Source organism: Cuculus canorus, chromosome 1 (genome assembly GCF_017976375.1).
Source record: "Cuculus canorus isolate bCucCan1 chromosome 1, bCucCan1.pri, whole genome shotgun sequence".
Taxonomy (NCBI): domain Eukaryota; kingdom Metazoa; phylum Chordata; class Aves; order Cuculiformes; family Cuculidae; genus Cuculus; species Cuculus canorus.
In genome coordinates this window covers 158,594,149-158,666,237 of record NC_071401.1, presented here as the reverse complement: position 1 = coordinate 158,666,237, position 72,089 = coordinate 158,594,149, and the positions used below count along the sequence as shown (strand labels likewise).

The 72,089-nt window shown below is 40.4% G+C and overlaps 1 protein-coding gene across 1 annotated transcript; it reads right to left on the bottom strand.

The window, feature by feature from the left end:
* Positions 1-24,335: 24,335 nt before the first annotated feature.
* MYRFL (myelin regulatory factor like) lies at positions 24,336-71,557 on the bottom strand. Its single transcript, XM_054066549.1, is given in 26 exon segments — positions 24,336-24,658; positions 24,752-24,826; positions 26,870-26,978; positions 27,157-27,231; positions 27,435-27,522; positions 30,329-30,403; positions 34,910-35,074; positions 35,191-35,234; positions 35,357-35,428; positions 36,197-36,282; positions 37,388-37,451; positions 38,048-38,211; positions 49,037-49,146; positions 49,613-49,721; positions 50,129-50,329; positions 54,357-54,447; positions 55,021-55,131; positions 56,403-56,479; positions 57,617-57,812; positions 59,669-59,816; positions 61,594-61,685; positions 62,944-63,202; positions 63,291-63,358; positions 66,781-66,905; positions 66,907-67,036; positions 71,484-71,557. Coding segments are annotated over 26 exon segments (2,895 nt in total). The 3' UTR covers positions 24,336-24,571.
* Between the last annotated feature and the right edge of the window lie 532 nt (positions 71,558-72,089).

Sequence of the window (72,089 nt, the reverse complement as noted above, 5' to 3'; positions counted from 1 at the left end):
ACTTTGGATGAAAAAGAAAACCCATACCATTCTCCACACTACCAACTGAATGTGACCCTATTGCCTTTGTGATAAAAACTCAACTTTACTTGAGCTTGAAATATGAAAGAATGAGAGGATGAGAGTTAAATGCTTTGACTGCCAGTGACTTTACTGTGTGTCTGCATATATACATTTTCCTTTTGGGTATAAAGTATGTATAAAGGTACCTAGAGGCAATATTTTAAGTGGACAGTACAAGGCATGCTCTAAAAGCAGACCTAAATATAGGATTCAACTGTATTTTTTAACTTGTTTTATTATCTTGACATCAGAGGCTGAGATTGGGATAGGTTTCAGTGAATTGACCCAAACCTTTTCTTTGGTTCTGTTCTGTATTTTAAGAATGTCTTAAGAAAGAACCATCATTAGATAAGGTTTAAGTAATATATACAATCTAATTCTTTATTGAGTCAAAATATGCCTTAAAATAGCAGTGGTTAAGATGCCCTTTCTGAGTGTTGCTTTCTCTCACCCACAAAATAACTATAAGTAAATACGTGTTTCTCTTGTGGAGAAGATAAACCTTAATATTTCTCACACGACTTTACATTTTGGATGATGTCTAGGTCACTATTTATATCACTATTTCTTATCTGATTTTTCCTTGTGATTTCAGGGTTGTCACACTCTGCCTTGCCACGTGTTTGATAGTCTCCCTTTTCAAGGGTACACAGATGATTACAAGTTTATTTTCACAAAATATATGGAGTAGTTATCTCTGCTAAATACCAAAACAGTATTCAATCAGGAGAATTAAGCTTATGAAAGAGATGTTAAGCCAATGTCAAAGATCTCTTAGGAAGGCAGAACTTCTATGCAATAACAACATGGTTGGATTAACTTTACAACAAAAGGAAATTAGACTGGATTTCTACAGAGTCAGTTTTGTTATTCTAGCTAACAATATGATTAACATTGAATGAATGGTAAAGGCTTCATTCATGCTTCACTTAGCTCAAATTAATGTGACTGATTACCCAGCCTCTCTGTTCTGGCAGGAATTCCTGTAACTCCTAAGCTCATTTGTCCAGAGAGCCTCACTTCTAAGGGGGTTGACCCTAGTCAGAAGGAAACAGTAGCTGAAGCCTTTGAAGCTTCTGCACTTCATTGCCCTTTCCTCTGGACAACCAGCTCCAACTTCATGTTTGAGAGGGATTAAAGTCTATGGACTCAGCTGCTGTAAAAGATCCAGCTGGGTTCCTGCATGGACACACAGATGTTTGACATATGATTACAGTGACTTCAGGAATCATTCTTTTCTCAGAGTGGTTCATTTTTTTCTTAAATTATTACAACACTCCACGTTGCCAACTATCGGACCAGTCTAGATGGAGGTTAGCGCTATACTTGCGATTAGCTACTTGACCTCCTTGAGGAGCATCTCTGACTCCCCAGGGAGCTGTGAATTAAGCTGCTGATGAACAACCCCTTTCTGCCAAGCACCTGAGGAAGCTGGGAAGACCATATGGGCTGTGAAAATGACAATATGCACATCAAGTGCTGTTTGTGTTTGCAGTGAGAAAACAAGTCAGCACAGACTGACATCAATGTCAGCATGATGACGGATGCAGAAAAAAATGTGAGCTGTAGATTTATCCTAAGAGGCAGTAAACCAGCCAGGAGAAGGTAACTCCCACCCCTCACTCTCATTGTGCCCCATCACCTTGTAACACTCACACTCTCTCACTGAAGAAGCCCACTGCCAAAATGTAATTCACATGGAAAGCGTCAACTCTTCTTTCTCCTCATCCTCACCTAGGTGCAATACAGATAAAAACTAAAGACAGTGGAAACAGTCTATGTGCACACTCGGAGGCAGGCAGACAGCTTTCTGTGGTGCTTACACCTGGTGTAGGCCAGTGTCTTTCTGCAGAACTAAAACAAGCATCTTTAGTCTGCTTATGGCAAATGGTTGTGGTCCTACAGAAAGCCAGCCCTTCGCCACTGATCCTTCGTGCCGGGAGCTCACATACTTCTTCTGTTATCCCTCAAAACCCTTTCATGTTCAGCTGGAGGAGCCCAAATTTCTTAAGTGCACTGGAGGCTTCCACAATGCTGAGTGCCTTCTGTGACTTCAAGATCTGGTAATGCTCAAATCCAACTCCCAGCTCCCACAAAAAAAATCTTCAGCTGGACCTCTGGAACCAGACTTACTATTAAACTGAGTCCAGGCTTCATCGTTACACATTCATGGATGACTTGAAGGGAAGACACTAAGGACATATTTACGCTGTGCTGCCAAGGTGCTCGCCAATGAATTGGCACTGACCAGTGGACAACTTATCAACCACCCTTCAACTTCTGTCTGTTCAGCCACTAAAAAAAATGACCATACTGTTTAAATGGCACTGATTCTCCACTGGGCCATGTGGAGATGAGCCCTGGGTGCCACTCCTACAAGCCCTTTGGGTTTGTACGCTTAAATGAGAGCCAGTGCATAAATATGGAGAGTGCTATGTTAGGGGCAAATCGAGGGATGTAGCTAACCCAAGCACAAGCTGGAGGGCATGAAACAGGAGCAAATGTGCTTAGTCACACTAGCTGCCATTTACCTGGTTTCTGCTATTGCCCAGCAAGGTACTGGGAGGGGGTACTGAAGATAGGTCTTGGAAGCTGGAGGAAGCCAGGGAGGCATGGGAGGAGGAACACCAAAGAAAGCTCTGAAGGTCTGTAGATTGGAGAGTCAGAGAACCACTGTCAGGGCCTGCTCCTGACACCTGTAGTATTTGGGCACTCCCTGACCTGCACAGTCAAAGAGGGAGAGTTTTTTGATATCTGTGTGGCAAACAAGAGACTGACAAATCTCCCTGCGTAAATTCAAATGCAGTATTTATTTTGGACACAGCCAAAATAACACACTAGATGCTCATGTGCACTCCGAGCTGCAGCTTCTCAAAGTTGCAAAAACAGATCCCAGTCTGGCCAGATCATAATCTGATACCCTGAACACAGCCAAAATCACTAAACAAACTGCAGTACAACTTGGATTTGATCTGCTACACTATAGTACCATAAAAAAACAGTACAGTAAGATAAGTCAGAAAAAGAAAGAGGAAAAAAAAGTAGCAGAGGGCAAAGAAATAAAAGTCACCGCTCCGGTGGAGCATAACGATTCCTCTATGAAAACGTGGTCCATCCAGCTGCAATTCTTCAGGAGCACATGGTCCAGTTGTTCAGCAGCACTTCTTCAGGCCAGTTTCATGGGGTTGGTGGGCGCACACACTGTGCCTTCTAGGCAGGCTCTTTTTATAGGCATAAGTCCATGTCCTATTAGCATGTGAAGGGTGGTCTTGCTGTGCACATGCAGAAGCCCCTTTGAGAAGGTTCTGGAATTGAGGCTGGGGGCTCTAGGGCAGTCAGATGAAGGGAGCAGCACCTGCTCCTGCACCTCCTTCTCTCCCTCTGCAGCAGCCACAGCCCATCACAGGCAAGGTTGGGGAGGGAGAGCAATGCCTGCTCCTACACCAACCCCTCTTATTGAACCAGGAGCCACTGAAAAGCCCCTCAGGTGCACCACAGCCTTGTACTCAGACCATGTTTAAGATACAGACAATACTAGTATAGAACTCAGTCTTTACAGCAGACCACTCAGCTACCAAGAGTGAACACTGAATACGGTAGGGAAGTCCGAATACTGTCGAGTTACTTCCAGTTTTAAAAGCACACAAAGAAATTGAATGGTCTACGTAGTACAAGAAGGATTATCAGAGCAAGAGAACAGGCTATGAATCCTACTACTGGGACAATGAAGGCAGCATCTCCATTTTCAGTGGACTTCACCAAGAAGAGTGGCTGAAGAAAATAGTAGGGATATTAGTCATTAACAAATTACTTCTGATACAATTCCTTACACTAGAAGCTAAGTAAATCTTAACTGCTATGCTACTTCAGATGGACAAAATCCAAAACCAATCTCATAGTGAAGCTCAACATAAAACCAATTGCCACTGACTGTGAAACACATGGAGGCCTTTGATCTTTCAGGATGAGTGACAGAAACTTCTCCTTGCAACATGTCTCATACTGAAATGATCTGGCTACGGGGTCATGACTCTGAACAGTAGCATGTGGTACAGACAATTTGACTCAGAATAAAAGCTCTATTCCTTCACATTGGTCAGTGGCTTGAGCATTAGAAATCACCATTTTTGTCTGTTTTCACAAACCCATGTCAGAAGCACAAGAACAATTAGTTAATGTCTTCCCTCAGTCACATGCAGTCGTCACCACCAGTAGCTCCTGCACAACAGTGTTTGAGTCTCCCAAACATCTTTCTGGCATCTGCAATGCACATGTCTGTGGCAACCAGGACCAAACCAAATCCCCCTGAGTCCTTTAAGACAAATGAGAGAAGAATGGGAAAGCATCCTAATATTCTTACTGGCAAATTTCTACTGAAGCTTAATTTTATTATCATCATGTAGTTTATGTCTGCTAAAGAAAAACAAAAAAAAAAAAGAAAGGAAAAGTAAAAGATATCTCCAAGAATATACATATAATTTTCACAGCAGAATAAGTCCCTCAGTCATGCAAAGGACAAGGCTGTGATAAGCTAAAGTAGTATCACCACACTTTTCAGACCTAGAAGCTCTAAACATTTCATAACTGGCAATGTTTATGTGCATTTTAAAAGGTAAAAAAAATTAATTCTTAGAGAAATATGCATTCATACATACAGATAATATATGTTTGGCTTTTGGCTGTAAACCAAAGAGGTTTGTACACCAAATTGGAAAGCCCTATAGCACAGAATATGGTCACAGAATGAAAACAAAAAAAGAAAACTCCATTACAATAGACTATATTGTTGTAAATTTTTGTAGTGAAAAACAAATCCATAGTTAAGTCTGAGCAAGAGACAGGAAAGGTGATTGGATTTTGTTACTTTTCTGTTTTTTGTTTTGAACTATAACTGTAATTACTTGCACAAAAGTTTTTGAAAACCTTAATGAACTTATGCTTTTGAAGACTATCCTTTTGTGTTAAGAAAGGCATCCCAAAACTGTCAGTACTGCACATCATTATTTTGATGATGGTGATGGCATTGAAAGCCAGTGAGACATCCATCCACCTTCCTGAAAAAGTACATAGGTTTTATCAGCATTTCTGGAAACAAAATAACAATAGTAGTATGGCACTCCAGCACAAGAAGCATGGCTATAGAAGAACAATGCAGTTTCTTGCAGAATAACACCAGAGGATTTGGGTTTGGGGAGAACAAAGGAGCCAAATCCTCACAAGATAAACATTATATCAGAATCCTGGACAGGATACAAAAGGGATTGACTTCACAACAGGACAAATACCTACAGTCACTGATGTTGGTGAAATATGATATACACAAATATGTATAAAACCTCTGCACACTGCACTATATACTATGTTTTTCTAAATCTAGCAGACTTCCCTGCTCTGTCACACACATGCAGTTTTCCACGCTGGTGAAGACAGAAGACATTTGGTCAAGACGACACTGCCGTCAAACACCTCAGGATGGATGAGAAGGATGAGGAGCTCTCTGAGTGAGGCCTCCTGTGTGGAGCACTTTGTTCTCAGCTGCAAGTCTCCTCTTGGCCATAGGCAGGTATGGCGCAATGGCCCTGCACCAGCCACGCTGTGCACCCATGACTTTTGGCAGGGAAAGTGTGAAATTCCTGGGGAGGAAAACCTCCTCTGGATGCCAGGGGAACAAAACAAAATGACTCCTGGCAGGATATGGAGCAGGGATTTCCGTGCACAGCTGATCTAGATATCAGTTTGCAGAGCCAGGGGTTGAACAGCTGACAAGGCAAGTGGAACCAGGGGGAGGAGGAGAGCCAGATGGAAACTGAGAGATCTCCCCCCTTGGGAGCCAAACACACTGCTTTTGGCAAGAACATGATTAAGATTTAATTACTAGGTAAGGACAATTGTAGAATACCCAAAGGAAAATCTTGTGTTTTTCATAGCAGGAATAAAACACCGAATTAATATTTGTCAGCACATATAAAATTCAGGCTGAGGCAGAACTAATTTTTGACTTAAAATTCCTAGTAGAGCACATCTTTGTCTTATCCTAACAGGGATCAAGATCTGTGAACACGCTCAGTTGTGGTATCACAAACCAATAGGACTTCTGGTATTATAAACATATGGAATAGGTCTTACAGAACTCGTCTCATAAACCAGACCAGGCAGCAAACTTGGAAGGGCTGCCAGTGAACTCAACTTCACAGCTACACTCTGAGCTGGACAGGGGAACATGGTGAATTCCAAGCGGGAACATTTGGGTGCCATGATGAGCCAGTTCTTCTCCCTGCAGCCTCAATTTCTCCTCCAGGAAGACCTAGTGTGCTGGGTTTTCGATGATTTCACAGGGAATAGAACAGAGTAAGGTAAGTTTGCCAGCTGAACATCTACTTGGACAATATTACCCAACAATCGCTGCATGCTCAATAAGACCTGGGGTGCAATCAATGAACTTGGGTCAAGTGCTAGCAAGCTGACTTCAAGCTCAGCACAGTTTGAATCTTTAGTAGCAAGCTAAATGACTTGTCAGACATCTGTTTTAACATCCTTGGTTGATTTCCAAGCATAGCTGAACATATCAAACAAGGCACACCAGGCAGCAGGAAGACAATTTCATCTTCCTTTAAACTCATGGGCTTTTTCTCAACCGCCACTCTTCTACTGCAAACCCAGAAATTATTGCCAGCTTATAGAGAGGTATGGAGAAATATGGCTGTTTTTTTAGTATAGTCATGAACAACAAAAAGACTACTGGAAACTTTCACTGCAATCTAGTTAAGATAATATTATTAATATCAGCCAGTCTGTTGTCAATGCTAGCATACTTTCTCAACATACCAGACAGAGACCTGTTTTTCAATGCCTTTCTTTCCCTTAATGAGAGAAAACTCAGTATATATGCAGTGCATTCATCACTTTGGTGAAAACCAGCATGTAAAGTATCCAGAGAAACTGATACCTGATTATGGGTGGGGAAATCGACTGCAGAAAAATAATATTATTGAGCTAGGGAAGAGGGTGCTTGGAAGCTCTGGAAGGGCCCTTGTGTGTAGGAGATAAGAGCTGGTCAGAGTAACTCCTCTGAAAAATATGTTTTCTTCAGTAATAGCGCAATAAGCTTTAGTGGTCTTCATGTTGGCAGCAACTGTCTCGTGAAGTCTTAAGCCCTTTTTTTTATTATGAGTCACAAGCAATCCTCTAGTCCTTCTCTGCAGGCAAATTTCAAGGGTAATCCAATCAAGGGAAATAAAATGTTCACTGAAAGCGTTTCTTGTTGGTCTCAGGAGACGATCACAGAGAAAGCACTAGGCAGCAGCTTGAGATGTTCAGAGATCTCAGTTCTTCAGGAATGAGAACTCCCAGTAAGGACCCTGCAGCACATCCTTGACAAGATAACAAATAAAATAATAAGTATTAAAAAGAAGGCTATGAAAGGCTTCCTCCACCAAGCCACTGTCCTCAGATGACTGTAAAGGCAACCAGTTCAAACAAAAACCTCCGATGTTCTTAAAAGGCAGACAGACACCCAGTTAATCTGTGTGTGCCTTCTAAACTCAAGCAAATGGGGACAGAATGTCCAGTGGCTTGGAATTTCAGTAGGATCTTTCCATAGCCTTTGTCTATTGCTGGTTGAAAAGAAATTTCCTGGTGAGTCTGTGATAAAATTCATAAAATTATAAAAAAGCCCCAAAAATTGAGTCTTTTCGTTCTCCTAAAACCTTAAAAACACAGTGGAATTAATCAGAGAATCATGTAATAATTTTGATTGGAAGGAGCCCTTAAAAGTCACCTAATCCAACTCCCCTGGAATGATCAGGGACATCTTCAGACAGATCTGGTTGCTCAGAGCCTCATCCAACCCGAACTTGAATGTTTCCAGGGATGAAGCATTTGCCTCCTCTCTGGCCAATATGTTCCATGTTTCACCACCCTCATCATAAGGGATTTCTTCCTTTTATCCAGTCTGAATCCAGTCTCTTTTAATTTAAGTCCATTACACCTTGTCCTATCACAACAGGCCCTAGAAAAAGTTCGACCCCGTAATGCTTATAGGCCCCCTTTAAGTACTGAAATGCCACAATAAGGGTTCCCAGAGCCTTCTCTTCTCCAGGCTGAACAACCTCAATTGTCTCAGCCTTTCCTCACAGGAAAGGTGTTCCATCCTCTCTGATCATTTTTGTGGCCCTCCTCTGGACCCGTTCCAACAGCTCCATGTCTTTCAATGTTCTGAGGGTTCCAGAGCTGAATGCAGTATTCCAGGAGGGTCTCACAAAAGCAGAGTAAAGAGGCAAAAATCACCTCCCTTGACCTGCTGGTCGTGCTTCTTTTCATGCAGCCCAGGATGCTGATGGCTTTCTCGCCTATGAGCACACATTGTCTGCTCATACTCAGCTTTTCATCTACCAGTACCCCCAAGTCCTTCTTGGCAGGGCTACTCTCGATCCTTTCATCCCTCAACCTGTATCAATATGAGAGTGAACATGGTAGTCAAATAAATGCAAGGAGTGAAGAATGAAGAAATTTTACAAAGACACGGCACACAGACAAGAGGGGAACCAGGAAACTGGGGAGATGTCATAGTACAAAACTGTAAATATTCTAGAAGCTGACGGAGGTGAAGCTGCACAATCTTAGGCTGCTTAAAGGGCAAACTGGCTGTACTGACTCAGGCCTGAAATAAAGGCTTGTGGGTCAAAACCATGTCTGTTAGATGAGGCTATACAGCTGGAAATCCCAGATGATAACTGCTCCAGTCTCCAAGCCTCATTTTTCTCGTGTTCATAGTGACAAAGTCCAACGCAGTTCTGAGAATCAGGTACCATACTGGGTGCGAAGGGGACTGGCAGGACTCCTGTGGAAGCCACAGGTCCCAGGCAGCCCAAGCACCCCACAGTCCTGTGCCACAGGTAGCCCACTCCAAAGCCAAAGTAGCCATGCCAGCCTGAGGGCAGCTCTGGACAAAGCACTGTATCTATTTCTGAGGATCAGACTTGAACAGCACGTATTGATGCACTATTCCCCAGGCACATAGTGGGCTGCTCAGCAGCAGCTTGGTTAGCTCAAGCCTGCTGACTGCACCCTGCACACATAAATATGCCCTTTGCAGCTACGCAACCCCTCTGGATGTTTCACTGACCTATATTCCCACGTATGTACCTCACAGAGCAGTACCGATGCTGTGCAAGTGTTGTTTCTTCGGCTCATCACAGCAGTTTACCGCTGTACCCACCGATCACGTTGCATACTGCAAGAAGGACCACTTCCAGCACGTCCTTAATCCTCAGACAATAGCACAGATCTTTGTGTGAGTATTTCAGCATCGCCCTGGCTCTGACACATTCACTAAAGGGGGTGCAGGAGATGGAGCAGCACAGCTGAGATCACCAGATGTACCACTGTGTCTGAACAGCAGCAGGCCAGTATGTCAGACGCGGTAGGAGCTCCTGAAAACAGGCCCATTACGCAGAAATCTGGGGCACTCTGCCAATTAAATTATTAACCTCCAGGCATATTTAAACGCATTGAACATATTTAGCTATTCCAGTTTTACTCCTTTTGCTACAGTCAGTAATATATAAGTGTCATAGCGTTATCTGTTTCTAAAGAGCAAGGTACTTTATGCAGCTAGAAAAACATGGTAGGGGAGGCTCTGCAGTATAAGAAACTCTGAAGTACAGCCCTACTGGTTTTCAGTGGGAATTATGCCCTTTGGTCCCACAAATGCTTTTGAACACTTAGGTCATCAATGTGCGTCTTTCTTTGTAAAACTTTGGTTTGGCACTGCCCTTTGGCACTGGGGAATGTCTGACTGCTCTTCCAATGTAATGCAAACAGAGAAGTGAGGGAGAGATCAAAAAAAATACTTCAAATCATGGAGCATGATTAGTTTATTAAACTGTTCTGCATAAGAATGTCAAAGAGAAGTTTCCATAAGTTAAGGTATTTGACAGGGAATTTTGAGAGGATCAGAGAAGTAGAAACTACACAGTTAGAAAGAAAGTTGTGGGCAAATCAGGTGTTAAAAAACCTCTAACTCTGAAGAGTTTCCCCTATTATGATTTCTTGTGACCATCATATTTTAATTTAATTTCTAAACATCATTTTAACAGTATGCTCTAGCTCCATCTAGCTTGCACCTCAGGTAACTGAGCTCCATTATTTTCTCATCAAGCAAGCAAACTGTGATAAGAATCACCCTGTGGCAGATGTCGGAAGACATCTCCTGAGAAGCCAAGAGGGCTGTTCCTCTTTCCTTGATACTAGACACAATTGCCAAGTGACGTTTTGCAGGCTATGAGGGTTCTCTTAGTCATGCCTCCATAGGGCTTGTCAGCAATACCTGTTGAGATCTTACATTTTGGGATGGGCTTCCAGTTGGCCTGCCCATTTCTTCCTGAAAAGCACTGTGAAAATGAGCCCTCACTCATGGCACTGGCTTACACTGCAGCACGGAGCAGTGGAGGAAGCCAAGTTAATGAGTCAAATTCTCCTTCTCCAGATCAATAATGGATGCTGCCGGATGACAGCACGTTAGTCTTGGGGTGCCCACTGCAGAGCTCCAGGAACTGCATCAGCCACTCACAATGGCTACTGCATATTTCTTGCGCATGGAACAACCCCAGGTTTCTGTTTGAGTGGTTTAATTAGTTCCACTGAAACAATTAAAGAAGAAAGAAAAAGAGAAAGGCCTCCAAGATGAAGCACGGTTCTTGGTTATTTTCCTGTATTTGTTGCCAAAAATATGGGCTTATCTGTGGAAGAGAAAGGATTCATATTTCAGGATATGTTGAAAATCTGACATGGCTACACAGAAGCACTGACCTTATCTTCTGTTAGTGCCGTTAAAGTAAATATAAGACATGTGCTTTTCAGCACAATTTGAAATGTAAAATCTTCCCAGAGGGGAGGCAATAATTGAAGAGAGATCTGTATAGAAGCCTCTAAAGGCATTATCAAAATCCAGCTGGGCATATACTTGGAGAAAAAAATGGACACTAGTCTAAATAAAATCTGCACAAAGAGGAAGCAAAGACAAGACACACAGGTGCTAACTCCACAACCCACAGAAATGCGTAAGTCCAAGATAAATTTTAAGGGAAGCAATTTTGGTTCTCTTTTCCTATCCTGTGCAAAAGCTTGTGCTCTGAGATACATTGTACAATAGTGGCCACTTTTCCTTTCTCCCCGGAAGATGAGCCAACAATTACACTCAACCAAGGTAGAACTTCACGTCTTCTGAGAAACACATTTTTGTACTAGCCTTTCCGGAGAAACATAAATGTAATCCCACAATCAGTGAGATTTCACCCAACATGAAATTGCTACACTGTTAGCATGATACCTGCTGTTTGGAGAAACATTATCAGACTATAAAACTCCTTGGGAACTTACGTGAGCTGACTCTTTGCCACCTACAGCAAGACAGGCATGTAGCAGAACTTACGAAGCAGGGTTAGGAGACATCCATGACATAGCAAAGGCAAGCCATTGGAGGCTGTTTTGCAATTTGGAAGATGCAGTTTCTGCTCCTTGCTCTGGTAGGACCCTCTTGGATAACCCCAGGTATAGTAGTCTCCACTTTGGCTGTTCCCAGCTCAGCACAACAATTTATCACCTTCTCCCAACTTCATGGACATCTGAACTGCCTGCCAGTCAAACTGTTAGTGATGCATTGGTATTTTGAGGTACACCACCAGCAGCACTGCATTTTCCTAGATATTATTCTGTTCAGGGCTGAGCTTCCTTCATATTCTGGGTGTTTACCTCTACAACCACTGTAACGGAAAGCTTCCAATAGCTTCAATTTATTTGTTGGCAAGTATAATGTCTTTCTGTTAAGCAAAGAATATGTTGCTTTCCTCTTTGCTACTATGTATAGGTGAAGGTGCGCAGCTCATATGTTTCAGGTTTGATGCAGTCCAGTTCAGTTGAGGCAAGAGCCCGCATACAAAAATTCAGTTCTTGGTCTAAAACTTAAGTTTTAAAGCTTCATTCTAAGGTTCCATGAACATCATTAGTCTCCACAAGACCAGCAAATGAATTATGGAAACTGCCCATGCTGGGAAAAAGTCCAATCCAGGTTAGACACAGTTGAAATGAGTGGACTCATAAGCAGCATTGACTGAGCAAAGCTCCACTGATTTCTAAGCATTTTGCTAAAACATTAAACATTATACAATTTTTCAGTGGCAACAGTGCATCTCACTGCCTCTCAAATTGTCTGAACTACATTTGTAACCCAAGTCATCACCAAAATGCATCAGGTCAATGCCGGCAATGACGCCAGCACTTCACCAGAACTTTAAGACCCCAGAGATGGGGCATCTAATCTTTAGATTTTCTTTGCCTCCTCTGCTAGTTGTGGTGGGTTGACCATGGCTGGATGCCAGGTGTCCACCAGAGCCACTCTGTCACTCCCCATCCTCATCTGGACAGGGGAGAGAAAATATAATAAAAGGATCATGGATTGAGTTAAGGACAGGGAGAGATCACTCATCAGTTACTGTCACAGGCAAAACAGGAACAGACTGGTCCAGCGTGGGCCCCCACTGGCTCACAAGTCCTGCTAGCAAATCTGAGCTGGGAAGAAGAGAAGCATGGGTTTCTCTCTCCACAGGTCCTTTCAGGAGCCTGCTACAACATGGGCTTCCCAATTGTTGCAGCTTCCTTCAGGAATCTACCTGCTCCAGCACTAGGTCCTCCATGGGCTGCAGGTGGAAATCTGCTCCATTATGGACCTCCATGGGCTGCAGGGGGACTGCCTACCTCACTATGGTCTTCTCCACAGGCTGCATGGGAATCTCTGCTCTGGCAGCTGGAGCACCTCCTCTTCCTCCTTCTTCGCTGACCTTGGTGTCTGCAGACATTGTTTCTCTCACACATTCTCACTCTTCTTCTCTGGTTGCTGTTACATGGAGGTTTTCCCCCTTCTTTACTGTTATCCCAGAGGTGCTACCACTAGCACTGATGGGTTTGGCCTCAGCCAGCAGCAGGTCCATCATGGAGTCAGCTGGCTTTGGCTCTCTTGGACACAGTGGAAGCTTCTAGCACTTTTTGATAGAAACCAACCCTGTAGCCTCCACCCTCAGCTCCTTGCCATGCAAACCCGATACACTAATGACTGGCTGGGAGCTGCTCTTTTCTGTACACAAGGCAGAGGATGAGTCTTGCGGATCAGCTGTGTGCAGTGTCACTGGGGCAGGTCACATTAAACTAGTGCTCATGTTATCTCCCTCCTGAGCAACAGCAGACAGGCCCTCTGGCCACAGTGTCTGCAATGCTGGCTCTGGCAGCCCTGGGGAATAGTCTCAGCTCCTTCACCACAAAGAACTTTGGCGAAAAAGAGCTGGGGCAGGCATTGATTCAAGGATCATTCCTGTTTTTACTGTGCTGAAGCTTTAGGGAGGAACATGACAGGTTTGGTTTTAATGCCGTAGCTTCATCACTAAATTAACCAGCAAGTACAAAGTGGTGTTGTCAAATGCACAGCAATGTACAAAGGCTGTGGTCACAAGCGAGACACCATCCTTCTGTCTCAGCTGCAATATAGCTTTACTTGTTTATGGGAAGAAATACCAAGGCTGTCAGTCAGGAGTTTTCAACTTAACTTTGCTAACACGTTAAGTCTCCAAGACTTGAGTATTTTTCATACAAGGTCATGAAAAACACGGGCACCAGACTGAGCAGGGACAATGCCCTTCAGAGTGATTTAGAGATCCCCGGCTCAATGCTACACTAGGACGTTTTATAAAACTGTATTTTCCTGCCTGCATGTTACAATAACACTCAGAGAGACAGAAAGCTCATTACTGGCCCTAATCTGAAGCCCATTCTTCCTGACTCGGCAACCACACAACATGCCCACACTGCTGTTTTCTTGCATGGAGGGTTGAGTCCCTTGGATTGCTCCCACCCTTGAGCAGGGAGCTCACGGGGTGTGCAGCTGGAGCACATGCGTGATGACAGACAGTTCGTCGACCGACAGCGTTTGGCAGTGCAAAATGATTTCACAGAGAACGCTCCATCTGTCACTATGTTCTGCAGCAGAGCCTGACCTCGCTAGCACTATGAAAGCCCAGCAGATTAACATTTAATGATGCTTTCAGTTTCGGCCTTGTAATTTTTCATCTTTTGGAGAGGAGACATGAAGAGGAAGAAAGTCATATATTATGTACAGCATACGGGTCATCTTCTTGCAACCATTGCCTTTAATGTGCTTGACTTTGACAGGCTTTTTTTCTTCTTTCTGCATTGAAAAAAAATTCTCTATGTATACTTTACTCCAGAAACAGAACATTAGCTTCTTGTATACACAGACCACTTTTGGTTTTATTTGTGTAACTGTGATACTTAATTCAGTATAAATAAGTAAACATGGGGGTATGATTCTTGGTAGCTGTTTGAACAGACGCAAGGAAACTAAACTTTGCCAAGACAGATGGAGGGAGTAAGATCCTTCAGGTCACTTCTTGTTGTCTTGAAAAATACATCCAACCACATAACTCAATGCAAAAAAGAAGTCCTTAAGGCACAGTAAAGTGAACCAGAAATGCAGAGTTTGCATTCTTTTTTGTTAAGCAGTTCTGTACATTTTTGTATTGTTTTCTGCATGAGCAGCATTCTTTTTGTGCCTCGTGCCAAGGAGCATGTATGGATGAAGCACCCCAAGGCCTGCTACGTGTACGCAGAGGAGCACCAGTGCAACGCAGAGCACCATCTGAAGTCAGTACAACTATCCACAAGCACAGAAGCCCAGTGGAAAAACAACGCTACAGTACAAAAGATCATGAAATATGTATTTGGTAGCGTGGTTGAGCCTCTGGTAATTTAAGTTGGTATTTGTAGGAAATAGTGAACTGGAAGAGAGCTTTACAGGAGCAGGGACAAAAATGTTGGCCCAAAAGGAGGGATAAATACAAAAGCCAGAAGAGAGGTTCCAAGCTGCTGAGTGCTTCTGGAAGTTGAGGGCAAGAACTTTTAATTTGGGATGACAATTACAAAAATCCCCAAGGCAATGCACAGATCCTTTAAGCGAGTAGATCACAAAATAAAGTGATAAGACTACTGCCAAGAGGATAAGTTGAGCTGCTTTGGTCATGATGCTGCAGCGGGAAGATAGATGTAAATACAGGAGGCTACAGGGGAAGAGCATCAACTGGATGCTGCCACCAGTCAGTTCTGCAGCCAAAGCCCACCCGCTATGTGCACAATGGCAAAGAAAATGCCTAAGTGACAAGAACTCAGAGAAAATAAGAACTGTGCTGTCATGAGGATAAAAACAACCTGATTAACCCCCAACCTCTAAGTAGCCTTTTGCAGTTTGTTTTTTGAGTGGTGCTCATGAACCTCAGCAGCCAGCCAAGCAATGCTGACCAGCACCCAGTCAGTAATAAAGTTACCACAGCAAGCTGCTAGTGCAAGTTTCTGTGTCTGAAGATGTCAGAGCTTCAAAAACTACTATAATTGCCTGGAAAACTGACAAATTAAATTGCAAAGGGTGAAGGTCAGAACTGACTTTTTTGCAACTAAGACCCTCCAAAGCAAGAAAAAAAAGAATTGATTTTTTGAAGATTAAAAATGCAAAATCATAAGGTTGCAGCAGAATTCAAATCAGCCTAGAAACTGAGACATGTGACTTTGAGGACAGAGCACCCTAAAAAGGCTTTGAGACACCCACTAGAAAATGGAGAAATAAAAGCTGAATTCACAAAAGATCAATTCCCACATAGTCAGAGCTTGTGTTCAACACTGCAATTTATAGCAGAGATAGCTCATGGCAAACTTCCTTCTTGGTGTCAAGAGGAGCTGTGGTTTTAACCCTGCAGGTACTTCACATCTGCATGTCCTATCTCTGTCCTACTCTGCTCTAGGCTGGATACACCTGCAATGGTGAGAGACATGCTGAGGTAAGGTATATCATTCTTCAGCATGAGAGAAAACGTTCTAAAAAACTTTGGGGTTCTGACTCTTGCATATCTTGCAGCTCCTTGCTGAAGTTCAAAGCAGATAGCAAAGGTGTAGCATTTGAACAGCAATTTGTTTTGAATAGTAAAAATGGCTTAGTTCAGTGCAAGTATAGAAAAAAAAAAGAGTAAAGCCTAAGACTAAACTTCATTCCCCGTAGCAAAATTCTGCAGCACTAGCATGCATGATTTATAAACATCCATCATCATTTCGTGTTCTCTCTACCCTAAATGTATGCACTGACACGGTCCCCAACAGCAACATACAGTATGGAAGGGGAGAGTGTAGCAATGACCTGTAGGCAGGTCTCTCTACCTACGTAACAGTTTCACTGAGTAATGTCCTCAAGACTAGGATCTTGGTCAAAGTATAGGTTGCATAACTGCAGGATATAACCACGTTAGCCATCCCTAGATCCAAAGATATCCAAACTCCACAGCAGGAATATCTGCAGTCTTAATTAACCTTGTGAGAAATCACGAAAAGATAGATTATGCTTAGTTACTGCCTCATTTTGTTAACGAGAGATAATTGAAAAAAAACAGGCTAAAGTGATTGCCTAATCATCACATCAAATTAGTTCAAAAAAAATTCAATTCCTTGTGATCAAACAGTTATTTACAAAAAAAAAAAACAAGCAACAAGACAGAGAGCACATTACTTGTTTGGGGTAAATCTCATTCACTCTCTGCAAACAGCCCTTATGCAAGGAGCTTTGCAGAGCACAGAGGCTCTCTCACAGAGCTACTCTCTCACTTTCCATTTGAGAATGTTTTTCCATCATTTTTTTGTGCATCCTGAAGAACCACTGATGCTTCGATCAGTGCTCACCCTTGCAGAAATACCCTGACCCTGTCCATTCCCCCTCTGCCATCAAGGTAAAGGCGATTGAGGGTTCAGATGAAAAACTCGCATGACTCTGCCTCTGAAAGACAGGATTAGGCCTATGGACGACAAAAGTCCACTGTCACCCTTATCCCCTAATGACATTCTCTTAATCTGGGTTTTTGGTGAGGAAATGTGTCAGCCAAATGCTTAATGAATTATTTGTAAGTAATTTAATCTAAGGAGCTTTGTTCCAAACTCATGTAAGGCTCTGTGGATATAACACGGCATTCAGGACACAACTTATTTTAGGAATCAGCAATAAGCTTTAGGCAGAAATCTCAATTTGTAAATACTGCATTCTGCCCCAGCAGATTTCCTTCCTCATAGACCATGACCACTTCATAATTCTAGGGCAGAACCATGAAGATTAATAAAAAGCAGAAAGAGGATTTTAATCAACACAGCCAGCTGGTCTGTGGTTTAGATTATGTTGTGGAAGGGAAAGTTTAACATTAAGATTGAATGAAAAATGCAAAGCACTGATTACCCTGCAGAGTAACTCCACCAACTAAATTAACATTAAACTCAAATTTGCAAATCCTGTGCTTTATTACTGTGCATAGACAATTGTAATATATTTAACTGGAAATTAAAAGATCCACCTTTAAAATAATGAGTTTTGTTTTAAAACCTGTTCATAAAAGTCACTTTCCTTTCTACTCATTACTAAGAAGATGACCTATTTTAAATCTCATAAATTTAAAAGTATTGTGATGAGTTCCTTTTTTTTTGGAAGGAGGGAAAGCAGAGGACAGGATGAAACTAGTGAGGGAAGAAGAGAATGAGCCTGCTCGAAGTCCAGGAAGATGAAGGCTTTTCCAATACAGGGGCATTCATAGAGAAGCGGCATGTTTGTGTCTGTCCTGTCTGTCCTGGATGATCTTTGGGGTTCCTTCCAACCCAAACTATTGTATGATTTTATCATTTTAGGGGCATTCAGCCAAAATATGGATGCTGCAGTCCATGAGTGAACAGCTCTGGATGTCTGGAAGAAGATGCTTCCTTTGGGAGACTGACCTAGAGAGTCGGCAGAGGCCACAGCCAGGCTGGTCCTGGCTGGCACATGTAGGTTGCTGCCAGCTGCTGCAGGGTGCAGGGAGAAGGGGGGAAACAAGCTGACTGGCCCCAGGCCAAAGAGCAACAAAAGGCTTGTGTGCCATGGCCACATCTCCCTACCCCACCGACCACACAGCCTGCAGAGCACTATAGCAACCAGGGTTAAAACTGGGTCAGGATTGCCACTGTGGAATATGTTATTTTGAATATAGGGCTTGGGCTTGGGCTTGCTCTGAAAATGTTCATTCACGTACTCCTTCAGCAGAAGACATACTATTTGTGGAAGCTAGAGGGGGCAGAAGAGACTATGTAGAGGATGTCAAGCTGCCCAAAGTGCTGTGAGCGCATGAATTTTTCTTTTTTTAACCTACACTGGACCTGGACAAGACACTAGGACCAACTGAAGTGCCTTAATACATTTCAAACCTCACTGCTGCTCTGGTTGTGCTCAGTAAGTCCCAGGACCTGAGTCTTGCTGAGGACCGCTGGGGACCACTGAGGACCACTGGGAGGCTACCGCCGCTCAGCAATCCCCAAAGTTCAGAGAGTGGCAGGAGGGGCAGCAAGCCAGTGGACAAAATATATGTAATCTAGGATGAGGACATGTTTCTGCCTTAGCTTTTCTTGAAAAGCATCGTTCTTTCAGCCAAATGATTTTGAAAGTATGGGACACAACCAGCAGCTGCCAGTCCAGGTATCATTTGGTGGTTTGCAGCTGTTAATTATAATTACTCATTCCACAGTGAGCAAACACAGCTACATCAGATTAGAAAAAATTAACAAATACTATCCATGCATAACAGTAAGGGAGGGTGTGTGGAAATGTAGCAGTGAAAAATGTTCCTTCCAACTACTTGATCAACATTGTCCAGAAAACAAAATATGCAGACTTTTTTCTGGAGAAACACTTTTATTCCCTAGTGAGGTTTTTGAATTAACATACCAAGATCAAAGGACTCAAACTGCAAAGCTAATGTTAGATCTATACACTCCTCACTGGGCCTGATTTTTTAAAAGAGCCAAGTGCATTGTTCTAGTAAAACAGTGTCCATTTGATTAGTCCCAAACACATATAATCCTGACACAAATGAGCATCTCAGGGTGTTTAATACAATTGCCCTCACAACACTGCCTCACTTCTAGTTCCTCTTCCCCTTCAAGACAGGAAAATACTGTTAGCAAAGTCATTAATGAGCAACTGAGGCGTGAAGGCTTTATAATTGGCCCCGAGTCCACAGAGGAGCAAGACTGAATCCCAGTTTTCTTAGTGTCAAAGATGTTACCCGAAGCTCTGGATCTACAAACTAGAACTTCCCAAACACCCCATTTCATAAAGCACCACCTCCCCTAAGATCCCGGAGAGCCAGCGCTAGAGGTATTTTTGCCTGGAATGAACTAAATTCTGGCTTTAAACAGAACATCAGTTTCCAAGGTGATATATCAATCTCCCTGTTATGCTTATTAATAAATTTTTAATGCATTAACAATTACAATCAAATTCAACAGAAGGTCAGCCACATTATATTTGCTACAAGATTCAAGAAAATCTGAAGCGAAGAAGGAAAAAGACCCAAACTTGCATCCTGGTGTAGAAACAGACACACATAATATAATATTTCCAAAGGCAGGTAGGATTTCCCTGTGTGAGGAAGCAGGCAGCTTTCCCTGTCAGTAAAAGAACAGCTCAAATCAGAGCTGGTCCTGACTTCTGCCTGTAAAACAGGCAGGGAATGTGGGAGGAAGCAAACATCATGTGGCAGAGCAATCCACAGAAGCCAACAGAGCAGCTGGGATTTTTGCAGTGGCAGACTGCCAGCAATGCAGGACACAAATCTGCAGGAAATTGTTTCTTTCTAGCACAGTTTAGCTGGGACAGTAAGTAGAATTATTCCAAGATGAAAGTAACGATTCCTATAATGAGTTTCCATCAATTGTATTCAACGCTTTGGAGTGTACTATAACGTCATATACAAAAGCCATGTTTTCACATAAAGCAAAGTACTATGTAAAAGTCTTAAAGCAATGCAACTAGTTTATGATTAGTTTTCTGTGTATCTTGAAACCCGTATTTATACCTGCAAGGAACTGATTTATTTAAAACATACTCTAGCACTCAGATCGACAGAGACAGAAAGAGTAAACCAAGTTTTCATTTTTCAGTTGGATTGTGTCAGGTTCTATGCAAAGGATTTGTAATTTGAGAAGTGAACGACTCCTGAGTGAGCAAGTTCTTACACTGTGGGCAGAACGTAACTTGCTAACAACTCTTAATGCAAATATTTCTCTGTTTGTAGAAAACAAGCTAGCTCTGATCTTAGAAAAATGTAAATAAGCAGGACTTGATCAAAAGCTGACCTCCAGGTCTCCCTTCAGACCTGTGCTGCATAGGACTCCAAACTCACCTTTGGGATTGCTATTCATAGCTTTTCATGGTGGGCTCATGTCATTCTTACATGAATAGTTCTTCAGAAGTGAGGAGATATCTGAACTGAGCTGCATCCAGAAAGCAAAATGCCCCTTTGCCCAGAGCTGTCTACAGCTTCAGTGGGGGCTGTGCATGAAGGCTGTGGGCTATTCCAGCTGTGGACTCACATCCTAGAATGACTCACTCTGCTGTTCTGCCTTGTACCTGGTTTCCACGGGGTGACCACGCATGATTTTTCCCTCTATAGCCTCTCTGCTTATTCCACCGGGTTTCCAAATGATCTCAGGTCCACATTTGAAATGCCACGGCCACTATGTCAAACTCACCAAGAGCAAGGCTGGATAAGTTATGGTCAAGTAAAAATGGGAATTGCTGTATCATGTTCTTGGTCTGATCAGCATGGTTGGAAACCCAGATCAGATGGTACCAGATTGCCCTGTTACAGAACTGCCTCCTGCAGTTTATGGTTGTGTCTATCACCCAGACTGGAAGTTTGCTTAGCCTCAGCTCCCTCTAAATTAGGGGGAAACATTCTACTAATGTCTGAAGGTCTCTACAATTCATCCACATCATGCTAGAATGAGGTAAGGCAAGAGGATCTCCTGTTCAGGTAGAATTTAGGGAAAATAGTAATAATTTGTTATTCAGTTTCAAATTACATTGTAATGATCACTATTAAAAATGGTTGCAACTTTATCACTGAGCATGGAGAAATAGCAAAAAAAACCCCAGCTGAGACACTTGAACTTCGTAGAACCATGTTTTTCATTTGCAAAAACTAATCCATACTTCCTTTAGTGGTTTAGGAAGGGAAAAGCTGCCAGCCATGTTTTCCCTGTGATATTCTTCTATGGTAGTCCTAGTTCAACATTTTACAAGGGAAAAGGACTGCAAAGGTAGAAAATGTCAGCAGTACAGTGGTGTTAAGATGAGTTCCAACTCCCCTCACACAGGGAAGTGAAGGCTGAGCAGATATGAAAGTGAGAATTATCCCTAGACCTGCTATATTTTCACACCAAAACAGACTGAAACCCAGGCACAGACATCACCCACTGTCTGTCTGGTGGGTTGTGACACAGTTTAACCCCACTAGGCAGCTAAACACCACACAGCCACTCACTGACCTTCTGCCAGTGGAGCAGGGGGAGAGAATCGAAAGTGAGGAAACTCATGGGTTGAGATAAGGAGAGTTTAATAGGTAACGCAAAAGCTGCCTGTGCCAGGAAAGGAAAACAAGGAATTAATTCATTACTTCTCAATGGCAGGCAGATGTTCAGCCATCTCAGAGCTCCAACACGTGCAATCGTTACTTGGGAAGATGAACACTATGACTCTAGATGTCTCCCTCCTTCCTCATTTTTCCCTCAGCTTTTATTGCTGAGCACATTTTATGGGACATTCCTTTGGTCAGTTGGCATCTGTTGTCCCGCTGTGTCCTCTCCCAAGTTCTCATGCACCCCCAGCCTACTCACTGGCAGGGTAGTCTGAGAAGCAGAAAAGGCCTTGATACTGTGTAAGCACACTTCAGCAGTAACCAAAACATCCTGGTGTTATCACCACTGTTTCCAGCACAAATCCAAAATGCAGCCCGATACAAGCTAAGATGAAGAAAATTAACCCTGTCCCATCCAAAACCAGTACAGGCTGACACTCCTTGGGCTTGCTGAACCTGCAGTACATGCACTGTACATTCAGCCACCATGTACCTGGGCAATTCAATGTATTCTGAAAATATTAACAGTGGGAAGGAAAATTAGAACATTGTCTGGGATTTCCAGGTGACCAAACATCTGCCTGACTCTCAGACAAAAGAACCATAACGCAAGTATATGCTGAATCTTTGTATCAAATAAGTTCTCTTGCACTTTCAGACCTGGTCTATGTTAAATCCCAGGCAAACAGCAAAGTTTTGCTTTTTTAACTAGACTAAACTTCTAGATAGAGAAATGGGGCATGCTCAGTGATGCTCAGGGTTCTCTTACACTTCTAGTATTTTCTCCTGGCCCTCTAATCAACTAACTCGTTCAGTGGTAACCCTAATATCATTAGTGTCACCAAGGCACAGGCATCATCTGATGTCCACTTAAAATGTTCAAAACCTTACTGTTAATACATCACTCTATTAAGCTCCCTGTCATTCACAGATTTTCTCAGGAGCCTGAAGACCATTTATCACATTTTTTTCAATGCGAAGTGTTTAATTTCTGACAGGTCCTCCCTAACTTTTGCCAAGGTGGATTTTTGTTTCCCCAGACATTAAAATACAGCCTTCGTACAGCAACTTATCATCTTAAATCTGAATGAAATCTTCAAGGGTACCTTACTAAAAATGTATGATAGGAGTAAAGCACTAGTTGAAAACTCTTGAACGGGTGAAGTAATTTGTAATAAAACCACCATAAGCTTTTTCATAAAGAACATAACTGCTTTTCCACATGCATGTCACCCCAGACCCTTGATGACAAGAAACACTGGGAGATTATGTTCTCCTACTGCAGTGCTCTGTGCCTCTGAGAAGAATATTTCAACCCAAAACAGCATGATGAAAAACAGGTGGGTCTAGAAATCTACATTTTTTTTGCATTATCATCTGTGACCATATGGCACCTCTTAGGAATCACCTTCAAGCACATACCATAAAAAAAAAACAAAGACACAAACTTTTGATGCTTTTGGATCCTGAGTTCCAGGTCCAGTTATTCTCTGGAATATTACAGAAAATGTGATCTACATCATAAATACTTCCAAGGAAAAACCAAACCAAACCAAATCAAAGCAAAACAACCCCCATGTGCATTTAAGGACAAAGTGGTGAGACATTTAAGGCAAAAAAACGCCACGGACATTGCAGTTAACCCCAACTAAAGCACATATATCTAAAAAAATCAGTGAGAAAGTCATTCTTAAAGGAAATTCCAAAACAGTGACAAAAGAAACTCCAAATGAAAGCACAGAAACAAATCAAACCCTGCCATCACATCATGAGGCATTAAATATAAAATTAAGACACATTGGTGTCTACAAAGGCTGTAGTCAGTGCTTTTTCAGAGGTTAATTTTTCTTCCTAATGTTTCCCTTTCACTACTAAATAATTTCATTTGGAGTAAGGTTGTTCAAATGTAACTTTTACATTATAAATCTTTAAAAGCCTAGTCTCTCCATTACATTTACTTTCCCTTCTCTCCACAAAATGAATTATTGTTCTAACCAGATCCCACAACACTATTTATACTGTACTTGGTTATTACATCTGTTTTCCTTCTGTCTGAGAAACTAATGTGGAATTTCATTCAAATAGCTTCGCCTTAAAAATTTATTTCCTAAATATAAACAGAAAGATTTCTTCCATGCAAGTGTGTACCCTGTGCATCTTAGGAAGACATGCAGACCAAACATTGTACTTCACAAATATTTCTGTTCTTTCATCACACTAGCACAGATCACAAACACCATGAAAAAAAAATAACCTGAATTTAGGAGTGAATACTTCATTCCTCTGAATACTTTAGAAAAATGGTAGCTGAAACATATCTCGATCAAACAGCATCAGCATCATTAAACCACGCAATTGTAACAGTAATGATGGTTCTATTTTCTGAAATGGAGGTATTTACACAGATCACGGAGTTGACCTGTTGTTCCCTAACTTACAGCACTTATTTCAGAGAGCATTTGCACAGTGCTACATTTCTCTCTCAAAGTTTCATTTGATTTTGGGTTTGTTAGTGTTAAAAAAAAAAAGATTAATTTATATAAAGGACAGTAGATACTAAAAGAGAGTATATGCCTGTGGGGTGGAAGCAAGCCTCCTGACTGCATATAACATTTTATTATCTTACCGTGTTCTGAGGACTGGTGTGTACCCCAGCTTAGCAGAGCTCCTACCTATTTGTTCATGTCTGATATATGTACAATATCATTTAACTTCACTATGATCAATGGGGTTGTTTTATTTACACATCATACACTCACATCTTTTCAGAAACAGTTCTTGGAAATGCAGAGTTGTGGTTGTTGTCAAACACTTTATTTTTCTCCTTTTATTTTAATTTAAGAGTGAAAAAAACAAGAAAGTGCCATACAACTCAACATGAGGTTTACAAAATTTCCAGGGCCTTTCATAGGTCTCTTTTTCATATAAAGAGCTTCATTACCTTTTACCCTAAGAACAAAATGATCAGCAACATTTCAGTTACACTGACGATAAAAGTAGAAGTAGTAATCAGTAAAAAACATTCCAGCAAAATAAGGATTTGTCGAGCAGCCTTCAACACCCTGCAGAAGGAAAACAAAAGAGATTCGTATAGGATCTTCTCTCAGTTCTAATTCTATTTATCTTTTGCTGTGTTGCCATTTGAAAAGGCTTACCGGTACAGCTACACGGAAATAGTACGCGCTGTCATAAAATGCAGCTACAGGAAGAGCCCAAATATGCTGACGTCCCTAGATGATAAACGAGAGAGAGAGATTAGATAACCTTATTTCACATTAAATTGGAGAGAAGGATAGGCTCTGGAAACAGTTCGCTGATAAAGGCAGTGCAAAGTAATTATGATAACGAGATTTGATAGCTACAGTCACAGCATCTAAAGACAAAGTGCTGACTTTAAACCCTGCAAATGTGGGTTTGGTCTGATCAGCTCTGTACAGGAACTGACAGACATCTGGCTTCCAGCGACAGACAGCTGGCTCTGAGTAACAGAATTCCCTCTCTAGTGTTCCAAGAAAATCCCACAATAAATAGGGATTGTTCCTGATGTATCAGGTGGCTTGAGAGCTTTAAGATGTAATAGCAGCAAACAGCAATTTTTCTGATTTGGAAACAGTAACTTTAGAATCCTCAGCAGGAGAAGTTCCCCTATACATTCTAAAAATGTGAGCAGAAACTTCACTCAGTATTTCAAAAAGAGACGCAAGCAACATTTCACACTATTTTTGATTGCAGTGTCCTGCCGGGTACAAAGGAAATAATATAGTTTGTATCTGAATTGCTTATGCTACATTGAATAAAACAAGATTCAGTCTTCACCTCTTTTTGACCTAATGACCCATGGTAACTTTTATTTCATCAGTTTCTTGTGTCTCAACTCCTTTCTTTATCTTTCCCTCCTCCCTTCACTTTCTGACACATTTTTTCTGTTAGAGATTGTACGCTCACACAATACAACTTATGTGAGACTGCTGAGTCCAAATGATTGTTTTCCTGCCCTTTGGTAGGGAATAAGCCTTACATCCCTAGAAAATCCTCTTGAAAAAAAACTCTCCTACCAGGCAGTATTTTTTTTCTCCATCACATGAAACCTGAATGCTCACTTCTGCTGAAGGCTAGTTAGCTTTAGTCTTTTGATGTGGGTTTCAGGTTGACACAGGAAATCTCTTTGAGCAGTTTTGACTGTAACCTTCAAGGAAATTTCTGCACTGTGAAACTCTCTGAGTGTTACTAAATTTCAATTCTGTTGGCATTATGGCAGACAGGTCAAAATTTGGACAATTTTGGCTTTCTGATGGCTTTGCAGCAGTTGCGGAGAAACCTGTAAGTTTTTGCAAAGACATTTGAAAAGATGGTCAGGAGGTCAGCTTAATAAAGGGGGTATCCCAACTGCTCTAATATGACAAAGCACCAAGAAAGTAGTTTAAAATCAGTTATGAACATACCATGTGTGGCACCATAGATCAGAAATCTAAAGACAACTGTGAAATGACTTCCAGCTTCACGGAGGTTTCTCCTACCATGTGTACCGAAATGCTAGTATTCTTGCTTCTGCGTTTCCTACTTTTTTAGCCAGAATAAACATTTCAAAGCAATGTGGATGAATTGAGGCCTTAAAAGAGTCTTATATTTCCAGAGAATTTGAAGGGAGCTTAAGGCCTTCATCAGTGTACTGGAGATGATCAAAAATTTGCAAGATTTGGTCCCAAAATATTTTTTACTGGGAAGAGCTAACATGTTTTACAGCTTTTATTCCCATTGAGGCAATCTGAGAGCAACATGTAAACAACTCTTGCTTTTAGAATGAAGAATTTTCCCTAGAGAGGTTTATTGTTAAACTCAGGATCACACAGAAATAAAGGGGAATACTAGCACTATTTCCAGTAAATTCAAGATTTAAAAACTGGAATTAATTACCCATAAGATAATATTAGAAACAGTAGAGTAGATGATAGTTTGACAAACTCTTTCTCCTAAGCCTCACTCCCATTTCTTAAGTATCTCTGGAGATATAATGAGTTATAGTGGTGAATTAGGCTGAAGTAGACTCAAAACTGTCCTTGTAGAGAATCACTAGACAGTTTTTAGGAATTCAGCAGAAAACTGACTCCTACAAAAAGGTGGTATCTCAGTATGGTGATATCAAAGCCATCTATGAATGCCAGACTCAAAGCATCATTTAGATTTCCGCTACCTTAATCAAGATCAGAATTTTGGAGCCATTAATTTTACACCAATGATCCCCAAAAGCCATAGTATTGCTGCAAAAATCTTACCTGTGTGGTATCTGTGAATATCTTCCTAATGTTTTGTCTTGAAGAATACTGGGAACAATAATTTCCAAATGTGATTTTGCAGAGAAATATAATTAATGGTTCTGTGGTGCTTCAAGAAACAGAGAAAAATAAGGATCTACCCCACTGCTCTTAAACAAAAGAAACATATATACAAATTCAATATCCATTCAGGGGGCCAGCTTAGTGTGACAATAGAAACCAAGAATTACTATCAAATAATTGAACCACTATTTTGTTATGTATGTGTTATCTTTAATTGTACTTACTTTATTTCCAATGAGATTTTTATATCCCTGGGTGTGTATTTGTTAACAGGAATAACATAGCTGTAATTTCCAGACCTGAAAAAGGTGGCATTAATGCATACAGGATTTTGAGATAGATAATATCTTTGCAAAAAACATGGAAATTGCATTTAAATTTAAAAGAAAAAATTCTTGCACACCAGAGGACACAGCAGTGAGAAGGAGCCAGTCAAGCAGCCATGCCACATTAATGGTATTCTATTCCACCATAATAAACCATAATAAAATAATTTACCTACCCACACTGTAAATTTTTACTACAATAGCGGTTGTCAATGCTCTGCTGGGTTTCCAAAATCTGTATAGAACTGATTGTTGTATCAATCCCTAAAAATATTAAGAATAATTTCTTCATGATTATTTCAGAAAATTTAGATAGGAGCATAATAAAATTACAGTTAATACAGTGGCATCTACTCCCTTACTTGCCACTATAGGAGTTGCTACATGTCAAATTAGCACTTAGTAAAAAGCCTCTTGTAGATTTCTTCATTCTGCTATTACAGGGAAGATAAGATCCTTATTCGATTTACAAGAATGAGTATCATGGGCATCTAATAGTGTAACATCTCTTGAACAGTCATCGAAGGCTATTTTATTGTTAGCCCAAGTAGAATACAAATGTGCCAATGTTAATTTTAATGTACTAGAAGCCATGCTCATGCAAGTAACCGTTAATTTTGTTAAAAAATAATAATTTCTTTTCTGAGATAAATAATTTGGAATGCAACAAAACTTGTTTCTAATCCACTGTGCAAAATAACTATTTAAGTCTAAAGAATAATATATTTTTTTATAAAATGCTGCCTTGAACTTACAAGAGCATAGAGTTTTGTGATGTTTTATGTATATGAACACTATGAAATATGAACCATAATAACTCAGCTAACCAAAAATATATACGCACTTTGATCCTATGTAAACTGTGGTAGTAGGAACAACTTAAAACAGCATTAGCAGAATAACGTATTGGTTTCTTTTGAACAGTTATATCCTGAACCTGGAGGAAGTTTACAGCCTGAGGAAGGACAATATTGAATAAAAACTCTTCAAACAAATCATATTTTAGAATTACCTTAATATCTTCTGTACAAACTGATGTGTGTACACTGTATTTATACATATGCACATATAAAATATGTTTCAGGGAAGGGCATAATGCAGTTAGATATCTAGACACCAGAAACTGAAAAACTATTTTCTGGGGGAAAACAAAAACCTGGAACCATAGCTGGAGTACTGATTATCAAGAAAGAGGAGGAAAATAACTGGTTACTAGAGTGGTTATGTCCCTAACCAGGCTGGTTTGAGTTCATCCATTTGCCACAGGCTTCCTGTAACACCTTGAGCCAGCATCTCTGTGCCATCCAGGTGTTCCCTAGGATGGCCAGTTATGGTGAGATGAAGAGCAGAGCCAGGATGGCATGGCTTTTTTCTGAGGCAGGTCGACCCCATGGAGAGTTTGGCAGCAAGAATCAGGGTGCTAACACAGCAGTACAGCTTCTGCTTTCACAGCTGGCCTGGGAATCACTGCACTGAGCTGCGTCTGGAAAAGCTTACTCCTTCTGAATACATTTGCAGCACTGGAATAGTGCAGATCCAGAGTTAGGACCTGCAACATCTCAGACCTCTAAACCAGCCCACTTTGGTTTGAATTGTGGAGCGTACTCAAAGAGAAGGGGGAAAAGCAGGTTTAATCCCCTGAGTGAATCCAGGCTCATGCTGCCAATGGTTTGGGGAAGGCCCTGGTGTGGGTTCAGTGTGTGAGCCATCAGCAGATAGAATCCCGAATCCTACAGCAGCAGCCTTCAGCTGCTGATATTTTAAGTCTTGTAATGTGTGCAGAAAGTGTAAGGAAGACTTGGTTCAGCAGGGCCAATCCTACTCTTCACAACACGTTGTGAACACTGGTTTTGTCTTTCTGTTCTGTTCTACAGCAAGAGCTCCCTACTTTGCAAAGAAACTGGATGACTATAGGCTGACTTGTGCTCTGATTATAAAATACCTGTGTGGTAGTATGTACTTAACTTTCAGCATGCCAACATTCACACATATGCTTAAGTGACAGAGGGAAATTGAGCATGTTTGTCACAAAGGACTAGCAAGGAAGAACATTTCCCTATGACACAGCATCTCATTACAAAATGTATCATAGTAATTCCTCAAAGGCTTTTTTCTGAGGTGTTTAGCTATTTAAAAAATCAGAAGGAAAATTATTTTTTACCAGATCATCCCTCTGGGGCACATCCAGGCAACAAGCTGACCCAGCATTCTATTACCCACGTGGCCCCAGGTACCACCATGCTTTAAATGCATGCCAGTGTATAGATGGTTCACCATCCAAATATTGCCTCATCTTTAGGTGAACATTTATAAAAACCCTAGTCTTTAAAACATACCATCCACATAAGCAAAAAAGACAAGGCACAATACTGCTAATACTGAGTGAATGTCAGAGCATCCCATTGTATCATACGTAATCAGGAGATACTCATCTTCATGGAAAAGCATGAGTATTTTTTCAGCCCAGACTGACTCTGATAGCAGTGCACAGTCACTAAAAGGGGAACCTAAAGTCGAGCCAAATGTGCCATGTCGAAGAACTTCATTTCACCTCTACTGATTCAGGCAGTGTCAGGATCCTAAGGTAGAGATGGTCCCATTCAGCAGCTGACATTTTTAATCCTTTAGGTCAACTGGACCAAACCTCAAACTCTTCCTTTATGCTGCATAATGCATTTCCTGCACACAAACACCACACTCATGTGCTTAAGCATTTTGCTGTGTAGGGGTTAATAGTATTGAGCGTCTTACAAGATTTTAGCCCCTACCAAGGGAAAAGTCACTTGTCAGTTTATTGCGTCTGAAGTCAAGTCTAAGAACACTCTCAAGAGGGCAGCTAGAATGTCTACAAAAAGTCTAATGACGATGTAAGAATAAATTGCAATGACAAGAAAATTACAGTGAATCACAGGTATTTAATAGATTCCTAAGTGCTAATTCTCTATAATGACCAGTTATAAATGAAACTTCTCTAAATTTCTGCAGCAGAATTCAAAGCCTAAATGTAGCTTTTCAAAGTCACACAATTGTACATTTCAACATTTTTTTTAAAAAAAAATATGGGACTTACAGTCATTTCCAAGATCAGGCTTTCCATTCATTTTTTTGACTGTATCCTGTTCAGATAACATGTTATTTTTGTTTTCTGTGAAAAGACATATGTACAGATGTCCCCACATCAGTCTTGCACAGTTGTAACAGCAAAATATGAATACAACAATAGCAGATGTTTTGTTAATTACTGCTTGGATAAAGGCAGGCATAACCAACAAGAGAAACCTTTAAAATGCAAAGCACCTCTACTCAGAAGAAAATATTAAAGTTAAAAGAACATTGTGAATAACAAAACCCAAGCTTTTTAAATCCTACAGGATATCTAAAACATTTCAAAAAATAGCCTGATAGAAAAGATTTTGTGTCCTCCACACAGAACATCACCAGTTGTTGCAGTGGAAATCCAAAGTGAAAGGCAACACTCAGTAAGGCACATCAGCACAGATCTGATCATAAGGTTACATCTTTCTTATTAGTGAGAAAATGAATAGGCATCTGCCATGCAAACACAGGTCAGGGGAATTATTAATCTTTTTGAATGTGCGATGTAAGACTTCGAATACTGACCTAAGTCAAATGCAGTACATGAGAGAAGGATGAGTCATATTAAAGAAACTAACGCTCAGCTCTGACATCACCGTGTTCACTGATGTCACCTCTGTAATTTCAAACATTGAACTAGGCTGGGAAATACAAGATGATGATTTTTTTATTTTAAACCCTCTTTATTTTCTCAGCATTTCTCTCAAAAATGAACTTTAAAAGATCTTTTGAATAAACATCGCATTGTACAACCTAGGGAAGGCAAAAGGCCCTTCAAGCCCAGGGGAAATGCTTTAAAGCTATTCCTGTGCTCTTGAACTAATTGCCAGCCAAGAATCTGTCCAGAGACTTGTTACCAATAAACTGCCTCTGACAAATGTTGATCTTGCCTAAACTAACACGCTTCATCAAATACCACTGAATCTGGGAAAAAGCAGAATCACGTATTTCTAGAATACCAAAACGCACTATTCCCATGTTATCCAAAGAAACACACTGATTTCAAAATGCCTGTTTAGAAGATGGACCACTGCTTCATTGCATAAAACTTTATGTTTCAAAAGGAAGGATTAAAATGCATTGCGTCACTGAGATTGAAACAAGACTGTCAGAATGACCTTCCTCTTTTATTATTCGTTCAAATTTTTTATTTTCATTTCAGTATTGGAAAATATGAAAATTCAGACTTTCCTTATACTAGCAGGTGATTGAGAGCATGGAACCACAATAGCTACTGGGATATAAGGACCCAGAAGAATAGCAATACAAACTCATCTCTGGAATTTCCATCATTTTTGTGTTTTGTTATGAATATATGATACTGCTATCGTTATTCCTTGAATTCACTTCCTGTTTTCTTGCTTATCATACAGATTTGCCAGTTCTGCCAATTTAGGTGGTAACCATTGCATTTGGTAGTCACCTGCTGTCCCATTTCTTTACACTGTGATCTGCTGCCACATACCTAGACAAATGCCTACTGAAAATATGCAATCGGCAGTGTATGTACCAAAGTTCTTGAGGTAGATTTTTAAAAGACCTATTCATTCTCTCTTCCTTTTCATTTACAAACTAATTGTTACATCTTCCTTTCACTTTCTGTTGTTTTCTTTTAATAGTCTAGGTACATTAGCAATGCAAAAAGGCAGGGAATATTTAACGCATTTTCATTAACAGAATTCTATAGGAAAACCTGTACATCCTGGTAAAGGTAAAAGATTGCTAACTGAAAGAAAGATGTTCTTGCTGTAGATAGAATACTTCAGCTGTGCAAGTGTTGGCAGGAATATTTGTGATATACATTAAATCACTAAACATTTAATACAGTGGTTCTTTGATAGATGACAAAAGAAAGCATTAACGTACCAGAAATTTGTATAAAAACTATGATGATGACAGGCTTACCTCACTAAGATTTCAACTGTTTAAACTGAGTCAGTATCCAGTATAGAAAATTATTTTTAAATGGTTTTTCACTCTTCATAAAGCTACTATTTCATTGTCCTTACTGCTGATGAAATCCAAATGAAATGTAGAAAACAGGACCCTGAAGTTATTTTTATTTGAAGGTCATGTAGCCAATGGGAACACCAGGAACAACTAAAACCCGCTGTAGCAGTCTTCAATAAATTGTGGTAAACTTCCACTCTGTCACATATAGTAACTCTGAAGGCTTTCTCAAAGGCCAATGTGAGATGTGAAGATACAATTCAACAGAAAATATAAAAGTACAAGCATAACAAGACCGTAATGAGGACAACCATTATCTTCAGCTAAGATTCAGATAAACTCATCCAATACATTTGATATCCTTTTTTTTTTTTTTTCTCCTCAAGCACTTTCCAGTTTTAATTCACATGAATCATAATATTCTATAAGCTGTACGGAAAAAAGCCTGCCGATGATTTCTTGTGGCAGTGCCTTGTTATGAATCTGTTAACTGCCATCTGAAGACAATAAATGAAAATGCATGAAGTTCACCAAAATCCAGCAGGAGACCTCAACAAATTTTTGTTGTGAAAGACCAGGGAGGAAAAAGTAGAGCTATCCCCTCGTTACCAGTGACACTTAACACAAAGGGGCGAGTACTAAGGGCATGGAAACAGAGAGTAGAAAAGGCCTGGGTGCTGAAGGGTATTCACACTCCTCATTTCCACTGAAACCAGTGTGAGTTCAAGAGTCTAAATCCTTCAGAGAAACCAGCTCTTGAAACAAATCAAGTATGAGGAAAAAGGACATATTCAGCTAAACCACATAAAGATGTGCTCAGTTTTTGTTTAATAAGCTTTCTCTTACTTATGAATGCTTTTGTTCCTACTCCAGCACTCCTAAAAGCCTTCCTCTCAACAAATCTGAGACGCAGGGGATTAGGATCTACACTGGATGCACTTAATAGCAGCCTGCACCCACAGAATTCAGGTATTGCATAGTGGAACAGTAAAGAGTCCTAAACTGGCATTTAATTCAACTGTACTGCCAAACAGATTTATCTTTCCATGAATCAGACTAATTAGCTGATTCTAAAATATCCACTAGTCATTTGATTATTTCCTATATTTAACTCTTAGCTTTTTGTTCTTTAAACATTTTCATTTCCGTTTATTTTGGCCCCATCTACGTTAAGCAGCTTGTTGGTTTTCCTTCCGTTTGGATTTCACATTGACACTGTTACCTTCCATCTGGGCATACGTTTAGCTTCATTACTCTTGTGCCGATCTGAAAACAATCAGTAGCTTGTGTGTACCGTGTTGATTTTTCACTCTTGGATCCACACTTAATGCTATTTGGAGCATAAGACCTTGAGAAGGTAATGCTTTGTGTTTATTCTTATCTTCTCTTTCCACCTAATATCAAAAGCAGCCAGCTGGGGATAAAAGGTTTTCATATTTCATTTTCATCTGTCTGCAGTTCTCTCATTTGTAAATTAGATTAATGTCACTTTAATTAACCAACACTCTTTCAGGCTTCAGAGCAACACAAATCACTTAGGTATGACCTCTCGAAAGCACTGTATTGAGCTATGCCTGCCACAGGGCTTACTACAGCACTAATCACAAGAATCACAAGGACCACTTACACACAGCTTGTCTGCAGACAAGAGCACATTGCAGCATAAAAGAATGACCAGCCCACTGAATGAACCCCACTGAAACAGTTCGTGCAGTGAGAATGTCACGGCAGCTGGCAAAACCTGCCCTGGTAGGTATTTGTACTTCAAAGGCTGAACTGCATTTGTACCCAGTTTCACCTCAGCTTGTCAGCTGTGTTTGGTGCAAGAGTTGTTCCCAAGGCCAGGAAAGGAAGAGTATTAATGCTGAGTTTAGTAATACAACACTTGTTTCTAGACATTGACAATGGTAAGTTCTGGAAAATAGGAATAGATTCGAAAAACTTTTGCGTATCTTTATGTATAAACTCTTGTAAATATTACAGAAGTTGTAAACAGTACACCTACTCATATACTACACGTATAACATCTGGCAGACAACACCTGAAAGATAATACATTCCCATAAAACTAATGTATATCTTAGACCTCTGCCTTCAAATAACATTTCTCTACTCAAAAATCCTGCCTGAATGAGCAGAGTTTTCATTCCAAGTTTTATATTTTCTAGCAGCTTTCTGTCTCTGCCCATAGAAAAGTTGTATTGTCACCACACTGTGACTCCATTGAGTACTTTCAGTTTTTTCACATCTGTTAATTTACCCTCCACTATCCCCAGTCAACTCTTGGCCAACTGTAGCCAAAGGTTAATTAAAGGGATTAGTGACATTATGGTTCACTTGAAATCATGTACCATGAATGGCCACGAAGAACAATGACACCTGACAAAGCATCTTAGGACCCAGAACCCTTAAAGGTAACCAGGCCACATTTTTCACAAACATATTGACTGCAGTAATGATTACTTATATCAGGATTTTTTAAATCCTCTGGACTAAACTCTTATTTTGGAAGCTAACTACCCTTAAATATTCTTGCCCCTTCCCCTACACTCTTCATATAGTCTTCACTCGAACAGTAACCAAGAGAAATTAACATTTCAACTTACGTTTTTCCTTTGCGCTGGTTTTCTCATAACTCAGAGATAGTACTTTTCGTTGATGAATTGGACAACAATAGACCTTGTCACAAGGCAAAATGTCACAGAAATTCACTTCAGGGATCCTGCTGATGGGTTGCGTGTTCTGAGAAATCGTACTTTCCCCCTGCAATGCTAAAGGAAAATAAAAAGACGTAATAGTTGCTATTGCCGTGTGTGTGTTGGCATTTTATAATAGCACAGAAATTAAAAGTGTGTTATATGTATGCAGACCAGCAGACAGACAGTACCTGCTGTAGTGGTAGATGGAGACAGTACAACAGAACTTGAGGAACTATTGATGAAGAAAAAGAAAAAAAATTTACTAAGAAAGAGACATCAGAATTGTGGACCAACCTAGACTGGTCCACACTCTATTACTAATTCGAATTTGCTAAGGCCTATTTAACTACTTGCCTGTAAACCGGTTGTTTTTCAAAACGACTGTCATGCATACTAAGTAAATATATGGTCGATATTGTCAAAGCACTGTGGAAAGAGAGGTTTACATCCAATTAGTATGTAACTTAGTAGGAATAATACTTTGACAGCACCTTGTCCGAATGTAGTATTGTAAGAGTTTAACTATTTGATTACTTCTCCTTCAGTGGGAAAAATTTTAACTTAATTTAATGGAGTTTAGATCACATACTTGCACACATCTAAATGTAACACAAAATATAGTCGGTTTTCCATTTGAAATAGAATCACACCACCAATTCAAAGTAATGAGTTCACAGCAAGTTTGCAAGCCACAGGTTTTCGGACTGGAAACAGAAAACAGCAATCTCAAAAATCCAGAGCATAGGTTCCTTTCCACAAATCCAATGCTCTAAGTTAAACTTTCAGAGTGACAGGACTGCCCACCACTTTGGGAACAAATCTGGCTCCATTTCATACAACAGAATCACTCTATAGATCAGAAATTGTATTTAGGCACAGAATGAATGTATAAAATATGCAGTCTCACAAGCCCAGCTTTGGATCTGTAGCATGTTACTGAGATATATTCGAGGTGCACCACACTTTATGATGTGGACAGACATTACTTGTGTGTGCACCGCATGAGTATCTCACTTTTCCAAAACGATGTCAGCTTTACAATATTACCAGACACATTCACTGTAATTTGAATACATTGTGTTCTTTCAGTAGGAAAGGAGAGAACAACCAAAAAAAATTGCAGTTCTCTTTATGATGAGGTAAGTAGAAACGGAGAGGGAGAAACAAGTCAACTTGTTGATAAATAATTGTTACCATAGTGCCATAACAGCAACCAAAGCTATTATAGTCACCCAGAAAATCTTCATGGAGCAAGACTCTTTCCTCTTTGACAAACAAACCTAGGAAAAAAATAGTTTGGTTCATTTAAGTGGCACATAACTAAGCTACTACTAGTAGATTAAGAAATATTACACTAGTCTGACTTTAAGCTAACCTTGTTTCTTTCAGAGGAACCACACAAGTCATATAGGGGTCAATGTCTAAAGAGAAAAATTTAAGTAAGGAAAGGCTCCCTAAGACTGTGGGTGCACTGCCCAGTGTTGCTAGTCTGAAGACATAAACAATACAAAGGAAGAAAGTATGGTTAAAAATAACTGCTCCTTCTCTTTTCCTCCTGCCATTTTTCATGTTTTTGAAGTACTTCAAAATCAAATTACAAACTCAGGAAACAGTAGCCAGAAATAAAAGATGAGCAGTTTTAAGTAAATGGTCAGACTGGGGCTGATGTAAATACAGAAGAAAGACACCTTTCAAACAAGTAGGATGATCTTAGGTGATAGAGCATTTGATTGTCATTATGGAATAAAGAACATTTCACCTATTAGTTTCTCTTGCTCTTTGGCACTGGTAAAAGCGAGGTAGGCAAATGAGTGTTGGTTCATCTTAAAGAACCAGACTCAGCAGCCTAGGTACACTGTCTTAAAATAGGCAACATATATTCCCTGTGAAAAGGCATCTCCTTTTTCTATACCAAGATACGGGCAAGCAGAAGTCATTCAGCAATAGCATCAACATCCTATCCACGTCTTAACCACCTGAAAAACAGTATTATCCAGTACAAAACAGGAGATTCTAACTGCAAACCATTGAGAAAGACTCATCCAAAGAAGAAAGCTGAAGAAGAATCACTCCAAACCAAAATGAGCCCTTCTATGTAAGGCTGCACTGCACCACGTGAGCACACCTATAGGCTCAATAATTCCTTCCTGTAGAGGTGTCCTCCTTCACACAGCATGGATCTACACTCACACAATGTATAGGCAAGAAGTGGAAGTGTCTCATATGTATTTTCTATCTCAGTACAGCTGGTTTTTAAGATTGTAGTGTGACAAATAATTCTAAGGAATTTGATTCCGTATTTAGAAACATAAAAGCTTTCACCAGTATTTCAGTGCTTACAAAGACTCTCTCATATGCATTTTTTATATATTTTATTTTACTCACCTTGCTGGATTTTAGCGGTACTGATTTTTTCCATGGCAAAAGACTAGCAGCTCGACTATACCTACTGTAAGAGACAAGATCTCTTTAACATTCAAATGCTTCAGCAACTAATAAATGAAAAAAAGACATTTTTCGATAGCGTCTTAATGTCACTTGCTTATACAATTTTAACATTTAAAAAGAGAAAGGCAGAAGTGTCATCAGATTCATTTTCAAGAACAAAGGCCTCCAGTTAACTCATTCAGGTGAATGCCGTTAAATGCTACATTAGATTTCAATGAAAACTCAAGGAAATGGTTTAGAAATTGGAAATGTTCATCACTTCCACTGAAGGACTAATGAATATTCTTTCTTGCAGAAGCAGCTCTGTAGATTTCTTTTTGCAGCAATTTCCAGGCTCCAGGGCTGTAACTGGACATAATCTACCCTTGCTTTATGCAACGGAAGCAATTTCAAAAATTACTGCAATTTAACACCCATTTTAAATATTAATTCCATCAGTGAGTTAAAAAATATGAGGAATTTGCAATTTTTGCACAATTTAAATGCTGGAAATGAGCTGAACTCTGCTGTGAACCAAACTTGGTTTTCACTTCTATCACAGAGAGCACTATACCGATTTTTGTGACAACTATCAGAGAACATTCAAGACGGAGGTACCTGACTTTGCTCTCTTCACTGACTGTTGATTTTAAACTGCTCATCCTTTTCAGCCTGGCCAGTTTCCTATTCCACTGTTCCAATTCTTCTATTCTGACTTCAAGATTATTAGTTAGTTTACAAAGCTGCTTTACCGCGCCAACGTTTTCCATAAAGATCTGATCCTGAGAAGGAAAATGGTGACAAAAATAGGTACAATATATTCATCAATCAGATGTTACAAGCACTAATAAGTACAGAATTCACCTATGTAAGGATACACTGAATACCTGAAATGCAAACACGAGTAATCTCACTGTAAATGGGATGCACTTGTGACTATAAAACCCTTTGGCTAGATTGTAAAAATTGCTCATGTTCAATATTGCAGTAAATTTAAATATGAGGACGTGCAGAAAAATTTGAAGAGCTTTTTAAGGCAAGGATTTAAACTGTATTTTACCTTCATATTGTGTTGAATTTTAAAGCTTAACATTGTCACAACAATCATCTACTATTTGATTTACAGTGCAGCAGCTGAACATAGACTTCAGAATCCCTTAGCAAAATGTACTTCCAACCACCTACCTACAGGATTGACTATCCTGGCTCAGACAAGTCAGACTTGCTATCCATGTTGTACTCACGTACACAAGAATCAGTGAAATGGAAAGATCCAAATCAGAGGTTAATGTGTGAAGGTGTGATATTTTGTTCCCTTCAACCTCTCCAGCCTCTTACAGGAGTCTATAAATTCTGATGTCGTGATCAGCTCTGCAACTAACACAGTACAGACACACTCCATTTACTTCTTCTGAATATTTTACCCCGGAAAAGCCTTCTACCTCTTGCTGATTATCTACGTATCAATCTGCTGCTGCAGGAGCCCTCAGTACAACCATCCAGATAATAAGTTATTCAATTCAGAGCCAAAAATGGTTACTGATCCACTGCAGAATCATGGTAACAGCATACTTTCTTTGCTGTGTCTGAAAGAACGACTCTCTCATATTAATATACAACCAGACTGATGCCATTAAGTCTCAGATGAAGCTATTACTGCAGTTAATGTTGCTAAGTGTTCCAGCCTAGGCAAGTCATGCAGAAGGAAGGCAAAAACAGAGTTTTGCCTTTGGGAATTTGCAGATGTGGTTGCCAAGCCACTCTCCATGATATTTGAAAAGTCACGGCAATCAGGAGAAATCCCTGGTGACTGGAAGAAGGGTAACGTTGTGCTCATTTTTAAAAAGGGTAGAAAAGACCCTGAGAACTACCGACCTGTCAGCCTCACCTCTGTGCCTGGGAAGATCGTGGAACAGATCCTCCTAGAAACTATGCTAAAGCACATGGAGAACAGGGAGGTGATTAATGGCAGCCAGCATGGCTTCACCAGGGGCAAATCCTGTCTGACCAACTTGGTGGCATTCTATGATGGGGTAACCGCAGCAGTGGACAAGGGTAAACCGACAGATGTGATCTATCTAGACTTTGTTAAAGTGTTTGACATAGTCCCCCACAACATCCTCTCTCTAAATTGGAGAGATATGGATTTGATGGTTGGACAGCAAGGTGGATAAGAAACTGGCTGGATGATCATATTCAAAGAGTAGTGGTCAATGGCTCAAAGTCCAGATGGAGATCCGTGACAAGTGGTGTCCCTCAGCGGTCTGTACTGGGACAGGTGTTGTTTAATATCTTTATCAATGATATTGATAGCGAGACTGAGTGCACCCTCAGCAAGTTTGCAGATGACACCAAGCTGAGTGGTGTAGTTGCCACATCGGAAGCATGGGATGTCATCCAGAGGGACCTGGACAGGCTGGAGAAGTGGGCCTCTGAGAACCTCATGAAGTTCAACAAGGCCAAGTGTAAGGTCCTGCACCTGGGTTGGGGCAATCCCCACTCTCAGTGCAGGATGGGGGATGATGTGATTGAGAGCAGCCCTGCAGAGAAGGACTTGGGGGTGCTGATCGAAAAGAAGCTAAACGTGAGCAGGCAGTGTGCGCTCACAACCCAGAAGGCCAACCATATCCTGGGCTGCATCAAAAGCGTGGCCAGCAGGGTGAGGGAAGTGATTCTGCCCCTCTATTCCTCTCTCATGAGACCTCATGTGGAATACTGTGTCCAGTTCTGGAATCCTCAATGTAAGAAGGATATGGAGCTGCTGGAACAGGTCTGGAGGGCTAAAAAGATGGTGGGAGGGCTGGGCACCTTTCCTACGAGGACAGGCTGAGAGGGTTGAGCCTGTTCAGCCTGGAGAAGAGAAGGCTCAGAGGAGATCTTATAGGAACCTTCCAGTACCTGAAGGGGCTACAGGAAAGCTGGAGAGGGGCTATTCATAAAGGCTTGTGGGGATAGGATGAGGGGGAATGGGTATAAACTGGAGAGAAGCAGATTTAGACTGGACATTAAGAAGAATTTCTTCACCATGAGAGTGGTGAGACACTGGAACAGGTAGCCCAGGGAAGCTGTGGATGCCCCATCCCTGAAGGCATTCAAGGCTAGGTTGGATGGGCGTTGGGCAGCGTGATTTAGTGGGATGTCCCTTACCATGGCAGGGGGGTTGGAACTAGATGATCTTTAAGGTCTCTTCCAACCCTAACTATACTATGATACTATGATATTGCAAATACCGTGCACACCTTTGTTTTAAAGGTGACTGTATTCCACAAAATCAGACAGTACTTTGTATAAACAGGGCCAGGGCACAGGTATCAGTGCTAAGTTGAAAACTTCTCTACTGACAGAAGACCAACAGCCTGTTTAATTAAAAAGTGACTTCAAAATAACCTCCTGTGCCTAGAACTGTGAAATCATTTATACGGTGACTTGTCCTCATGTCAATGATATGTAGCAGCTGCCCTTTCCATTCTCTTCAAATCATGCATGAATCTCTTCTAGGTGACTTCAACTTGCTGACAAAATGGTTCATCAGGCAAAGCGAAGGAATACTTTCTCTAGGAAAAAAAGGACTGATGAGTGTTTTACTGCCTCACTGATGACATAGTACTGAGCACAGTGAGACTGAGAAGAAAGATCCCTGTCCCAAAATAGCAAATTTCCGCACAGTTGAGGCATTTCTCTAGCATGTAGCAGAGCCTGGTTCAAATACACAATGCAATCAATTTATTTTACAGAGTGCAACAATGCCAAAGAGGAGAAAGGAAATATGATGGGTTCAAACAGCACGTTTCCATTAGATATGTTTTTGTAGCATTTTGTCCACTAAATCAAAAACCCTATTGTCCAAAAACCAAACCCGCTTTTGTGGGGGCTCAAAAATGCAAACTGTGGGGTCCACAGCGGGCTGAGGACCCCTGATTAATGCACCCAGAAGGAGATCATGGGACGAGAAGTGGGCAGACAATATAGGACCATGCATGAAAGTAGCACTATCCATTCACAGATTGGTTATGTATAAGCTAATCCAATCATGCGGAGACGCGTGTGTTAATCAAGGGTATAAGAGGCGCGCGTAAGATCAAGCACCGGCCGGCCAGCCCTGTAACTTCAATAAAGAAACTTGCTTCCACATCACCGTGTCGTGTCTCAACAGCGATATCTGGTGACCGCGACGTGATATAGCGAGCGATTTTCTGAGAGTTTTAATTTAGGGGTTCCCCGAGGTGGCACAGCCACTATAAAAGAGTTTTCGGCAAGAGTAGCCAAGAGGAGCGGCGAGAGAAGCTGCTTAATTCCAGATCCGGGACTTTTAAGAAGCCACCGAGTGCAGGTGAGCTGCTGGGGAAAAAGATGGGAGCCTCACTAACAAAAGAGGAGGAAATGATTATAAGCATGTGGAAGCAAATACTAGAAAAGAAGGGGGTAAAGCTAGAGGAATTAATGTTGCAAAAGATGCTTTTATGGAGTAAGAGACAGGGTTATACGCCAGATATAATAACATCATTTACTGTTTCGAATTGGAAAGAAATAGGGGACAGGCTGTTTGATAGTGCTTCACGTGGAGACAAAGAGTCAGTATCTTTGTTAACCACATGGTGCCTTTTGTTTGATACTTTGAAAGACTTTAAAAAACAGAGGGATCAGGCAGAGCAAGATCTTTCACCCCTTGCCTCCCGAGACGAGCCTCCATCTGCTGAGGATCTGTTAACGGAGCAAGAGGACTTTTCTATATTAACTGCCGACCCAGACTCTGCATCTCTATCTGAGTTTCAACATCTAAATTCAAGAAATACGGTAACGCACCCAGAGAATAAACCATCTCGGTTAGCGCGAAAACGTTTTCTTGTTGATGAGTCAGACGATGAAACAGACTTGGATTGTCCGATATATAAATAAAGCCGACAGCAGGTTAACCCCATAATGCCGTCCGCCCCTCCACTGCCCCCTGAAGAGCGAGGGACACCCGAAGTGTACAATCCACTGGTACTCCCGCCTTTGCCAGATGAGCCGGATGATTGGGACAATCCCGTGGTGGTCGGGGGGAGCACTGAGGCGGCTGCTTCAGAAACCAGAAAGATCGAGGCTAACGCTGAGCCAACCTCTGGGGGTTCCTCCGGTAAACCTAAAACCCCTCAGGCGTGGGATCCACCCTCGGCACAGGTTACTGTGAGACCGTATGATCCATGTGTATTTTGGCAAAAGGTAAAAAAACAGGCTATGCTAGAAGGACAGTGGACGTTATCTGAGGCAATAACTACACTCTTAAAGGAACGTGACCCGAGTCCTATGACAGCTATGGCATTCCCGGTGGTCCGGGGGGATCCAGGACAGGGAGTTATGGATGAGCACAGACCATACACCTGGAAACCAGTACAGGAACTTCAAAAAACTATTACACAGTATGGTCCCAGCTCCCCTGCAACAATGCAATTGCTTCGATTATTAACTATGGAAGAAATGACACCATATGACTTTGCCCAAATTGCACAAATTATGTTTCAGCCTGTTCAGTGCACAGTTTTTCGAAATATTTGGACTCAAAGGGCAGAAGCACAGGCAATACGGAACCTGCAGCTCCCCCAGTCAGACCCCCGATGTGGGAACGGTGCAGATGTTTTAACAGGAACTGGGCAGTTTAGTAATCCGAAGCATCAAGCTCAGTGGCACCCTTCAGTGCTTGGACAGGTAAAAACAGTAGGGCTTGAAGCACTGATGAGAACAGCTGAGATCGCTGAACCGAAGGATAAATATTCAACAATTACACAGGGAGTTCGAGAGCCATATTTACAATTTGTAGAAAGGCTATGGGCTGCTGTAGAACGCCAAGTTTTTGATGACTATGTCAAAACACTGTTGATTACACAGCTGGCGCGAGATAATGCTAACGCAGATTGTCAAAAAATAATACGTGCCTTGCCAGGTGAGCCGACTCTTGAAACTATGATCATGGCTTGTGCCCAGATGGGATTGGCTGACCAAAAAATGGCTGCTGTCGCTGCCGCTATGGCAGCCACGGGAACACCTGACAAAGGATGCTGTAAATGTAGCCAGACTGGACATGTCAGAACTGCCTGTTCAAATAGACAAAAAAGGAATAATGGCACTGCTAGATCAGCGATCACATTGGCTGTTAGCAGATGTCTCAGGTGTGGGGAAACTGGACACTTTGCTAAGCAATGCCAGTCCAAATATCACTTAAATGGAGAATTGCTACAGCTGGGAAACGGGAGACAGAGTGCGGGGGGGCGCGCCCAGACACAAACACCCGTGCCCATGAAGAACGCTTGGTCTCCTGCAATGCGGCCCCAGGCCTTTGCGACCTCTTATCAGGAAAACCCAGCGGAGCAGCAAGGATGGATGTATCCACCGCCCACACAGTAACTATTAATACACACGGAGTACACAGGTCCCTCTGAAAGCGTGGGGGCCCATCGGTTATGGACTCAGTGCCTTACTTATCGGACGTTCCAGTGCTATCTTACCAAACATTCTAGTTCATGTGGGAGTAATTGATGAGGATTTTACAGGACAGATTTTTGCAATGGTTTGTACTATCACCCCCCCCCGTTACAATACAAGAAGGAACTCGCATTGCGCAATTGGTGCCTTTTAACAGCAGTGTTCTTAAAACAGAACAAGTCATCCGTGGAGATGGGGGATTTGGACCCACTGCACCACCTCAGATTTGTTGGTCACAACCAATCTCAGACACAAGGCCACAAATGAAATGTATCCTTGTTATGAACACTGCTTTTCCACATTCCATTCAAATATCTGGACTGCTTGACACAGGGGCTGACGTTACTATCATTGCTCAAAGGGACTGGCCTGATTCCTGGCCCGTGGTACCTGCAACTTCAGGAGTAATTGGACTAGGAGGTATGGCTACTAGTCTCATAGCAGCAAAACCTGTAATTATCACGAATCCTGAAGGGCAAAATGCCACTGTACGACCTTATATTACTCCAGCCCCCTTAAACCTCTGGGGAAGAGACTGTTTGGGACAATGGGGAGTCCGTATCACAACGGATTTTCCATAGGGGTCACTATCCTGCAGGGCACTAAAAAACCCACTTTAAGGTTGCGATGGCTTACAGATAAGCCAGTGTGGGTGGATCAGTGGCTCCTTAACAAAGAGAAACTCACAGCCCTGCACACATTAGTGGTAGAACAGTTAGCTGCAGGCCATATTGAAGAGTCACACAGTCCTTGGAACACACCGGTTTTTGTAATCAAAAAGAAATCAGGAAAATGGCGATTATTACATGACCTGCGAAAGATCAATGAAGTGCTTGCAACCATGGGGGCACTACAGCCGGGACTACCCTCCCCAACAATGATTCCAATGCAATGGGACATACTGGTCATGGACTTAAAAGATTGTTTCTTTACAATTCCTTTAGATGAAAATGATGTCGAAAAATTTGCTTTTACAGTTCCTTCAACTAATCATGCAGAACCTACAAAAAGATATCATTGGAAGGTTTTACCCCAGGGGATGAAAAACTCACCTACCATCTGTCAATGGTTTGTAGCCCAGGCACTGAGTGTTGTACGGCAGAAATATCCTGAATGCTATTGCTATCATTATATGGATGACATCTTATTGGCTGCTGCAATGTCAGAACAATTGGGAGAATTGGAAAGGGACACTAGACAAATGTTGGAATGTTATGGCCTGGTCATTGTGCCTGAAAAGGTACAACGTGTTAAACCGTGGTTGTATTTGGGCATGAAAGTACTGGCCAAAACAGTCCAACCTCAGGCAATTAAAATAGTAACTGAAATCAGGACTTTAAATGATGTTCAGAAAATAGTTGGAATTATAAATTGGCTGAGACCCTATTTGGGCCTTACATCATCACAAATACAACCCCTAGTTGATCTGTTAAAAGGGGACACAGATATTGCAGCACCCAGGGTTCTAAATAAGGAAGCCAGAAATGTTCTGACACTTGTAGAGCAAGCCATTCAGGAAAAGCATGTCTGGCGATTGACCTGACTGTAATCGTGCAGGCATTGGTCTTTGTGGAAGACTCGATGCCCTATGCTGCGCTCGTGCAGTGGGATCAGGGGTGGGAAGACACCCTCCATATATTGGAGTGGATCTTCTTACCATTTCGAACAAAAAAGGCTGCTCCAGGATTATATGAGCTGTTCGCTCAACTCATTATAAAAATTCGAACACGATGTGTGGAACTATTGGCACGAGATCCGGAATGTATTGTTATTCCTTTACAAGTTCAATATTTTGAATGGTGCCTTGCCAATAGTTCTGCACTTCAAGCAGCGCTACTTAATTTTACAGGCCAGATATCGTATCATTTTCCTTCCCATCCACTTTGTAAACTGGGAACTCAAATCTCTATCGCACAGAAATTGTTAAGCCAAACAGCACCTGTTGATGGACCCACAGTTTTCACAGATGGGTCTGAGAAAACAGGGAAAGCTGCTGTTACATGGTTTGATGGACAAAATTGGCAACATTTAATTGAGCATCAACAAGGCTCCCCACAAGTGGTGGAATTACGAGCAGTCACATTGGCATTTCAACAGTTCCCACAAGCCATAAATGTGGTAACCAACTCTGCTTATGTTGCAGGCCTAGTGCAGAGATTGGATAAAACAGTTCTTGGACAAGTGACAAACCACCTGTTGTTTGGAGTTATGAAGCTCCTGTGGGAAACTGTACAAAAACGCAGCCTACCCTATTATATTCTACACATAAAAAGCCATACTGGTTTACCTGGTTTTATAGCAGAAAGAAATGCCCGGGCTGACCAATTAGTATCTGCAGTAGCATTAGGACCGGTACCAAACATTATGCAACAAGCAATTGCTTCTCATCAGTTTTTTCACCAGGGTCAACAGAGCACTCAAGAGACAGTTTCAGCTTTCTACTACTGAAGCTCGATCTATCGTTGCTTCATGTCCCAATTGTCAAGGCCAACATTTTCCAACAGTTTATGGAGTAAATCCTAGAGGCTTACAGGCCCTACAAATTTGGCAAACTGATATAACTCATATTACAGAATTTGGCCGACAAAAGTACATACATGTATCAATTGATACTTTTTCTTCTGTCGTTATTGCTACTGCACATACTGGAGAAACAGCAGAAGATGCTATTAGGCATTGGCAAAAAGCCTTTGCCACCTGTGGTGTTCCTTGACAAATTAAAACTGACAATGGTCCTGCTTATGTTTCTGGGCGAGTGAAATCATTTTTACAGTCTTGGGGTGTCAGCCATGCTACAGGTATTCCTCATTCCCCCACTAGTCAGGCACTTGTAGAACGTGCCCATGGTACACTTAAGTGCCTTTTACAAAAACAAAAGGCGGGAATGTCTGGGGAATCACCTGAAGCAAGGCTGAACAAGGTGATGTATGTATTAAATTTCTTAACTATCAATGAGGAACATCAGAATCCCCCAATGATTCGACATTTTGAATCCTTGAAGTCTACCACAGCTATCTCTGATGGAGTGAAGGTTCAAGTGAAGGACCTTCAAAGTGGTCAGTGGTCAGGCCCATGCAAGCTATTAACTTGGGGTAGAGGATATGCTTGTGTTTCCACAGATGAAGGACCTCGGTGGTACCCTGCTCGTTGTGTTCGCCCTGCTGTGGATAAGCCACGGAGGCCATGTGTGGAGAATCAAACAGCTGGAGATGAGTGTGATGGATAGCCCTTGCTAACATCAAAGAACTGCCATAACAACTGGAGTATAAATCGTATATCGGAACCACAGATTAGAGCTGTTAGGATCAGTAGAAGTGGAGCATAAGTCATGTACTGGAATCACAGATTACAGTTTTTAGGATTAGTAGAAACAGAGTATAAGTCATGTACTGGAATCACAGATTAGAGCTGTTGGGATCAGTAGAAACGGAGTATAAGTCACTGTTTGTATACTTTTCAGATGCACCTACAATATCACTCAGCGTGGTCAAGTATTGATGCTGCTTTGCTTCCCTGTTTCAAGAATGGGTATGTTTGTAGTTGTGCTGTCGATGTTGCCCTGCATTGTGTGTCTGCTGCGAAGGGCCCCACAGCAGCCGACACAGGCAATCTTTAACGGGCAATTTTCTTTAGCACAAATAAAAAAAGGGGGAAATGTGGGGTCCACAGCAGGCTGAGGACCCCTGATTAATGCACCCGGAAGGAGATCATGGGACGAGAAGTGGGCAGACAATATAGGACCATGCATGAAAGTAGCACTATCCATTCACAGATTGTTTATGTATAAGCTAATCCAATCATGCGGAGGCGCGTGTGTTAATCAAGGGTATAAGAGGCGCGCGTAAGATCAAGCACCGGCCGGCCAGCCCTGTAACTTCAATAAAGAAACTTGCTTCCACATCACCGTGTCGTGTCTCAACAGCGACAGCAAACGATGCTGCGGCTGCCACACAATGTAACAGAAAGGGCTAAAGGGCAAAATAAACTGTTGTCACTGTCTAACACTACTGCTAACTGCTAAGTGTCTAACACACTTCCAGCTACAGGCTGGAACCCTGACCAAATACAGAAATTTTTCTTAAAGTCTCCTTTTTAACAGTATCTCTAGGAAGCGCTCTTCCTACAGCTTGTTTCAAGGTACCCACTTTGTGATCCCTCTATATAGAAAACAGCCTAGCAGTTTTAACCTATGAAATCAACTTATTTGTAGCCTATCAAAAGATGACAAGCGACATGTAATATTTCTAATAGAAATTTTCTCCAAGTTTGGTGGTGTAAACTTGTGTTTTCAATAGAATAATGGAAGAATTTAGGGTCATGTTCAAGACATCATCCAAGGTTACCAATCTATAAAACCTCCCTCTTCCCACTATCAGCTGTAAGGGGGTAAAAAGCTGCGAAGCTGTCCTTGACTGACAGTGAACCAACACACAACAGAGGGGCTGCTCTGAGCTATGTTCTGGACAAACGCTGTCTGCAGCTGTGTGTGACTGGTCACTGTGACTGACAGCCCCTTGCAGATCTATTTCCAAAGGAAAAGCAGAGTAAGAGAGCACGGGACAAAAGACTGAGACATTGATTCCAACCTATGAGCACAGTTATCACTTTGTGTGCCAGAAACGTTTTATACTATATGATTTTGAAGCTATAATAAGGATTTCAGCTGGCCAAAAAAAGCCTTCCCATGAAGCTAGCACTTGTATTTGATATGGTTATTACACCAGGATTAAAGTAAGGAAGTCTTTATTTAATAAATAAAATTACTTAAATGCTTAATTAATTTCTGGAACAGTTAGTTAACTTAACACTTAAACACAAAAGCATATTTTGGAGCCCCACTTGTTGGACCAATGCTATGAAATTATTATCCGCGTTTATTCAGCAAAACAAGTTTTTTCCCTTTTCTCTTTTATTGGATGTTTATTTATTATTATAATGCAATGTTGATATAAACACTTTTCATAGTTAAAAGATTCTGCCAGTTACTAACATTTGGTGGTTCAGTGTTTCTCAATAATTTGCCAAACACACAATTTTGGTAAACACATGTACAAGCCTACAGTTTTGTATAAAACAGAGTGTGTTCATAGCTCCATACACCGAAGGAACAGCCTAAGTACACACCTCCTCTTTCTCTCAAGATCATACCTTGTCAACCATGAGGAAATTTTCTATTTTCTCTCCATCATTACAAGCAACATCTCCAACATCTCTAACAGCTTGAGGTAAAAGCTCCTTCACTTCCTGGGCTATTATTCCTGTTTAAGAGAAACTAAAGTCAGGAAACACGAAGGCATACCACTGACCATGGTTGTGTTATGAGTTGTCCATCCTAAAAACTCCAGGTAGAGCCAAACATGATCTAGAATCTCTCTGTGGTAGGAAAATCCAAGACTGAACATTTTTTTTCCATTCCACAGAAAACAAACAGAAATCTTTAGAAATGATGTTTCTATGCAATGAGGACAATACTGTTTGTGATCACGTACTTCATTCTCATTAAACCTCCTGTCTGCAAAAACTGAAACTGAAGTTGGAAAGCTACCAGAAATACTTAATTTTGGCATTTTTATATTACAAGAAAAACACAGCAAAGTGGGCAATTGCTGTATTCTAAGAAATGAGGATGAAAGAGCAGGGTGTTAAAAGGCACTACGGCACAATGAACAACAGTGGATGAAAAAAAACAGTTAATGAAAATGGGGGACACAGCTGAATGAATACCTGTTTCACGGGTATTTTTTATTCCCATAACAGATGCAAATTCAGGCTTGTAGTCATACTCCACCAGCCTCATTTGCTTTATTCTTCTCAACTGCTCGTTCGTATCGACCTAGTTGGACAAATACCAAATTCATATGGTGAAACATTAAGAATGGTCATGGCATCTAGGACGTCACTGATACAACAACAAGCTTGACATAGCCACTTGACCAGTCTTCACATCAACAAATATGGACAGCATCCCTGTTCCCCATTAGCAGAGCACTATTTGTGTTGGTATTGCCAGCTACCCTTCGGCCTGACAACTCCCATTTACAGGAATATGCCCAGCTTCTATGGTCAGTGTCTTTCAAATTCTATAGGCGCTGGCTCCATGCAGCACAGTGGAACACCCGATTTCTTTAGGCCAGCATTTCAGCACACCCAGGATAAAGAACCTGCTTAACATGTCAGAACAACGATCCACACATTTGCTCTGGTGCAACATAAATGCCCTAAATACTCCACAGACCTCACCTCCCAGATATTCTGTTTTGCTCGGCTGTCAGAGGGGTGCATGACTCTGCCCATAACTTTCGCATTTCCACAGACAACCAGTGCCTCGTCTGGTGCATCTGTGTTAATTCCTACTCGACCATGATAGACTGTCGTCTCTGGAATGTGTCCTCGCTGCCACAGTACATCACTGTCATTCTCAAACTGCCCTGGGTTAGATGCCTGGAAGAAAAAATTATGTTTAAAGACAGAGCATAGCACAGATTTACTATTGCTTATTCCACTAGGAATTCGGGGAAAATCAAATGCCAGATCTTTAATATTTAAATTGCATTCAAGAACCTTTCTAACACACTAACAAAAAAAAAAGCCCAGAGTGGAGTCACTTCTAAGTAAGTGTTTCTGCTCATACAGCATGGGCTTCATTGCTTTTTCCCCTAAAATTCTATTTTATTATCACCTTTGGCTAAATTACTGATGTCCATAGCTTTCCAAATTCTACATTTGACATTACACCACATAACCATTTATTTACCAGCACAGAAAAGAAGAAACAAAGAAGAAACAAACCCAAGATTAAATATATGCAAAAAAAGGTAGGTTTTGAACTGCATGCTTGGGCTATACCAGGGTTTTTTTCTCCATTACATGCTGTTTCATAAACTTTTCCAGCATGTATTGAAAGCTTGTGCTGAACAGATCAGGGGTGATCTTGGCTTGCATTCACAGGTCCTGTTCTCCTAAAGCAGATGCTCCAAACAATAAATAGTAGGTATTGCATGTTTCTAGAAATAACTATTTTTTTTTAAAGCAAGCTTAAAAAAGGGGCGCAACTGCACTACCTAAATGGTAAATCACAAATTTAATTGTAAAGCATTTGTGTAAAAGACTCATTGTATTCTCCGTTTACATAGTACTTAGTACAGTGGAGCCTTGCTCCACAACAAAAATATTAAGCAAGGAGAAGGAGGTGAGGCAAGAAGGGGTAGTGAGACTGCCTCCCTCCATTTTTCACAGTGATCAAAACATCTGATGGGGAACCATAACTCTGGAAGAGGTTAGGTTTACTTTTCTGGCCCATTCTATTTCCTGCAATCATTTTGCAGCAAGGTCAGACAGACAACCACTTCAGCACAACTGAAGGAATAGAGAACTGTGACACAGGGCAAGGAAAGGTATCCAAATTATGCCCCAGGGCCGTAGCTTGATCTACACTTCTTCTGGCAGCAGAACCAGTGTAGGCAGCCCCCACCACCCCATCGCCCATCTCCGCCTGCCGGCCCTCAGTTCTTGCTGATGCACTGACACAGAAGAGGAGGAATCAGCCTGGCTTAAAACTAACCCAGCACAAAAATTAGACTTCTTTTTAACACAGATCTGTCCCCATTCCTGTTCATTGCAGAGCAAAACCAGTTGCACCAGCATGGCTGAGGAAGGGTGTGTGAATAAGAGCCATAAGCCTGATAGGAGCAGAAATGAGTCAAGAATTGTTCATTCAGTGCTGAACCAAAATGAAATGTCCAACAAGTCATGGCCCGGGAAATATTTGTCTCTTCGTGGGTACTTCCACTGCAAAACACACGCACAAAAGTTAAGTCACTACATCGAAAGTCTTTTGACATTCTGTGAAGCTGAAGCCTTACTAATATGCCTCAAAAATAAAATGGGACAATGAGATTTTTTTTCATTTATTTGTGGTTTTGGACTGGTTGAAAACACTGCTCAAAGAAACAGGCAGGAACAAATTCTCTTTCTAATAGTAATTTCTGCAAGTCACATCTACTGAAATAATTTTGTGTTTACTCAACAATTGATATACTGAAGTATAAATTACATTCAAAAACTGCTTGCTAGCTTCCAGAGACCTAAGAAGTCTATAAATAGCAGTTCCCAAAGAGGTGACCATCTGGAAAAACAAATATTTATTACTATCTGGTTAACCAAATGTTATTTTCACTGACAAATCACAAAATAAATGTATTCATAAATGCTCTAAAATCCTCTGTAATGTTTAAAATTATCTCATATTAGAAATTTCATGTCAAGGAAACAGGGTCTTTCAAAGAACACTAAAAAAAGCAAAGGAGTGTGTATAAATAGAAAAGGCGTTTGGTTTCCATAACTAATTTTGTTTGGGTTTATTTAAACATTGAATTCAGTCTTTAAAATTTGAGTGTCAGCATGAGTTTTATGATGATAAAAAGTGTGCAGAGTCATTGCAAGAAGCCGGGTTCTTACAAGGCTTTGCCATCTACAATGCATGCTGAGCACTCATCACTGTTTGTCACAATTAGAGCATGATCTGATGTGCCTGATAACCACTCCTCAGCTGGTAGTTCTGTTGTGTTAGGATTGGGTGTATAAAAGGCCAGAACATGCGTTGCTTTCTCCCACAGTGCGTTTGCACAGCTGTATCACTTTAAGGTAACTAGTGGCTGGCTCACTGCATCCTGCTACTCAAGCCCTGTCAGACATTTTTTTCATTCCGGTTTTCCTGTTGACATTTTAGCCACTTCAAATCACAGCCTCTTGATCCTTCTGCTTTTCTGCCTTCTTTTTTCTTTGTCTGGAATAGTAGCCAGGTTTTCGAAATTTCATTCCCTGGATTCCTATTAAAAAACTGTCTCACACACATCAAAGGATCTCTCTTCATTGAAATTTCAAAATAATCTAACATTTTAAATGGTAGAAAAAAGTAAGTTTCTAAATCTTACATAAAAATATATACCTTATAAGGTAACAATAATCCCAAGGAAAAGTCAAACGTGAAAATTCAATGGCTTTCCAAAATTAGTAAAGAAATTATATGCATAACACCGCTAGAAACTGTTATGAATAGAAAAACTCAGACGAAAGCTGTAGCATGAAAATTAATGGGAAAAAAAAGGCAAAGAACTAAATATGCAGGAATTATATAAACACAATTCTTCAGTATCCCGAAATAAAAGAACCCACAGCAACAGCCAGGATGATAAAACTTCTCAGCAGAATAGAAGACTACTGAACTCCAAACATTGTTTTCAAAGCCCTTTTGCAGCTCCAGCCAGAAAGGAGTTCTTGGTCATACTGCGCTTCAAAAACGTATCAGTAACTGCAGGAAGAGGTTTTTGGCACAAGACTTATGGCCCAGACGAAAAAGGAGCCAGAACTGAAACCATCTGAAAGCCTTCATATCTGCTTTTGACAGCCCCTGTACAACACTGCACATACTGAGGATTTGCACTTTTGCTCTCTCCAAACAGTAATGCTAAATCAGGCTATAATCATAGGTCCAGGTAGACATTGTGCCACCAAAAAGGACACAAGCAATGTCCTACAAAAAATGATACCAGGACTAAAAGCTTTTGACTTTCCTCACTTTTCTTTAGAAGACCCTTCCCAGCCACACATTAAATTCGAGCTCTTGAAGGTCTTATTTATCTCTGAAACAAAATGCTGAGCCTGTTCCTCACCATAAGCTAAGGACCAGAAAGACTCCATGCAAACAAGAAGCAGCTCCTTGATTCACCCAAACTAACAGTTCACCAGATTGCAATCCTTCATAGGCCCTCACCATCCTTTGCAGCCCACTTATGTGGCACCTACGCATTTCTCGTCTTCCTAAACACTAAACATAATGTTTACCCTAGAAATAACTGTAACTCTAGACTATGCCCAGCTCAAACATTAACCACCAGCTACTGGTCACATGAAAAAGAGGCCAGGACTGAAAGCTTTTGGCAGTCCTCTTAAAACTCCACTCTTGCTGGGGCTCTGTGCTTTGTCTCGCTCCTAACACTAACTCTCAAATTAAGAATTGGAACACTCTAGAAACACACAAGAAAAGATCAGTTATAGGTCTTAATCTTTCTAGAGCTGCTTGACTTCCTTTCCTCGCATTTTTTTAAATTCTCATCCTCCTTAGAAAACAAAGCATCTAGACAAGCAAAGAATTTACCAGATTCCTGGCAAGTGCAGGAAATTGCTTCACCTCAAAGAAAAAAAAAGGCTAAAAAGATCAAGATATTTTGTACTGGAATTCACAATGAGCTTTCTGTTTAAAGTCTTCTATAGCTCTACTTTTAAAAATTTAAAGTCACGATAATTGAAAGATAAAAACATATTCATAAAATATACAACTGTATTTTTTTACCTCAAGTTTTTAACTCAATGGCGATTTTTATGCTCAAGTATCACTCCCCTAAAGCATCCTGTGAATATCAAAACAGTAAACATATTTCACATGAAAGTAATACAAATTTCTACCTACCCTCACAATGATCTTTTCAGACACACTTGCAGACAGGAGGTAGAATTGGTCCTGAGAGACAGCATACAGTCCAACTACCAGCATGAAGTATCTAATATGAAATTGATTTAATCAAGACAGTAATTGAAATAACATCTTCTCATAGAGAAAAAAATGTTTTAAATACAACTGTTATCACTGATCCATAAAAAGACAGGCAGCACATTTTCAAAATGTATTTATGTTACAATCTAAGACAAAATACTTCCTTCCCTTTCAAATAATATGCCTTTCAGTCCCCACAGTCACTGAGAATGAACACAGATTACAGTAATTTTGACAAATTTAAGTAATGAAGAGTCAGAGATGAAGACCCTTCCTTCCCCGGCAGAAAATTATCGTTTGTTTTTTTTTATCTTCCTGTTTTCATCAGCCAACGTTCTGGCTATATATTCCTGAAACAATCTCTAACCATGAGGATGAGACATTTTCTTTTACCCTCATATCATTTTGTGACTCTAGAAGAAAGGCATTTAAGCAGATATCAAGTTATCACAGAATCTGAAGATAAAAGAAAAACAGAGTATTTGGCAGCACTGAGATTTTTCACAAACATCAGCTCCACTCTAACATAGGCCTCCTCTTTTCCTCTTCACACACACAGGCCAAGCAGCTATAGCAATACCTCTGGTCAGGATTAGGTTTTCCCTTTTTTCTCATATTATTTGCTGTTGTTTCACTGAAATGCAACCTCCCCAGCGTTACTTTGGTTATCTGGTCCCCTGGCAGATCAACTCTAAAAGAGAAAAGGAAAACAGATCGGAGAAATAAGCATTTGGAGATCTACCCGGCTCAAGCCAGATTTCCTCAAACTCATTAAAGCAGTTTGGAGAAAAAAATTGCAAATGGAAAACCAGAGGAACCCCAATAAAAATTTCGTGACCCTGGTTTATAAAAATGTATTAAAAACAGTGATTATTTCAAGGAGATAAACAAACCAACAGAACTGTTCTTAGTAATAAAAGTCTTGTGTTTCTTGTTCTGTTTTTACACAGTCTTGAACATGGTAAAACTGGAATTATTCCACGTGATGGGTATTCGTTGCTTGCCAAGGGTAACAGTGCTTATTATTGGATCTAATTTCCACATAAAATAAATACACTTCACTGCTTGTCCTTTTTTTCACCTACGTCTAATTTCTATGTGTGGAAGTATAAAATATACACCTATGTCTCAAATACATAGTGGCACTGCTCCTGTAAGTGATAGTTAATATGAATAAAGACTTTGCTGGGGGAAAACAACAGTTCAGCTACTGCATTCTCATCCAGTATAGATGAAAATTACACTATCTTAACCCTTGAAACAATTTATGCCCAGAATCTGTTCTCCAGAATGCAAGAGGGAGAAAATGCCATGATAGAGATAATTAAGTGAAAGCTGAGCTCTTTTCCCATGCTCAAAGTTAATTTTTGCAGATTATACATTGCAGCCTTTATCCCAGCACTGTCCTGTCAAACTTGACATAATCTTATCTTTTTCTTTTAAGTCTTATTCAATTATTTATGGAGAACAGATGAGCTCCAACAGTAGACATGCCAGAAGAACAAACAGTGATTCTGCCAGTGAGTTAAAATGCAGAAGAACAACAGAGAGTTCCGAGAAGAAGCCACACGTTTCTAGCAGGTGCACCTCCCCCTTAAAACCACAGATACATCTCATGCTCATGCAGAACAGCAACATTACTGACATTTCTAAAGAAGGGAAATGCATCTGCCATACAGCTCTAAACAGCATACAACGGTGTTGCTAGCTGAATATAAATATTTTGGATAGGCGTACTTGACACTTCTACGAGGCTGCTGGAATTTTCCTTAATGAAGGGAAACCAAATTCTGATTCTGGTCTGATACTACTCTGATTCTATGTGCTCATCTAGAATGGAATTTGGATAAAGATCAGAAGACTGGCTTAGAACTACTACAACTTTCCAAAAAACAAACTACTTCACGTTTCAGCCCAATTAAGTGTTGAAATAAAAAGGCATACATTTCTTAAAATTCTTACCGAACAGGATGGAAAGTTCTTTTGCTTCGATCTGACTGAGACTGTTCAATAGCAACTATTTGATTTGGACTTTCCACCTATAAAGAAAAAAAGAATTTTTGAAAATTACAAGAATATTAAATTGTCAAAGACATTGAATTTGCAGTAGAAATTAATAGGCAAATTGGTCTGAAATGGTGAGAGCTCTCTTATTTCTCATGGAACTGCATATAAAATAACACAGGAATTGAACCCTGATCAACTGACACCTGACAGTGCTGAGTTCCAGCTAATCTCAAGCCCCAAATTGTTCAGTGCATCTAATGTGAAAGGAAGGGGGAGAGGAGAGAAAGAAAAAGTCATTAGTTAATTTGCAAAAGAAAAATTGCTTTCCGAATCTAGACTTGAATCTAGGCTGTTATTAATTCATTCTATCCTGAAGCACAAATACAGATATTTAACACGAGAACTGAACCTACACAAGGTAGTTCCGTAAGTTATTTCTGTCCCTTTCTGGAATGGTACCAAGCAGCACTTTGCTTCAGATGAGAACAGATGACAGTAATATTCACTAATTTCTTCTGCATTACTGTTTTAGAATGCATTAAGCAAAACTGGCAGTAACAGCTACATGAATTTTTTAAATCACCGAGTTTTGGTAGCAAGCAAAAAAACTGTTAAAATCTTTCAGAAAGATGAACATTTTTTTACTACTTCTCTATATGTAAGCTTGTAGATCCATAATAGCTGGGAAGAATTTGATTCTTAAAATTAAAATGGAAAGCCTGGCAAGAAGAAATAGGGAAATTTTGTGAACTGTTCAGGAAAACCAAATGTTATTCTTTTTCTTTGCTTTGTGATTAGTTTTTTTCAACACATCTTTTTGACCTATGGGTAGACTGTCCACCTACACACTGTCTGACACCCCTGCACTGCCCACAGAGGGAACAAAATTTCAGCCAAAGAGAGGGAAGTCAGTGAAACCATGGTAAACAGGCAAATATGATGCCTTTTTGGCATATAACAGTACGAGCATCCATGAAACATTGCTTTTTTGCAAGAATCCCACACAGAAGCCACTAGTAACTTAAGAGCTGCCTTTTGTCAGTTCTTGGTCTAAAATGACTAAGAAAAGAATTCGTCATTTACCTTATTATATGGATAATAACATACTAACTTATTAAAAGTACATACTAACTTATTAGAAGTAATAAGCACAGAGGAGAAATACTTGCCTTTATGCCAAAAGCTTTCAAGTAAAACTTTTCTATTGGTTTCCCCCCTAGCTGAGTTTTGACATATTTCGGATGTCCAGTGATTCTAATATGGACTGTGATTTGGAAATGATTCTTCTTCTGGCACACAAAGGCATCATCTGTTGTTGAAAAATTAAACCCTTTATCTGTGACAATATGATATCCAATAGCAGGTCTACAAAAACAAGAGGAAAGAATAAAAATTTTGAGTACAAGCATATTTGAGTGGCAGCTTGAGTTCCTGTTTTTTCATATGGCCTGAAAATCCACCTGATTTTTACTGACAAAATGGGAGCTGAGACACATCTTAATAATCGCCGGTTCTACAAGTAGTTTCTTCTTCTCCCCCTAGAGGTGTAAAAATGAAAATGCACATAAAATGTACTCTACTTCCAGTCTGACTAATGAAAGGTTTGGAAACCAGACATGGAGAAGCTTACATAATTCTCACTTACAAATTTGGCATAAAGGAACTCTGCACCTAAAAGCACAATCGAACCTTTTAGTGTATTCAAACATTCCTTGCTATGAACAACAGAGCTGAAGGAGTGCTGCAAACAGAAACGTGCTAATGAGCCAGCAAGACTCTATTAATATTGTTCCTGAATTCTCACACATGGTGCTTCTGCAGAAGCTGCTGGAATTTGAACAGGGCTTTACACATGCTAAAAGAAAAGCTATCGATACTGACCCTCTGGCCAGATGACTATAAAACTCTCCTTTACAATGCTGTCCATCCTACCCCAACAAAGGAAACCCTAATTCTACTTATTCGAAGGGCTATTCTGCCACCCAAAGATAAAGAGTATTCTGTCTTTAGGATTCACAGCACACAAAGAAAGGTATCAAAAGACCCTTTCACAGTAATGATAGCAGTACATGTATTTGGATGCTTTAATACTCAGCATTGTCTTTGTTGACATAAGCCACCAAGAAATGTGAGTCTGGAACTGAAATTCTAAGTGTATTGGAACCAACAAGTAATCAGGTAGCAGCAGGAGATTGATCTCCCACCATCAGCTCACAGCTCTCTTGTAGTCATTTGACTGAAAGTGTAACAGGAGTTGGAAGCCACTTCCGTTTAGAGTGACAATTCACATCACAAACACAGCCAGAGGTTTCTTGGCCCATCTAACTTCCAAGGAGTAGAATGGTGTGGACAGTGAGCTGCTTGCTCTCTTGTCATGTTGGTACCTTAGGAGAAGGATTGTGCAGGACACAATAAAATGACCACTGCCTCTATCATGCCATGAACAAACAGCAGACATCAGCAATGACACTGACACTCTCCAAACTCCTATGATTCCTTTTAGCAGGTTGAGCTAGAGGAACACTAACCTTTACTGTGCTAAGTCATGTGGAGACAGTGACAAACTGTTTGCACCAGCCCTGGTGAAATGACCAAACACTCTTGAAAGTTTTTTTGTTAAAAGGGATCATTCATTATATACTAGAACGGAGAAAACTAGGGATGTAAAGTGAATTTGGATCACCTTCCCCAGATTAAGTGACCAAAAATTAAGATTTACAATTCTGATTTGTACAGGAAAACTCTAAATCTTTGACTAACAGTTGCACATCGTACATTTATGTCTACAGTTACTAATACTTAGGTTGTATGAGCCCAGAAGTCGTATAAGTATCTTCTAGTTCCATTTTTCTTTATTGTTTTAGGCCCTAAAAGGGAAAGGTGTCATATGCTCCATAATCACTTGCCCCAATGTGCTTGACAAAATAAACAAAACCTAACATGTACTTTAAGATAAAGCCATTTCTCTTTTGCCCCTAAATCCCTGAAGGGAATCCAGAAAACCCAGCATGAATTTCAACTAGTGTTTAAAGATCTGCTTATCCGATATATCTGCAAATTCATATTTCATTATGCTTGCTATACCTCCTTCTCCAGTCTTATTTTCAGCAAGAACAGGAGATGCCAAACCTATAATTTATTCCTACAAAAGAATATTAACAGAAAAAGAACCTAAATAAACCGCAAAACCTCTGTTTCCAAGTGAAAATATTAGTGCTTACAGTTTTGCATAACTAGAGTTAAATAAGCTGTTCCACTGAGAAGATTGGTAAGGTTGCCATGTGAGAGCTTGACAGCATTTTTCTGAAGTTGCATTCTGTCCATCACTGTCATATTCTTGCACTTCAGCAGCACAGTCCGTAACTGTTGCTGTAGAGAAATAGTGACAATTCAGTTATTACTTCTGCGACTAGCCCAAAACTCTGCATAAACATTTTCATAAATACACACATATACATACACATAAAGACAAATATATTACATATACATTTAAATCTGTCTTTTGCAGTTATTCGAAGATATTATATTATATTCCCTTGCCCTAGAAAATAATTTTTTTCAGCTTTCCTGATCTGCAAAATATGACACAAGTAGCAATTCATTTTTTTCTTGTCTCCAAAAGGATGGATGATTTTGGGGGGGGGGGGCAGTGGTAGAGAGAAAGATAATAATTTTGCTATAAAGCTTCAACACTGCAAGAAGCAATTAATCAAAAAAATTATATATGCTTTGTATCCTCTCTACTACATGTTTCAACTGAATATACTCAAGCTCACTTGCAACAGATACTTCACCCCAGAGCAGGAGGCACAGTTTTCCATGGACATTCACCATTACATCTGGCTGACTGGTTAATGTTTTCTGACTACATTTTACAGCATTCAAAGATAGATAGGATCAGCCATAATTCTCTGAGATACTACACATTTTGTGAAGACCAAGCAGAATATGGTAAGAGAGACAGATAAATGGAGTGCAGAAAGGACAGTAGAAAATATGTCATTAAGCATATAAGCTAAGATCCATTCACAGCCAGTGGCAGCACAGTAAGACAGAGCCTATGGAACCATTTCACACTCAAGCTTCATTTGCAATTCCCTCCTTCTGACAGCAGAGTGAAAATACTTTTAAAAACCCACAGTAAAGAAATTCACACCTCATTTCTAAAAGATCCCCATGACATTTTTCCCAATGGCTCTGTTCTTTTCCAATAGCATCTGTGTCAGTGACATTTTATTAACAGTGACTCCCAAGGAAAGCATATTCAAAGCTGTGTCTTTAAGTATTAAAAACAGGAATAGCAATTTTAGATACAGGAGCTCATCTTCTCTTTCCAGCAGTGACAGACTTAGAGGATTCGTCACAATTGAGCAACACTGATCAAATAAAGATACCAAAGGAAAAGTAACCTACTAAGTCCAGTTGCTACTCATTAAAAGTGTTCTAAAAGATTGATTTAATGCTAAAAATCAACATCCTCTGAAGAAGTAACTCAGGTGCCCACAAACACACAAGGATGAAATTCCTCAGATAAACTGTTCATTACAAACCGTTCATTCACAGAGAGCCTCACACTTCACAGAACCCGATCCATTCTGTATATGCCTGATAAGCTTTTTTATATCAATTGGTATAAGCTTAGCATTTTTATCTTGATAGAACAATGAACCAAATTGATTTGGGGAAGGGGTGGAGAAGAACTGACAGCTTTTACCAAGCTTGTGCACAGATACACTTTGTAGAAAAAATATGGAGTTGGGATGATAAACTGCAATCTGTCTGCTCATCCACCACATTAATTCCCTGTTAAGCTGAACCAAGATGGTTTCTTTGCCCAGTCAATTTAGCGCCAAGCAAAGTCAGCACAGTATGGTATAGCCTGTGTACTGCAGGCTCACACATGGAGAAGGGCAGAATATTTTGTCCAGAGAAACTTCAGGAAACATGAACCTCTAACGCTTCTTATCTCTTCACCAAATATAAATAGGTCTGGTTTTCAAAACCACTGAAAAAGTACATTCCTCCAAACCTGGAGTAGAAACTGTTAAAGCCACTACCTTGTCAGAGTCAGCAGGAACTGTGCTCTTAAAATATTTACTTGTTTACGGTAAGAAGCATTCGATTTCATCTTAACGCAGTTGCTTACCTTGGTTGGAGTCCTGACACGGGACTGGAGAATCAGTGGCATCTCCCAGTAATTGTGAGAGCTTTCTTTTTCTGCCTGATGCTGCAGAAATACTTTTTTAAAAATACACATCACATTACACATGTATAAGTATAAATACAGATATTACAGAATCATAACAAGAGACTCCCCAGGTATCTCATTCTAACTGTACTGTCTCCCAAATTTTTATTTGCTGGGTGGAGGAGAAAAACTGAATTATGTATTTTATCCTTCCAAAACATGACTTAGTTTAGTTTTTATTTCATATGAATAAAGAAGTTGATGTCTTTTTAAAAATTTACACAGGGCTCATGTGGCACAGTTTTATCATCTCCTGACATTTGCATTAAAAACACAGCTTTATCTTTAACAGTTGTACAGCACGAAGTGTGAACTCACTTTCCTTCTTAGACAGAAAACACAGGTAATGGTTAAACTAATACGTTAATGAAGAGATCTCAAGGGGCAGCTACTGCGTAACAGTTTTCCACTTTCTCAGAAAGTGAGATTTCAAAACATGCTTCTTCGTGCAAAGGGAAAAAAGACCCTTATTTCAAAGTTTTGATATTATAAAACGTAAGCTAGAATGGTCAGTCCTTCTGGATGGGGGACAAACCAAGCCAGACTCCAGGTCTCAGTCAGGCCCAGTAGGTGCTCAAAACAGACAGAGAACACAAATACTGACAATCCACGCCCAGCTTCCTTCATCCCCGTCTAACACATAATTGAGCTCTGCACAGAAAAGGGAGGGACAAGCATCTGCAAGTCCAGGACTACTACAGATGACTTCACATGTCTTTCCTGGTAAACGAGGTTTCCCTCTGGCTTGCATCAGACAATTAATTCTTACTAGGTATCATGGTTGGATGCTTGCATTTGCCAGTGTATTTTAAATAATTAAACATTCACAACACACTGGTAGGTGAATATGGCAGATGGCATATGAATAGCATTTCACTTGCTTACATGGATATGACAATTTTTCTTTTCTCACCTGTCAAAACACTTACAAGGTTCTTATGGACAAATCCTTGTAAAAGGTATTGCCAAATGCCTAAATGCTTTTATAATCCAGTTACGAAGCACCTGTTGATCCCTCTTTAGCCTCATAAAGTTTTCAGAATTTAAATACATTCCTACTTCCAATCTGAACTCCAATCAAGATGTTTAAAGAATCTTCAATCAGGAGTGTCTCAAAAACGTCTAAACACTGCCATCCTGTGGAAAACCCTACACTCATGGGGATTTTACACCAATCTTAAACCACATCTTGTAACAGCTCTATTTTGGTATCTGTCTCATCCTTTCTATAAAAGCTTTATCATTTACCCAGAAACCTGAGATGCATTTGGCTGAAAGGACGAATAATTAAAACCCAAACAGCTGGAAGATGTAGAATTATTCCAAGGTGTCACAGCATTTTCTGTCTTCAGACAACAGCCTTGGGGGATGCTGTAGGCATGTCCACTGGCACTGGGATCAGAGCAAGTCTCCATGAACCTGCAGGGTAGTTTGCCGGGAGCCACAGCAGCTGGGCATGGGAGCAAAGGCTGCAGCCCACTGGGCCACGTAGCATCACGCCATGGGGCTGTAAGAAGTAAACAGGCAAGAAAGTAAGGAAAAGAAGCCAGAAACCTTCCTACAAGCTTGGGAGAGGATAAATTCACGTGACCTACTCTGGAGCTTTGGCGGAGAACACAGTTCTGATCCTGAGTCAGGTGGAGAATCTGGCAACTGGCTTTGCCTTGGGATGAAAAAGAGATTTTAATTTTGACTGGAAGAAGACACAGAGGATGACCACAAAGTAACACTGAAAGCAGCTGGGGAGGGACAACCAGGCTACTGACAAGGGTCTTCAGGAAGCATTACTCACCATGGTTGTTGCCCCTTCTCAGAGGAGCACCATCACTTACACTTCACCAGATTATCTCCTATGGCACCTTTCCCTCACGTAGGGAAGTCCCATCCCTACCAGCTCTTTCCCAAACCACTCTCCAGACCTGCTGACTTCAACTCTCCTTCCTTCCTGTGAGCCATTCTTCAGTTACTTAGGAGCACATCAGCAGCTTAGAACAAACGGAGCTCACAAAGGCTTTAAACCCGTTCTCTCTAGACTGCAGGTTCAAGATCTGTAGCATCTTCATTCACTAGCTGATTTCTTAAGACTTTACTCTGGTTGAAGTACTCTCTGTCTCTCTTGGATGTTACGTTCTTGATTCTTTACTCTGCAGTACCTATGTTGATTATACTGTATTATATGTCCCTGTGATACTCTGTTTTGCTTTTACACTTGCAGTAAATCAGCAGTGTGTGAAGGATTATTCTCATAGAGTAGACCAGAACTACAACAAGCTGAGATATTCTCACACTATGTAGCAAAACAACTCATTCCTTCTGTGTTGATGATAGGAGCATCTTAAGTCAACAGCAGACCTCTACTTTCAGTCTCCTATTAGTTTAGGTCACAGGTCTGTCACATCTCCTGTTTTACTTCAAGTTTTTCAGTACTTCATGATGGTGCTTTAAAAGCAACACTATCATGGGGGAGAAAATCCTATGCGATCTTGCTGCCAATCAATGGAACTACAGAGGATTCCTCTATTACGTTAGGAATAGATAAATGTTCAAGAAATGGACTCTTAATTCTTTCAGGTATTCTTCTGTACGCTCAAACACTGCTCTGAAACACTACTTGAAAAATAAGTGCTTAAGATACATGTTAGGCTAAAAAGGCCAGAGCAGAGGAAGGATGACAGATACTTGGTGAGGCACCCCTCCTTTACTGAGGCTCAGTGTTCTGGCAGAAGTTGAACAAAACAAAATTGCTGAAAGGGACACCCTCATATTCAGAAAATATGTGTTCCCACATACACAGCAAATATTCTCAAGCATGAATGGAAAATTTCCAACTCCTGACTTTCATTCCACTGTCTCTACTTCAGGTTTTGTATTTCTAAGTTTGGATGGCATGAAAGAAAACAGTTTCATTTTTGGTCACAGCATATTAATTTTGACACGCTTTTGTGTATTTCATGTATCGCTACTGGTTTTCTAACATCCCGCATCCACAATCCTGCATTTTGGATTAGCTTCAACTACCTGATTCCTCTTAAAAAATAAGTTTTAAAATTGCACATTAGAATAATTTTTAATTTCCTTCAAAACAAATTTTCTGATGCTTTTAAATTACATGTCTACTGCTCTAAACATTATTTTCAACTTTGGATATAGAGTTGGCAAACATTTGAATTATTTTTTTTTTCCTCTGGAATACTTAATCCATACTACTGAATTCTAAATGAGCCTTGTAATATTTTAAAAGACCCCCCTGTAAAAGTCTAAAACTTCCCTTCTACACATTCAGTTCACATTCCTGATTACAAACACACCTTATGTGCTCTATTTCTGCTTTAAGTAAGAGTATTTCAGTGAAATACAGAGACAAATATTTTATAGGACAAAGAAAATATTCATAAAGTACAGAGGTAGTAGGGATATGTTTCCAAGATAGGACTTTACTGAAAACGGAATGGACTTCTGCAGTTTAAATGATTCTGTATTATAGACACAGTATATCAATTAAATGCCTTCTTAGGAAAGAACATGAAACCCTTTTTCTCCTTTCACCACCCAAGAGTAAGATATTACTATAGAAAAAGATGAGAAAGGCAAATTGTGCTTCACATGTGGCGTGAGAGTATAAATATAACACTGATGACCTGTCTGATACAAGACAATCTTTAATGGGCACTTCCAGATATACCTAAGACCTTGGTCGTAAAACGATCCTTTTCGATGCGGTCTGCATTTGTTATTGCACATGCCATTATCACAGAATCACAGAATCACTAGGCTGGAAAAGATCTCTAGAATCATAGAGTCCAACCATTCCTATCATATCCTATTATGTTGATCTTCATTTTGTGTGTGTGTGTGTGTATACATATGAGGACTTTAATATTTTTCTCTGTTGGCATGTTTTGGTAAGGTCTTTTATGAGATTCTATCCTGTTTGTGCACAGATAGTCCGCAAGACAGACAAGTACTTCATAATTTTACTTTTAGAGATTTAATGATGCTCTAAGTGTTCTTAATCTTGTAATTAATGACATATTACTGTGTTATCAGTGTAAAATCCTGTTGAGCCTCTAGATCCTTAGTAGCTTTATAGATTATTTCCTTGCATGTAGGCACTCAGATATTATAGTTGCAGTACTACTAACATACCTAATCTACGTAATAATGTGTGTATACATATATACACACACATTTATATTTCTACTATGTTTCTGTATCAAAGCAGAAGAATAGCATTTTAAAGTTGTCGTACAGGAGTTCAATAATCTGTTTAGCCTGGTACATTTAGTTAGTCTACAAATAAAGATTATGTTTATTTGTATACAGCCACCTCTTCATTCTTCTTTACTTCTATAATGCGGGCAGAGAGAGATTCAATTCAGTATTCATGGTACAGAGCAGGTAGAAGTCCATTTAGCCCAATGTAAGTAAATGTGTGTGCTGCTGAACATGTCCAGAATGAAAAATTCAGTGTTTAATTATTTTTAAAAGATCCTCTCTTGCTCTGCTTCTTGGCAAGTGCAAGTGTCAGCCCATTAACAATATTTTGCATCGAACAACTGTCAGCTGACGGTTGCCTAAATGAAAGATTTGGGGGTTAAGTCTTTGATAGATCTATGCTGCACAACTTTCCACCCTTGACCGTGACCCTTTGTGTTATGGATCTTTTGTATCTCTTAATGTTAGTCTCTGGAGAGATTAATGGACAGTTTCTCTGTTCTGAATGAAGCATTAGGATGAAAGCAATAGCCCTGCTTCCCTCAAATGGGAAGATTTACATTATTCTCTCAATTTATTTTACATTAGTCTCACTCATATCACTTAGGCTGCACATAAACACTAAATAGCACTTACAGGAATGTCAAAATAATAGCTTTGCATTTAATGCTACAGTTACCATACGAGTCGTGAATCATCCCAGACTTCATTATCATTCATTCTGTTGCACTACAACCATATTTCTATTTTCTTGAAACTCAAACTTCAGGTCTGACTGTTGTGTTCACATTTTATCATGGCTAATGATAAATGAAAACAATTCAAAAGATTCTACTAAAGAAGGGAAGTGCATGTTGCTGTAATACTTACAAAGTTCCAAACTCTATGTCACTGCTGATAAATTCTTCCAACATACTTGTATCCACTATGGGATTCTCCAAGGCTCCATGGATGTCTTGCCCTAAATGTGAAAATGTCAAAAAGACTTAAATTATGAGAGTGGAATTGGGAGGGGATCATAGATACTTCAGATTAACTAACACTGCCCACTCTCCTACACAAAGGAAAATCAACTCTGTCCTGTCTCGTTTGTAACAGGTGGATTATGCTACTGATTTTAGTCACTCTGGAAGAAAGGATGATGGGAAGTGCAGAGGAAAAGAGGATGTGCAGGGGACGATGAGGATGACACAGCAGCACCAGGCAAACATCAGGTCATGTGTGTCAATAAGGCTCCACAGCAAGAGAATGAGGGACTTCAGTCTGGAATTGGAAAAAAAGGGGTGTCAAATACTTCATGCTCTTTATTTAAAAAAGAAGAAAAAAAAAAAAAAAAAGCTTTAGAAGATTTGGATTGGATTGGTGACTTCCTTTTATTGTCCCAGAAAAAAACAGCCCACTAACATGTTAAATGTACTAATGAATAGAAAAGTTCAGTACTTTGTCCTTTGCTGCTTGGTAACTGAAGGCTATAAACAGATTTTATGATTATAAAGTCTCCAGAATTCATGACAATTTTTGTAGAAAGTCATCCGGAACTCTAAAACAGCCAAACAAACACAACTGCTTTGTAGGCTCCCTACCTCTCCAGGAAGCCTCCCATAAATACGGGTGTAGCCAGTGAGAAAGTAAACAAGATAAGGAGATTTAAGTTAATGCTCTCTCTAGTGCATGGCTGTGTCCCACTGCTGCACAAGATAAAATGGATCACCCTACAACTCAAGAGCTGCATGGCTCAGCCCTGAGCGGCTGACACCAACCATTTCATCTCAGCTCTGCAGCAGAGTGGAAGAACACAAAAGGTTAAACACTGTCACAGTTTTTTTCTGATGTCTCTGTTCCTTCTTCTTCTTCTTTAGTCATTACTTAACTGCAGTCAGTATGTAAAAATCAACTCCCATCACCTTGCACAGGAATTCCCTCATGTGCCTGCCTTAATACATAAATTCACATTGCTAATAAACATCTCCTGAATTGCTTTGTGATCACAGATTAATCTAGGCACTGCCTGCTTATCGCTGCTGCAGACTTAATTTTGGCTGCCTTTCCCTGTGAGATAGCAACTTGGAAGTGTGCTACTGGTAGATCCTTGCATCTAAGTATATTGGCACTGTATACAAACCTGTCCTCTGCATGTCGGAGGAGAAAAGATAGGCACGGTCTACTTTAGTTGTCTTAGCAAAATGGTAACATGGAAAGTCTTGAAGGAGCAGCAGAGAATTTCACAAAACCAACTTGGGTATACAAAAGAGCCCAGGTTTCCTCAGCAGCCTTCCTCAAATTTGTTGAATTCCCATCTTTTTGTTTTTCATGTCTAAAGAATTTTTGCTAATGTATTCCACAGCAAACTGATTCGATTGCCATCCATTCCTCCTGTTCAAATTGCCTGAGCCTCATGCAGAATGATATGATTTTGTTATTAACATGAGACTAGAGGTCAGATACACAGCGTTTTCCTTTTCCCACAAAACCAAGAACTCCTTATTTTGACTCAGATCAGAGACATGTACTTTTGAAGTATAGCTATGACACAAACAAGAACAGGGCCTTTAATATGGGCATTACTCAGTCCAGTGATGAGCTCTGCTGCTAAGTGATGACAACAGCAATAAGTATCATCCCACCTTAATATCTCCACTATGCTTAAACAGTTAAATGGGCGGGAAGAGAATGAAGGAATAAGTAACTCTGCTGGGAGAAGGAAGAACACCAGGAAGGAGATAGGCCACCACTTATGAGTATATAGAAGAACTATTACATTTGGTTGTTGTGTAGAACTTTTTTTTTTCTTTCTTAATGTACTTTCCAGGTCAGTGGTATCATGTGCTTGCATTGGCATCTGTTTCAACTGAGGAGGAGCTGTTGGATCATACGCAAATTCATTTTAAATGTGGCACCCATTTCACAGTCAACTGACCACAGTAAGAACTTATCAGATATGAGCAAGCCAGTTGCTCACCTGGACGTTAGGTGGCTGCAAGAGCAGAGAACTGTGTGAATGTCATAGAACAAACCCTGTCGAGAGGTCCCTGTAAACACAGCTTCCTGTGCAAAACCACGTGTGCCTGGAGGATATGTGGAGTCAGCAGCCTTTATCATCCTGTACTCGGGGATCTCTGCTCCCAGTCCACACTCCATACCACAATGTGCCCAGACATATCTGGCAAGAGCCTGTACCAGGTGACACATTCAACTTGAGAGTCACTGCGCAGGGGATTGCCAGCTGTGCAAGAAACAGGTGAAGACCGAAGGCTGACAGTGACTGGAGTTCTATGCACAATTGTTTCCAGAACCAAGACTGCAATCATAGGCAGCTTATGACTGTATTTTTCCCATTTCTTGATGAGTTTGAAGTTCTGTTGTTACTTCTCCTTCAATCTGAAGCCTAAAACCTGTCAGTTCTACCACTGGCTTCTACTTCCCTGACCATTCTCATCTAGCCTGTCTGTATTTGCTAGCCTCACGCCCCCAAGGAGTGGTCTGAACTCTATCCTCCTGATCTGACCATGACTCGCTTTGTATCTCTCTCTTTGGCAGATATCCATTCCTTTCCTTTAGCCATGAGGCTGTAGTCACCTGGTTCCCGAGCTCCACTCTACATTTGACACTTCTGTAGCCAACAGTCTTAGTTCCTGTATTGCCTGCCTTGATTAACTCTCCCAGCACTTCCACATAGCGCTTTACATAAAAGTGCACTTAAATCAGCCGCCTCCTTTTCTGTAGTAGCTAAATGCAAAGTGAGGGTGGGTGACAGAGAACCAGAAACTCCTTGCAGTCCTTAATAGAGCAGCTATTTTAGAGAAAGTCACATGAAATTGTGAATTTGTCTTGAGTCACCGTTTTTCCAAAGGAGTAACCAAATCACCAGACTATTAGGGTGTTCATTCTGTAAACAAAAACTAAGTGCACAACCAATAAAATATTGTAACACTTCTAGTATTGACTAAAAATAAATACTAAACTGAACATTTCCTGGCATTAAAGGAGGATACCAGGAAGTTCCCAGCCAAATCCATCTACTTGTGGTAAGATTTATGTTAAAACATTAGTCAGTCTATACAGGGAACATTCCTTAAACAAAGCTTGAGATATAAAAACGTCACATAGAACACCTAGTGCTCATTAATACCTGCTTGCCAAAAGAACAAACTCTTTGTTTGCAACCAACCCTTGCAACTCAAGGGAAATGTTTCCACTTGAGAATTATTAACTGATTTTCACCTGAAGATATGTTACCACTACAACATGCCTCAGTACTTTATAAGCTCCACTATATGGGCTCAGTGGAAAGTTTAGCTGAACTTCATTGACTTACACCAAAGTAAGAATTACCACCAAATTAAGGGCTGATAGTGCCTTTAACTTCGTTCATACTAAAGGACTCAGAGTAATGGTCACTGTTTAAACTGTTCAGGATAGTCCATTTCATTCTGATTGGAACAGACCTGGAGTCCTTGATAAAATCTGCTGGGCCAGCACATACAATCATAGAATCATTAAGGTTGGAAAAGACCTCCAAGACTATCAGGACCAACATGGAACCCCAGGCACATGGCAGCAATGAACAGGAAAGGGCTGAGGACAGAACTGCAGCCACCTGGGACATACCACAGCCTATGGTTATCTGATGGCAAGAAGATCAGCTGGGTAAGGAGGGAGCTTGTGTAAAGATAGATGGCTTTTCTCTAGAGAAACAAATCTTATTGTTAATATTTTAAGTTTCTTATTTCATCTTCTATTCCTTTTTCAATCTCTCATCCTTAAATACTGTATGACACCCATTTGGATTTTAAGTGTTCTGTCTTTAATGGCATGTTTTTTTCTGTAGCTTAATTTATCATGACCTCCAAACTATATTCCAGGAGCAGAGGTGGTGATACCCCTAAGAACCTTCTTCAGATCACAGAGAGCACTGAGACCAAACACATACATTTCAGACACCTCAATGTACCTTCTAACAGCAACAACAAAAAAAGAGGAGACTGAGTTTAACAGTGAAACTAAATTGGCTTGCAGTTTCTCAGCCTGTTGATAACATCAGTAAGAACAGATTGCTGTGGTACACAAGGACAGACATAAGAGCCAATAAGCAGCTCTAACCTTCCTGGGACAAAAAGGAACTTACTGATTAAAACATTCAAGTATTTTTAATATTAAGTATTAATTTCAACATAATTATAGTAAAAACTCTTCAAAGATGAACTCTATAGTGTGGGAGGAGTGAAATGAGGCAAAAAAAAAAAGACACGAATTTGCCAGAACAGCCTCACAACATGAGAAAGCCATTTACTCTTGAGAAAAAGCCAAGGTCAAATCCCAGGCAAACTCCTATCTAATCTAAGAAGTCTATTCACTCTTCAAAGTAGTGAACAGGAAAACAAACATCATTTGATTTTCCTTGAAAAAAACCTCCTTTTTCAGACTGTCCCTTCTCAATATTGCAAATGTGACTTCATCTTACTAGTGAACGTCAGAACAAATATGAACTGTAAGGAACCAAAGCAATGGGAAAAACGTGATCCTTTTTGCTCATGAATTTCAAATAACCTTACAAAGCAAATCTATAAACGTACCGAGTTGCCAGCTGATACATTTGGAAGCCAAAACTGAACCGATAACGAAGCAGAGACTTCCTCTGCAGCGGCATTCTCCACTTGATATTGCAGGACTCAGCTTTTTTGCAGCCTTGAAACAGAACTACATCTAATCTCAGAGGCCACCAAGTTAGAACTAGCAGTTTATTGCTCTTGCCTTATGAGGCATCATTATAAAGCCAACCCTCAAGCCATCATGCTAAGCTGGGGAGAGGCTGTTGGTTAAAACTGGCGTTACATTCAGTAAAGCTGACCCTTACTTGAGGAAGACAAGTCCTGCTTTAAACCAGCTTGCTCCCTCTTCGGATTTACCTATGGTTTAATAGCAAGAAGAGGCTAACTACTAAGTGCTGAGTAAAAGAACAGTTGGCTCTTGCAGCCTTAACACATATCTCGGTGTCCAGATAATGAAATTCAGCCATTTAACAGCATCTTTGCACGCTGCACTGTGCTAGGAAACCTTTGTTACTTTCTAGCATTACACAGCAGAGCCATATATTACTGAAGTAAAACAACCTTCAAAGAGGTTTCTTTCCTGCAATTAGATGGAATTCTCCCCTTCATGCTTGCCCAGCCAAACTTGCC